The following is a 60,948-nucleotide window of genomic DNA, read 5'->3' on the forward strand; positions in this document are numbered from 1 at the left end:
GGTTCTGAGCTGTTAGCACTGCAGGCATTGGCTGGGCTTTAGAGTTTGCATGTTCCCAGCTCTGCCTTTAAGGAATCACAGCCCCAGACTTCCAGAATCTCAGATCCAGAAGGGACCAAAGATGGCACAGGAATGAATCCCCGCTTCAGGTCCTCTGGCCTTCGTGGAGCCCAGTGCGCAAGAGAATGCTCACCACTCCTCTACCCAGCCTGCTTGCTCTCTGCCAGCTTACACTAGTGGTAAATTCCTTCTTGTCTGAGCTGAAACCTGCCTCCTACTCATCAACCATCACAGGGAGCATATGTCATGGCTCCTTAGATGACCCTCAGAGATCCTGCAGGTCACAGACGACCTGAATTTACCTGCAAGTATTTTGTTTGCTTCTTTTTTTTTTCCCCTTTGGCCTACCTAGCGTTTTAAAACTTTTTGGAGCCAGTATTTACAGCAAAGGCATTTCCAGGAAAAATCTGGCCTTGTGGATTCTCTTGGTGTATCCGAAACGCTGGCAACAAAGACCTCACACTATTACCTGAAAACACCTGGCTGACTGGACTTGGGTGGTGATGGCCCCTTCGATGTAGGCCTGGCTCTCCCGGGTACCCCAGTACCCGGCCCTCCCTGTGGTCCCTAAGGCAGCAGCTCTCCTTGTCTATGAGACCCCACTGGTCTCTGTGAGTTTGTGAGGCAGACCTGTCCATGCTCCAGGTTTTACCAGTGGCCAGGTACCGGGATCCTTCTTGGCCTAGTGTTCATTGCTTTCCTTTATAATTTAGTCCCTTCTCCTCCAGAGCCATGCTCACCGCCAGGGATTTCCTTCCTTTTATCCTATCTCCCTCCCACGCCCTTCATTAATATAAAAATGACGAACCCAGCAAAGCAAATTTGTCTACTGCTCCTTTCCCTGTGCTGATGCATTTAAATCAGTTAACCATCAACCAGCAAGAGGACCACCTCTACTCTAACTTCAGGGACTTTGGGAAATTTTTGATATTGTCCTAATGACTGGGGTATTTAGTGCCTGGGGACTAGAAATACCATCGATAAATAACCTACTATGCAAAGAATAGTCCCATTAAAAAAACAAAACTTGCCCATTCAAAACGCCACTAACCCTCATGGAAATAATACTGATTTAAATGGAATGCTGGTTAACTTTATCCTATGTCGTTTATTTAACTTCTCTATGCCTATGTATAATAAAGTGGCGATAACACCTAGCACTCTGGGAGGCAGAGGCAGGTGGATTGCTCAAGGTCAGGAGTTTGAAACCAGCCTGACCAAGAGCGAGACCCCCATCTCTACTATAAATAAAAAAAGAAATTAATTGGCCAATTAATATATACAGAAAAAATTAGCCAGGCATGGTGGCGCATGCCTGTAGGCCCAGCTACTCGGGAGGCTGAGGCAGGAGGATCGCTTGAGCCCAGGAGTGTGAGGTTGCTGTGAGCTAGGCTGACGCCACGGCACTCACTCTAGCCTGGGCAACAGAGTGAGACTCTGTCTCAAAAAAAAAAAAAACAAAAAAAAAAAAGTGGAGATAACAGATTTCATTAATATAGCGGTACATTTCTTCCACAGAGCTGTTGTAAGGATGAGATAAAACAGATACTTGACACATACTAATAAGCACACAGGAAATGCTAGCAGTGACGACTGATTTAGAAATGCAATGGTGAGGCGAGAATTAGCATGTCCGCCCACAGACCTGAATTCTAGTTCTGCTGGAGTAGCTAATCCGCCGCTAGCAAACCACGTGACCCTGGTCGTGTTGTTTCTCCTCACTGGACCATGTTGAGGGGTTGTGCCAGGTTTCTGGAGTCCTGTTCATGCCAAATACCCGTGGTTCTGTGGTCCTCATAAGATACATGGTATATATACCCTTTTGATTTTCCTCCTGGCTTCACTTGCCTGGGCCAGCACTCCCAGGTGCGATGCTGACAGCCAACCTGAGGCTGTGTTTCCTGCCCTGTCAGATTTAAGAACAAAGATGAAGAAGAAACCACGCATTCACAGGTACACACTGGCTACGGTCACTGCCCTGAAGTCTGTGAGGTCTGAGGGGGGCCAAGGCTGTCCCCCTTCCTCAGACGGAGAGTTTTCTCCCCCAGAACACACTGCTTTGTGATGGGCACCTGTGGACCGCCACAAAGACTCTCACAGCGAAGGGATTCGGGGAAACAGGCTCCAGGGGACGGATTCCTCCCCTACCGCCTGCCGAACACAGGCTGGCCCTGGTAGGGGCTGCAAGAGGAAGGTCGCACACCAAAGGGAAAAAACCAGCAGTCCAGTTCATTTGAATAAACCAGGAAGAAGGGAACTGCAGTAGGTTATTACTGAGAGAATAATTTGTAACTAGGTTACAGACAGTCTTGAGGAAATGGAGACCAAATGGCAAAAATGGACAAAATAAAAAACAGAAATACAATACTTTCGCTGGCTGGTGTGGAGTTAGAGTACCATTTACTCTACCTTTTACCCCATTTTTTTCCTCCTGGGTTATAGAGGACTCTCACAAATGATTCCTCAAAACACCAGGAGTATGAATATTTAAATAAAGACTTGATCCTAGGGGGTCATCCTGAAGCAGATTCAACTATGTTGTTTTAAGGGCAGAGGGACCATCCTCTTAGATTTTCATAGGTCACTGGTGCCCTCTGGTGGACCATAAGTTACATCCGCCAGGTAGACGCCAGAGATTTCGTTGGTCATTTCTGTTTGCAGCAGCTGTAATTCCACCCCATCCTCGTGGACCAGCAAGAGGAGGATGGAATGGCAGGTGACAGACACTTCACATGCATCAGTTTATTTGTCCATTACACCTGTGTCACAGAACAGGAAGCTGAGGCTTAAGAGACAGGAAGTGAACTGCCTGAGGTCACCCAGGGTTTCTCTCTCTCTCTCTCCCTCCCCCACCTAACACAAAAAGATATGAACTATAAATCTCTCATTCTGTTTCATGGTAAACATCTTCCTGCCTACATCCATATACTCTTCTGTCCTCTACTTCTCCCATCCAAGTACTAACCAGGCCTGACCCTGCTTAGCTTCCGAGATCAGACGAGATCGGGCGTGTTCAGGGTGGTATGGCCGTAGACTGTCCTCTACTTCTTTACCTTAAAAGACACCTGGCTTCCCCCAACCCTCCCCAAAGGATCTTGGTGGTCATTTCCCCACACCTCATGGACCTTCAGTATAGGATGTGGGTTGGGGCCTCCCCAGCACTACACCCAGACCACTATTCTTTGTTTCATTTTACTTTCTAATTTTTTTTATTTCATATTATGGGGGTACAAATGTTAAGGTTAGACATATTGCCCTTGCCTCCCCTCCCCCATTGAGTCAGAACTTCAAGTGTGTCCATCCTCCAGTTGGTGCCCATGGCACTATGTAAGTATATGCCCATCCCCTCCCCCCCACCTGCCTGACACCCGATAAATGAAGGACATGGAAACAACCACCCAAGTGCCCATCAATTGATGAATGGATAATTAAAATTTAGTATATGTTCACAATGGAATATTACTCAATTCTAAGAAATGACAGCGTGCTAGCACCGCTTATACTATCCTGGATTAAGCTTAAGCCCATTATCCAAAGTGAGGCAACACAAGGCGACACAGATCAGGAAAATGGGCCCCACATGTACTCGCCATCAAATTGGTACTGACTGATTAAAACTATGGTGCTCAAATGGTGGTAGTGTTCACCAGGGATTCGGTGTGGGGGGTGGTAGACCCACATCTTAGAGATGTGGTGAGCATTGTGGAGGGGAAGGGCATACCTCTAACACTTCCTAGGGAGAGGCAAAGATATAAAATGTAACCAAATTGTCAAAAAAAAAAAAAAAACCAGACCACTACTCTTAAGATACTTTGTTGTCTTTGTTTTTGAGATTTAGATCTATACTGCCCTTCACTCCTCCCATACTGCTGCTATCTGATGGCCTTCCTTCCACTCCCTTGTTCATCAGACTTTGGATTCCCATATCCTGCATCATCCGGTTGACAGCAGGATCATACCCATCCAACACCTCAGCCTCACAGGACCCTGACCACCTCGCACCACAGAATTTCATCTTCATGCGACTTCAGCCACTCACTCAGTTATGCCCCGGGACTTGACCTCACCTGGGATGCTCCACTCTACACCAGTCAGCTTAGACTAAGTTACCCTGTGGTAACAACCCCCAAATCAGACAGCTACGGCTCTGCTGCCTGTCCTCTTCAATCAGAGCCAGGCTGAAGGAGCGGCCCCATTCTGGGGCACGCTGGCCTCATGCAGTGGGAACATGGCATTGACTGACCCATGCAATGGTCCCTCAGCCTCTGCTCAGAAGCAGCATGCTTCCTTTCCACTCGCACTGCACTGGCCAGCCTCCTGCTAGTGAGACAGGAGCGCAATCCTCTCCAAGGCTGGTAGAGAAAAGTAGCCAATGTTTCGACAATAATACAATCTGCCAGAAACTTTGAAGTCTTTTATTAGTCTCTCTCTCTCTGTTTCAATTTAGCAACCTGTCCTTTCACTCCTGGTCCTCTCCTCTTATACCGTTTTTTAATTTCATTAAGGCTTTTTGGTTCCTATCACTCACCTTGTGGAAATAATGACAACAGATATTACAGAACACTTAGTAGGTGCTAACTTGACATCTATCATCTCATGAGTTATTGGAGGCTAAGAAGTTAACCTGTGTTCACCTTCTTCTGTCTTTCAGGTTAGAACCATCACTTCACAGTGACGGAAACAGAAGAACCAGGTAGAACTGAGAGGCCAGGTCAGGACCATGAAATGTGGAGAAACACCAGTCTGCAAGTTGCCTGATTTTTCTCCTGTAGCACTCAGGGGCTGGGCCCGGTGGTTCTTAATCACTGGCAACTCTCCCACTAATGACATTTACCAATACCTTGGGACATTTTTTATTATTGTAATTAGGGGAAGTGCCATTGGCATCTAGTGAAAGAGGCCAAGAACACTGCTATAACATCCTACAATGCACGGGACAGGCCTCACTAACAAAGAATCTTCCAATCCAAAATGTCAACAGTGCTGAGGTTGAAAAATCCTGTTCTATAGATGGGGCAGTTCCAGGCAACTGTCTTAGTCTTTTCTCTCCCCCAGTCTCCAGAGTGCCTGTTTCAGGCCGTCTCCACTTTCTTCAAACTTATCCCAAACGCTTACTCTGTTATACTCAACTCTCTCAGTCCAAGCTTCCAGCCACACTAACCTTTACTGTTCTTCCCAGATGCCACTCTTTCCTCCCAACTCTGGCACTCTTCCTTTTCAAAAGCATATGTGCTATCAACCTCTTTGTGGGCCATTCCCTCTTCTTTGCTATCCCTCTCAAGAACAGAATCTGAGGGCCACGGATCAAGGGCTTCAATGAAGCCCTGAAATTGAACCACTACTTCTTCATAAAGTGTTGTGCTATTTATAAGAGGTTTCATAAATTTCATTAGCTTTTCAAAGAGGTCTATAATCACCAAAAATTTAACCACCACTGCTAGAGATCCTAGCAGATGCTAGGCATACAATTGATTCACACATATTTTTTGACAAACCCTCAGTACCTCTAGTACTGGCCCCAATTCAAAAACACAAGCTCAATGTTAAAAAATACTCTGCACAATTTGAGGGTTTCCTTCAGGATTGGGACCCTGAAAAGGAAATATATCAATTACTCTTAATATGTAACTGGGGGAAAATATCCAATGTTGCTGTTGATTTTAAGTCCAATAATGTCCCCAAATCAAACCAAAGATAGTATATAACAGAAAATGAGATTTTCTTTGTGTACAAATAAAATTATGTATTTCCCAAATAATGACAACACACAATGACAAAATGAAAAACATTTAATACACAAAAGCACAACAAAATCAAAAGGTATTAAAAGTATTACATAGTGCAAACACCAAAAAGATACAGAGCTATTAACTTAGTGGTGCTTATAAATATAACTAGGCAAGCATGCATGAAAATGCCTCCCTCTTTCCTCATTGAGCTGGCCACTATTCAAAGTTATTTTAAATTGCCTTTTTGTCCCTCACTTTATGAAACCACATTTGCTACTCCTGTTGATTGTGACTACCTGATCAGAAATATCTGGAAAATTACATGTTTTCTCTTATATTGGCAGTGCATTTTATGCCACCTACTCAAGTGTGTGCAGAAAGGGAATTTTTGTGCATCAGGACCACAGCAAGGCAGTTTTATCAGGATACAATCTGCTACCCAAATTTACTTCTCTCAGAACACCTACAGACAGAACTCTTTTCTAGTCAAGAGCTTTACGTCAAGGTATCTGAGCTGGAAGCACAGGCAAAAGGGCTTGTCGGCAGCAACACAGGCTCTGCTAGGCAGGCATACAGGAGAGCTAGCGCTCAGCTCCCAGGACCTGAGGTATTCTCAATCCATACCCCAGAGCTTGGTCTACCAAGAAGATAATAGCTTCTTATATCTCTTCAAGGCAAGTATAAGTTTTAAAGTTGCTCCCCTATACTTAATCTCCACAACAAACTACGAGGTAGAAAGGGTAGATATTGTACTCATTTCATAGATGAGAAAAACTGAGGCTTTAGAAGATCAAGGCCAGGACTCAAGACTTATTCTACCTCTGTCCAAGAGGCACTTACTTAATAGTGCATAGCTACAGACTAAAGAGAGTCGTATTCAGAGGTCGCTTATGACTCCTACTGTGCCAAGTGCCGCGGAGGCCAAGAAACATTTTTTTGTTGATGTTGGTTTTAAAATAGAGAAGGAAAACGAGATATTTTGGTTTTTATTGAAAAGGAAGTGAAAAAACGAGGCAAACTACAGAGAGGAAAAAAAAAATCCTCCTGTAGGAAGGGGGAAGGCTGACCTCAATTTCTTGGGACTGAGACCATAGGGAAGCCAATTCCCCCAGCCCCCCAGCACACTCAAAGGCAGCCTTCACTAAGGTTGTTATTTTATTGCATAGTAGCTCTGCCCTCATAGCTTCCCCTCCTCATAGCCAGAATCCACCCTTAACTCTGCAACAAAACATTCCCCAAGACTGATTGGAAAAGAGGAATTTTATCTAAAGATAATATAATTACAACCAGCCAAGGGGTGATGCAGAAGTCCTCTGGTAGGAAAACAATATCCAGAAATAGCTAATAACTTTGAATTAAGAGGACATAAGAGCAACACTAAAAGAGGAAGAAGAAACATCTGTTGACAGCAAAGTACTTAACTGTTTTACAAAAACACGACCTTCAGATAAGAAACTAGATGCTCTGATAAACTCTCAAAGTGTCATAAAGACAAAGCCAATTTTCAATAAAGCATTTGCCAAATTACAGCAACTGCGCTGAAGAAGGAATAGCTCTTCTATCACTACTTGGCCTTTTCAGGTATCTCTGACCCTCTCCACCCTAAGAAATGGGGAGTTCTACTAGCTATGCTATGCTCCCAGAAGGCATTAAATGAGGATCTCACATAAAGGAAAACAACCTGCAGGGGAAGCAGCACATTGGATTTCAAATAAGGTACCAAGAAATATTAACTACCTCTTTCTATAGCTATGCCTCTTTTTCTCTGTAACATTTTCAGTCATTTAAAAGGTTACCAGTAGCGGTGCAGTAAATCCAAGTGTAGGTTTACTGTAATAGCTTCTTTAACAATGCCACACCCACCAATAATGGCATTACTTAGGATTGCACATTCGTTATATCAAAAGATCTCAAAATGCTTACAGGACATTCTCCCACAGGAGAGAAGAGATCTGGCCGCTTCTACAAAGGCAGAATATAGCAATGGCAGACAATAAGGGAAGTTCTGTCAACAGAAAAGATTATCTCAAAATAATCAGGAAAAACTGTCCCCAAATTAGGTCTAGGGAGCCACCTTTAATCCATTAACTCAGAAACTCATTTCCAGTTTGGCCTTAAGGCCCCCAATATTTCCCCTCATAAAATAAATTGCAATTGGTCTACTCAGAAAACTGAGAAATTCTAGCACAGTAACCTCCACAATCCCTATGGCCGTGCAAAATTCCGGACATTTGTAAACATTGGGCATTTTACTTTTGGCACGGGGAGAGCTTGCAGGTTCTTTGAAGTGCAGATTCTAAACACAGCTAGTTCCTAATCTACAGCAATTTTAGCAAAGATGATATCAGTCTTGAGAGCATGTAACATTAGTCTTGACAGTGTGTGTGTGCACATGTACACTAATGAACAGGAGAACTATCAAAACCAATGCTTCAGAATATGAGTCTGAACAATTAAAGTAGATAACTGAGGAAATGGAAAACATTCACAGTATCTAAAGCCATACACTTTCAGAAGCTCACATAATTCTGTGGGAAAAAAACCAAATAACCGGTTAACAAGTTTCTTACTTTCTAAAGAGGTTCAAGAGGTAACATCACAATAACTTCGTAGAATCCAAGAACATTCATCAATTTCTCATTAATGAATTTTCAAGATAGCCAACATTGCATTGAAGTGACACACACAAAAAGTTACAAATGAGCTTGACCTTTAAAAATAAATTCTTACAAATCAAAAAATACCCCACAAAGCATTACATACATCTAATATACATAAATTATAATTATTAACACAACCACATATTTCAAATGCTTGGCAGTGATTCAAGTGACACAAGTTTGTGGCAGTTTGGAGGCTGGCCTGGCTCAAGCCTAGGATTAACAAACCAATATTCCACAGATGGACTGTGGAGAAATGGTATACCACTTTAAAGGTTAGGTCTAAGACTGTGATAAAGTCTGGTTTAACTATTACAAACAGAAGCATACAAACTACTGTTAAGTACACTACAAGGAGGGTGAGTTAATATTAAGAGACAGGAGACATTTTTAGCTATAATAGAGAAATTCATTGATGTTCTAATGATTTGTCATCTCTGCTCTGAACTTTTTGTCTAAAAGAACATGAACATAAATATTAATTTAAATTACAACTAAAATAAGAAATCTGATGCTAATGTGGTATGATTTCACTATTCCTAAGTCTATGGCGTGATACAGCAGAAACACTGGTGGCCATATAATTTAACATCCAAATGAGGGCACTTGAAAGTGAAAGGAGAGAGACGGAGACAATCAATAGGATACTGAAATGTAGGAACAAACCAGCAGTATCTCTAGAAAACCAGAGGATATGGTCCCTATAACTACAACTAAAAGATAAATGTCAAGTATACTAGTAAACACTGAAGATTTCACATAAAAACTATGCCTTGCTTTTAGTGGCAGTAAGTAAAAAAATTTGTACCATGTGACAATGAAAAAAGAACAAAATCAAAAACAGATCAAGAAGATAGTTCAAAGTTTCCTGTAAGTAACGAAGTTCAGCTCAAAGCCATAGCTTAGAATGTTTCAAGCAGCAAAGTACTTAGTGCTAATGGGAACAGTGGAAAACCAAGGCGAGCAAACAGGAAAAGGAGGAAAGCTAAGTAGCGTAAGAGGACTGATTCTGTACTGGGTAATGATACACCAAAATTACATCAAATATCTGAAACATAAGTAAAATGTTTAATTCTTACTTAAGTTTTACAAAACACTGATTCTTCATATAAGAGGACAAGTACAGGCCCCCAATTCTCCCTGCCTACACTCGCAAAAGCACCTGACTGGCAAAAATAAAACAAAATTAGGGACTATCAAACTATTATAAACGGAGTATTATTGGAAGGGAAACAGAAAATTGATTTAACTTTCTACAGTTTTAGTGCATTTCATCAATGATCTAACAAAACAATTAACTCAAAGAACTGGTTCTGTTTACTGGGGAGAAAAAGTCTCTTCCCTGATCCCTAGAGAGAGCCAGAGACTTGACCTTCATTACCAAGGAAGGAGGAATACTGGAGAAAATGGTTCATGTCCCTCTCTCCCTGTTACATGTCCTCACAGTGGTTTCCTTATTAGATAAGAAAGCCTGGCATTTACAGGCCCTTTCTCTCGTGGGAGAAAATGTTAAAAGTCACTGTTCTCTCTCAAGTCTTACTTTGGCTGTGAATTATATTCTCTAAAACCACTTATTAAAAGATCTATATTTTAAGATTAGTTGTCCCAAATTCAACATGTGCCATCATTTAAAATATCTAATGAATAATAATAAGGTAACAAGTATTGTTTAAAGATTCACTAGTCAAGAGACCTGAATTCTTTGGGCTGCAAGAGGTCACAGGTTCATGTCTGACGAGCCCCCCCAAAAAAACAAAACAAAAAAGAGATCTGGATTCTAATAGTAACTCTACCACTAGCTGTGCCATTTAGCCTCATATGCAAAATAAGAGGGATTGAATATATGAGTGCATTATAGTTTTAAAATTCTATACTTTTAATAAAACTTTCTCTCTGAAAACTAACTGCGATAATAAACGGATCTTGTTCTGTCTACTTTTTTGTTTGGTGCCTAGAAAAACAGGAAGGAAAAACCCTTCCTTCTTGGACAGAGCTTCCGAAAGTGTGATCTGCAGAAAACTTCCATCAGAGCTTCCAGGAACACTAGTCCAAATGCAAATCCCTGGCCTACACCTCAGGAATCAGTCTCTAGAGGGTTGAACATTTTTTTAACAAGCAACTCATGTGATTCTTACGATCCTTAAGTTTGACAATTCTGGGGCCTTGGTCTTCAAAATGACAGATTCATACCTCTAAGGATACAGCAAGATTTTCCCAAGGGGTAAGCCAACATGGATAGCTATAAGGAAATCAATTTAAAGATCTTCAATTTCTATATGTTTTATACTAAAATATGTCCTCTGATAATGGCCTCTTCAGATCTAACATTTCTCTATAATTCCTTTTCCACAACTACCATATTCCAATTCTCCAAAAAAAAAAAAAAAAAAAAAGGCTGCCTCGTACCCCTTCAGAATCTTACTATGAGACATTGCCTCAGGGTATAAACAACTCCAGAGGAACCAAAACAAAACCTGAACTCCCAAGAGACAACAAGGACTAAGAGATCAAAGCAAAGATAGCTTTGGTTAAAAATTCTGTGACTTCTCTTTTTATCTATTTATTTTAGAACTGATATTGAGAAGGTTGTGCCAGAGACTTATGTTAATGCTTTTACATGAATTAAAACTAAGACATATTCTGATGGAAAGTTAAGTCTGATTCAGCTAAGTAATTTTATTTTATTCATTTATTTTTTTCTTGAGACAGAGTCTCTCTCTGTTGCTTGGGCTAGAGTGCCGAGACGTCAGCCTAGCTCACAGCAACCTCAATCTCCTGGGCTGAAGCAATCCTCCTACCTCAGCCTCCTGAGTAGCTAGGACTACGGGATGCACCACCAAGCCTGGCTAGTTTTTTCTATACATGTTTACTTGTCCAGCTAATTTCTTTCTATTTTTTAGTAGAGACAGGGTCTTACTCTTGGTCAGGCTGGTCCTGAACTCCTGACCTTGAGCAATCCTCCCACCTCGGCCTCACAGAGTGTAGCTGAGTAATTTTTAAATGAGAACAGGCTTTGCCAGTTTATATGACAGGACTTTTTCTATAAATTTAATCAGCTAAATCTATAGCTCCAAGGCTTTGATAAAATATCTTTAGCAGAGTGCAGTGGCTCATGGCCTATAATCCTAGCAGTCTGAGAGGCAGAGGCAGAGGGATCGCTTGACCTCAGGAGTTTGAGACCAGCCTGACCAAGAGTGAGAACTCATCTCTACAAAAAATAGAAAAATTAGCAGGAGCCTGTAGTCCGGCTACTCAGGAGGCTAACTCAAGAGGATTGCTTGAGCCCAGGAGTTTGAAGTTGCAGTGTGCTATGATGACACCACTGCACACTAGTAGCCAGGGCAACAGAGTGAGACTCTGTCTCAAAAAAAATAATCTTTAAAGCATATATATAACATACAACATATTGGATAGTATATTCTTCATAAGTACTTAAATTTTTAAAATTTAGGTGTCAAATTAAAGATGTGCAAAAGGAAAACTAATCTAGGGTGAGAGCCATGAAAGATTGAAGGACTGCCTTCAATCAAAGGAGCATAAGGGAATATTCTGGGGTTACAGAAATGTTATACAGCTTTTTTGGGGTGGTTACTCAGATTTCCACAACTCATTGGAAAGGAACACTATATTATATGTTAATCATAGTTCAATTTTTAAAATGTGCATGGAAGAAATCTCTCATTTTTCAAGACTTTTTCTTTTGCTTTCTCTGAACCATGTAGCCAGACTACAAACATAAAGTGATCCACAGCACTTCCTAACTTAACTAATCAAATTATTTGTATTTTCACTGTTAGCTCTAATATTTTTCTAACAGCTACTTTGGATCTTGATGCCTAAAAACATTCCTAACAGCAGGGAAGGGTGATACAATTAACTAAAGAAAGGATTAATCTTCAAATAATTTTATAAATGAATGAATAAATGTATTTTTATGTTTGCCTTGGTAGCTGTTCCCTTCCAAGTCCTCACCTTTGGAGGAAGAATCAAGTGACTTAGGTTAGACTTGGTGACTTGGGTTAGTTTAAAACAACTCGCTCTCAAATTTCATGTAGGTTAGAAGCAATGTCCTGTAACACAGATGTTTACATGAATAAATGAACAACTGCAATTGGTCACACGGAGTAAAAAATGCTCAATACTGATACTCTGATATATGACCTTGCCCTCTTAATATTTCTCTGTAATTCATTTATTCAGCTATGCTATAAAAACCTTAATAACCAACTGAATCTCCTTCTTGCAAATGGGGCATGAAGCCCCAGCCTTCTTTAGTTTTCTGGCACAATGAAAACAAGTGACAAGATGGCCTGTCCTCCCGTGAATAATGTTCCCGTCTCTTGGTCTTTTCTCACATAAGCTACATGGCTTCAAGAGATTCTGGCAATCCTCCATGTTTTCTGTATCTGTTCTCTGTTCAGAAAGGATATCTGACTGTTCTCCGGTGCTTAAGATGGTCTCTTGGCTTTCAGAATTGTGAGCCAAATCCAAAAATTCCACCGAGCTGCAAGGATCAAAAAGTTTGGAGTTTTCTTCCTTTATACACACATCTTTAGGTCTAACAACTGGAGCAGAAATGGTTCTTCGGCAATCAGGGACATCAATTCCTTCATTTTCCTTCTTTTCAGGTATAGCGGAGATATCAGATGTGGACAGAGAATGGGTTAACTTAGAACAATCTGAATACCAATCCTTTCTCAAGGCCCAGCAACGAAAACAGTACCTCTTGCTTGGAGAGTTAAATTTCTTGCACTCAGTACACTGCCACTCATCCTACAAAGACAAGTATAGCCAATTAATACTCACCTGGGGGTGAACATCATGCTGAGAAAAGGGAAGGTAGGCTGAGTTCTCATCCTCTCACGAAGCTTATAGTAGTCCATACATTCCACTCCAGTGGTCTACACTAGGATCTGAGCAAAGTCTACAGCCATGTGAAAGAAAGTCTTTGGAAGTTTTGCACTGATAGTGCCACAATTCCCATTTCCAAGCCAAACTCTGATATAGCTATTCTTTAAGACAGTTATTTTGGCTTTCTATCTCATCTGGGCAAAATTTACATTGTTTGATACCCTACTATCCCCTTTTAAATTACTTTTTTTTTCTTTTTTTGAGACAGGGTCTCACTCTGTCACCCTGGCTAGAGTGCAGTTGTGTCATCAGCACTCACTGCAACCTGAAACTCCTGGGCTCAAGTAATCCTCATGCCACAGCCTCCCGAGTAGCTGGGACTACAGCTAATACCACCACACCCAGCTGATTTTTCTATTTTTTCTAGAGATGGGGTCTCACTCTTGCTCAGGCTGGTCTCAAACTCTTGAGCTCAACCTATCCTCTCACCTGGGCCTCCCAGAGTGCTAGGATTACAGGTATGAACCACCTCGCTCAGTCTGGATTACTTTTCTTTGCACAACGTACTCCTTTATTGTGCAAAAGACTGAAGAATGAAGATGAGATCATCTTATTCTTTCCTAGTAATTAACAAATGTAATAAAATTTGGCAAAAAGTGGCCAGGCACAGTGGCTCACACCTGTAATCCCAGTAATTTAGGAAGCCAAGACAGGAAGATGCTTGAGGCCAGAAGTTAGAGGGCAGCCAGGGCACCAAAGCAAGACCCCATCTCAACAAAAAATTAAAAATCAGCTAGGCATGGTGGCGTGCACCTAGAATAGCTGAGGCTGAGGTGGAAGGATCACTTGACCCCGGAAGTTCGAGGCTGTAGTGGACTATGAATGCACTGCTGCACTCTAGCCTGAGCAACAAAGTGAGACCCTGTCTCAAAACAAAACAAAACTGTTAAAAAGTTTTAGAGGTGGCCGGGCGTGGTGGCTCACGCCTGTAATCTTAGCACTCTGGGAGGCCGAGGCGGGCGTATCATTCGAGGTCAGGAGTTCGAACCAGCCTGAGCAAGAGCGAGACCCCGTCTCTACTAAAAATAGAAAGAAATTAATCGGCCAACTAATATATATAGAAAAAATTAGCCGGGCATGGTGGCCCATGCCTGTAGGCCCAGCTACTCGGGAGGCTGAGGCAGGAGGATCGCTTGAGCCCAGGAGTTTGAGGTTGCTGTGAGTTAGGCTGACGCCATGGCACTCACTCTAGCCTGGACAACAAAGCGAGACTGTCTCAAAAAAAAAAGTTTTAGAGGTGATTAATCAAGGCTTTAAAAAAAACAAAAAAAGAAAGAAATTCTAAAAGAAAAAAAGGTGTACACCGTCTGAGGGAAGGACACACTTGAAGCTCTGACTCGGGTGGGGCAAGGGCAATATATATATAACCTAAACATTTGTGCCCCCATTATATGCTGAAATTAAAAAAACACAAAAAAACGGCCAGGCACGGTGGCTCATGCCTATAATCCTAGCACTCTGGGAGGCCAAAGACGGAGGATCGTGAGCTCAGGAGTTGGAGACCAGTCTGGGCAAGAGCAAGACCCCGTCTCTACTAAAAAAATAGAAAGAAATTAATTGGACAACTAAAAATATATAGAAAAAAATTAGCCGGGCATGGTGGCGCATGCCTGTAGTCCCAGCTCCTTGGGAGGCTGAGACAGAAGGATTGCTTGAGCCCAGGAGTTTGAGGTTGCTGTGAGCTAGGCTGACGCCTCGGCACTCTAGCCTGGGCAACAGAGACACGGTCTCAAGAAAAAAAAAAAGAAAAAAAAAAAAGAAACTTTAACAAAAAGGAAGCCAAAACAAAAGAGATTTGAAAACTACTAAATTTATTCAGACTCTCTCACTGCTCTCAGGATCAGTTTCCTGTGTACCTAAACCACACACTCCAAAAGAAAAAAAAACAAAAAGCTAAATCACACCCTGAGAAAAATGAATGTTCTTGTCCTTGAATGCCAAGTAATCTTTCCCTACTTCTCCATATTCCAATTAGGAGACACATGATGTCAATAAATTTTAAATGCTTTGCTTATTAATTCAAAGGTAGGTACCTGGAACAAGTCAAGAGTATTTAATGTGGATAATTACCCTCGCTTTGATGGGATCAATGATTTGACACATGCTGAACTCAATTACTTTTAGGACAAAGGCCAAGCACTTCAAGTTTAAAAGTCATAACTTAACTGTCTAGACTTGAGAGGCAAAGACACAACCGTTTGTTAAACTGGATGTTCTCCAGAGAGCTCAAAACACTCTTTCCAGTTTAAGATTCTCCAATTTCATCTTAAATGCTATAAAAATACTCAAAGCAACTTATAAAGATTTGGAATTCTATTTACTATCTGGCCTTTAAAAAGGAAAAAAAATAAAAATAAAAAATAAAAAAAGATTTGGAATTCATAACTGATAGTGTGCCATAGTTTAATTGGCATCAATTTTTCTTTTTCAGTAGTACATAAAATAGGACTTTGATTTGATGAAATACAGCTTGTTTATTTAATAGGTTTTCTGGGCCCAAGAAGCCATAGAAGGCTGATTAAGTTGGCAACATTTATCTCTACTGGTACTATGGTCAAGAATACTCACCGGTTGGTCAAATATGTTTCACTAAGTTAGGCACAGATAATTTGCACTGAATTACCATAATGGCCAACAGTGGTGCGGTGGGGGGAAGAGCAGAGACAATCTAAAAATGTTTCTATCCCCAAGCAACAAAATGTAAAATCTCCTTCTTATCCTTTCCCCACCACCCTTTTTCCTACAGCGTGTTAGCTGTGAGAAGAACTAAACGAAAAATGGGGAAATAGCATGTAAAAAGAAAAGCAAGGCATATATCTGAGTCTAGACCTGAGTTGTTAATTAGCAACACATCCTTATGTATTACCAATGTCAAATCTTTAATAGGCCTCCATTAATATGCATCTGTGTGGAAATTAAGCCATGTTTCATTTGCTTCTTCTTAAGCAAGCAATGACAATATTTTTTCTTTTTTTTAAAGAGACAGAGTCTCACTCTATTGTCCAGGCTGGAGTGCAGTGGTGTGATCATAGCACACTACAGCCTCAAACTCCTAGGCTGAAGCAGTCCTCTCATCTCAGCCTCCTGAGTAGCTGGGTACATGACACCATGCCTGGCTAATTAAAAAAAAAAAAAAAAAATTGTAGGAATGAGGGATCTCGCTATTGTCCAGGCTAGTCTCAAACTCCTGGCCCCAAGGAATCCTCCTGCCTCAGCCTCCCAAAATATTGGGATTATAGGCATGAGCCACTGTGCCCAGCCTCAATATTATTTTTATACTCAAAGAACTTTAGATAGCCTATAGGTCTGTCTCTGGGATTACAGAGAGGTGTTCAGTGGGAGAAAGCAGTGAAAAACTATTTTGAGTATCTCTGTGTCTCTATCACATCATGTCCAAAGAATTTTGATGACAGCAAGAAAGGCACACAGAAGCATTTAAGTCATTCTTTTTCAAGGTAGGGAAACGATCAGATCAAATTACCCCCTTTCTTCTCAAGTTCCATTAAAAAGCTCTAACAAGATGTAAAGAAACCAACATCTCTTAGCAACTAGGGAGGGTAGATAGAAATAGGGGGGAAATGGAAATAGCACTCTTCCACACAAGTCAATTGCTGGAATTACATCATCTGAAAATGTGGCCAGAACAAAACAGCTTTTACTAAAGATTCATACCTCAGAGGTAACTTCTATATCAGTATCATCACTGAAGGATTTAGAGTCCTCAAGGTCTTCATTTTTTTCCACTTCAGTCATCTGTGAAGGCAAAAACATCTCATTAGTAAAGTTTACCTGCTTTAGATGAGGCTATTACCTAAAAGCAGAAAAGAAAGAACAGCTTCAACTTAAAACTCACATTCTACTTCCATCAGTAGCACTTAATGAGAGAGCTTAAATGCAAGACCAAAAACATCATTCTGTACACACACAGGTGACATTTCAGTAGCACCAATGATTGAAAAGCACCCAGATGGGTTACCAAGTATCTTCTGCATTCAGAAGAGAGAAGATACCCATATTTATGACTTTAAAAAAAATAAATAATATCAGAATAGAAAAGCTACAATTATTAAATATAGAAAATTTTTATCTGGACATATGGAAAGAATAAAAAAGTATTTAAAAATTTTACTTTTCACATTCAAAAGTAAAACTAGTTATACAATACTCCGCCTGTTCTAGAAAAATACGCCCATAGAAATGGAAACAAAAAGATCAAGAAATATGGGGAATGTCTTCTAAATTTTTAAATTTAGAATTAAAAAAATTAAAACCCTAGTTTTATGGTATAGTAAATGGAATAAGAACTATAAAACAATTACAAACCTCTGTATAGCAATCTTCTCACAAAAGTTCAAGTATTTTAAGCGCGCTCTCTATATAGAAGTTTTCAAATGTCACTTTGTCTTCATTCCTGCCACCTGCAATTCCTTCTAATGCTACTCTTATAACTAGTCTAAAAGAATCCAACTATCTATCTGCCCATAGTAAACATACAAGGGTATCCTTCGGAAACTCAAATTCCTATGAAAATCCCTTAAATAAAGAAATAAATAAAAAGGATGACCCAAATTAGGTCTGTTTTTCTTTGCTATATTTATTCAATCGATGGATGATTACTGAGACTGTTCTATGTACTGGGTACTGGATCCCAATTTAAGACTTGGGCACATTCACTGTATGACTCTTCACCTTGATGTGTTCATACCATATGCACTCAGAGTTCTAAAAGAGGAAAGCTCTTTTCTCCTATTTTAACTCTAAAGAGTTAGAAATAATTTATCTTTCCGTTTATGTATAAAATGGTTATAGAAGCTACTGAGATTTCCAAGAAATAAGCCTATAGGCTGTTAAGACCATTTAGAGGCCGGGCGCTGTGGCTCACGCCTGTAATCCTAGCTCTTGGGAGGCCGAGGCGGGCGGATTGCTCAAGGTCAGGAGTTCAAAACCAGCCTGAGCAAGAGCGAGACCCCGTCTCTACTATAAATAGAAAGAAATTAATTGGCCAACTGATATATATATAAAAAATTAGCCGGGCATGGTGGCGCATGCCTGTAGTCCCAGCTACCCGGGAGGCTGAGGCAGAAGGATCACTGGAGCCCAGGAGTTTGAGGTTGCTGTGAGCTAGGCTGACGCCACGGCACTCACTCTAGCCTGGGCAACAAAGTGAGACTCTGTCTCAAAAAAAAAAAAAAAAGACCATTTAGAGCTTTGCCTTATTAACAAGGCAAGGTTTCCATGAAAAACTTCACAATGAAAGATTAGATAAATAGGGAAGGGAGGGAGGCTTATTGCTTCTAATTAAGTAGGAGCTTTACCATAAAACTCTCTTATTTTTAAGGCAGCCTTGGTTAACTTAACATGAAACTTAAAACTGGATATCCAAAAATATTAAAATGTAAAAAGAGGGATTATGTAATATGTTGTATGAAGAGACATAAACAGACCTGAAGAGATTATACCATGAGCACATAAATACAGCCAACATGAAATTTTCCCACAACATACCTTTTTGTCACTCACTTTCCCTACTTCTTCACTTGTTTGTTCAGTATCAGCAGATTCAACTTTTATTCCAACACCTAACTGCTCTGATACTGACTCATTCAAAAACCACAAGTCATCTGTAGTATCTGAAACAATGGCAGTACCCACATCCTAATAGAAAAAAACAAACATGAGTTTGTAGTCAGAGGCTTATCAGAGATGTTGGACCAACACAAATGAACACAAAACTCAGTATCTTCACACTACATACATCTCCAAAGAACATCTTGCCTTTCTTCAATGGAAACATGTTAATTCAACAGATTCAAGATATCTACTTGGCACCTACTATGGACAAATTAATGGATGGATATAAGGGTGTCTGGCAAAGAATTTTCTATTTTCACACTAAATCAGGTATAGCACCTGAGAAACAGTACCAAAGAGCTTCCAAGGTAAGGACTCACAGTTGCTCAAGTAGATAGAATACATCCCTTACATTCTTTTCACAGATCACACACTCTGGGAAGCTAGAAAAGATACTGTTCGTTTTGACATGTTCTTTCCATTAATGGTCAATGATGTTTATTGAAGAAATATGAGAAACACTGATGGTAACCCAAACCTTTTGCCATGACACTTTCTGAATTCTTAAATACCTTTAAATACATAAAACTACCTTTCTGTGTTCATCCATAGACATTTTATTATATGCTTTTCTATAATACTCATGAGACAATTTATTATTTTGCCACTGTACATATTCACTTATTCAACAAATACTCAATAAATGTCTGTTATATACCAGACATTGTTTTAGATACTAGGCAATGGAACAGAGTAGTGAACAATACAAAAGCCCTGGGCCTTACAATTCAGTCAGGTAAACAGACAATAAATACATACATGAAATGTAAGTAATATTTTTACAAAGTACAAAGTACAATGGAGGATATTTAAAAAGATAAAGCAGCAGAGTGGCTGGGGAGGAGGCTATTACTGGCTGTGTGTTCTGCAGGGCCACCACTTACAACAGCTGCAAAACAAAAAGTCAATGTACACCACTGGCACTATGTAACATGACAGCCTTGGTGACCAGAGATGACCGCTTTGAGGAAATTACATTTGAGCAGAGTCCTAAATTTTGAGAGGGAAATGAAAGGATTTGGGTGAAGAGTATTCCAGAAAGAGGAAAGAACAAATTTAAGGTGCCTGAGGAAGAATTTTGGGGTTACAACATCATAAAACAGCCTGGTGTGTCTAAAATGCACATAAGTAAACAAAGAAAAACAGCAGGAGATGAGGAAGGAGGGGGCTGAATCCGTTATGGCTATGGTAAAAAGTCTACATTTTATCCTGCTTCCTTTCTGAAGTCACTGGAGATATAATATGGCAGTGATATAACTTTACCATTAAAAATTTACTCTTAGCCTGTGCAAGAGTGAGACCCCATCTCCACAAAAAAATAGGAAAATCAGCTGAGCACGGTGGCACATGCCTATAGTGCCAGCTACTCAGGAGGCTGAGACAAGAGGATGGCTTAAGCCCAGGAATCTGAGATTGCAGGGAGTTGTGATGATGTCACTGCACTCTAGCCTGGGTGACAGAGTGAGACCCTGTCTCAAAAAAAAAAAAAAAAAATTTAGTCTTTCAGGCCAGGCATGGTGGCTCACACGTGTACCCTAGCACTCTGGGAGGCCAAGGCAGGAAGACTGCTTGAGGTCAGGAGTTTGAGACCAGCCTAAGCAACAGTGAGACCCATCTCTATTAAAAAGAAAAAAATGAGCTGGTCATGGTGGTAAGCGCCTATACTTCCAGCTACTAGGGAGGGTGAGGCAGAATTGCTTGAGCCCAGAGTTGGAGGTTGTAATGAGCTATGATGATGCCACTACACACCCTAGTCTGGACTACAGAGTGAGACCCTATCTCAAAAAAACAAAAAAATTTACTCTTTAAAAAGACTGAACTGGCCAGGCGTGGTGGCTCATGCCTGTAATCCTAGCACTCTGGGAAGCTGAGGTGGGCAGATTGCTCGAGGTCAGGAGTTCGAAACCACCCTGAGCGAGACCCCGTCTCTACTAAAAATAGAAAGAAATTAATTGATGAACTAAAAATATATATACAAAAAATTAAGCAGGCATGGTGGCGCATGCCTGTAGTCCCAGCTACTTGGGAGGCTGAGGCAGGAGGATCATGTGAGCCCAGGAGATTAAGGTTGCTGTGAGCTAGGCTCTCACTCTAGCCTGGGCAACAAAGTGAGACTCTGTCTCAAAAAAAAAGACTGAACTATTCAATGAGTAAGAATAGAAACAGCTAGAGCAATTGTGGTATGAGGTATTATTACAATACCTTTATGAAAAATGATGATGATTTGAATTAGGGTATCACAGTGGAAGTAATAAAAACTGGTTACAGGCCGGGCGCGGTGGCTCACGCCTGTAATCCTAGCTCTCTGGGAGGCCAAGGCGGGCGGATTGCTCAAGGTCAGGAGTTCAAAACCAGCCTGAGCAAGAGCGAGACCCCGTCTCTACTATAAATAGAAAGAAACTAATTGGCCAACTGATACATATATAAAAAATTAGCCGGGCATGGTGGCGCATGCCTGTAGTCCCAGCTACTCGGGAGACAGAAGGATCGCTCGAGCCCAGGAGTTTGAGGTTGCTGTGAGCTAGGCTGACGCCATGGCACTCACTCTAGCCTGGGCAACAAAGCGAGACTCTGTCTCAAAAAAAAAAAAAAAACTGGTTACAGCTTAAATATATTTTGGATAAAGAGCTGATAACCTGAATGTGGGCTATGACAAAGAAAAGGAAATCAGTACTCCTTAATATTTGGCTGAAATAACTAGGTAGATAGAAAATGAAAGAGGAAAGTCTAGGAAGGGAATGTTTGACTACAAAAATAAAAATAAAAAAATAGTCCAGGCACAGTGGCTGACACCTATAATCCCAAAACTCTGGGAGGCTGAGGTGGGAAGATCACTTGAGGTCAGAAGTTCAAGATCAGCCTGAGTAATATATGGAGACCCTATCTCTACAAAATATAAAAAAACTTGGCCAGGTACAGTGGCTCATGGCTGTAATCCTAGCACTCTGGGAGGCAGAGGCAGGAGGATCACTTGAGCCCAGGAGTTTGAGGTTGTCATGAGCTAGGCTGACATCATGGCACTCCAGCCCAGGCAAGAGAGTAAGACTCTGTCTCAAAAAAAAAAAAAAAAAAAAAAAAAAAAAAAAAAAACTTGCCAGGCACAGTAGCGCATGCCTATACTCCTAGCTACACAGGAGCTTGAAGCAAAAGGATCGCTTGAGCCCAGGAATTCAAGGTTCCAGTGAGCTATGATCAGGCCACTACACTTTAGCCTAGGTGACACAGCAAGACCCCATCTTTTAGAAAAAGAAAAAAAAATCAAAGAGTTCTGGCTTGAACATGTTAAATGTCAGATTCTTTAAGTGGAGGTATTTTTTTTTTTTTGAGACAGAGTCTCACTTTCTTGCTCAGGCTAGAGTGAGTGCCGTGGCGTCAGCCTGGCTCACAGCAACCTCAATCTCCTGGGCTCAGCGATCCTACTGCCTCAGCCTCCCTAGTAGCTGGGACTACAGGCATGCGCCACCATGCCCGGCTAATTTTTTTTATATAGATATTAGTTGGCCAATTAATTTCTTTCTGTTTATAGTAGAGACGGGGTCTCGCTCAGGCTGGTTTTGAACTCCTGACCTGGAGCAATCCGCCCGCCTCGGCCTCCCAGAGTGCTAGGATTACAGGCGTGAGCCACCGCGCCCGGCCGAGTGGAGGTATTAAGTAGGCAGCTGGTCATGGAAATTGGGCATTTAAGGGAGAGTTCAGGGCTAAAGATAAAGATTTGCACATCATACGCATTCACATGGTATTTAAAGTCAGAGCAGCAAAGAAGAATTCTTATAGAATACAAAGTGTGGTCAAGAGTAACCAAGAATGTTACTCTCTCAAAAGAAAAAAAAAAGTCCCCCCTTCAAATGTGAAATTTACCTGATTTGTCTGTAAATCAGTTGACCCATTACTTCTAGGGATATAGTTGTTTCTCAAGTTTCCTAAAAACCACCAAGGTAGGCCAGCTACGTCCCACTCCTCAAAACCAAGGTCCAGCCTAGTTGTCTCATCTTGGGTTAAATTCTCTATCAAGTCTTCACCTATAGAAGTCAAACGATAATAACTATGTATATAACACTTAAGAACCAAGACTTTCTTTAGAATACTTACAACTTCTTTATAAGATAGGTAGAAAGAGATTCCTGTTCTCAGTAAGAAAGAACTAGAAATCAAGTATCTGTCTTAGTGTCAGAGCCCCAATCTCCTCCCCTGTTTAGGCTTCATTAGCAAGTAATGACACTAGAAGTAGATAATCATTTATCACGGAATCTAAAGTCTGAAAGCATTTGAACAAGGATATTATTCCTAAAGGATTTCTGAATGGTCATTTACTGGCATTGTAAATATTCCTACCAACCCTAATAACTTAAAAATTACTTAGTCTAGTATATAATGCCTGATGATAGTTTGATCCACTGCACTGCAAATGGTGATACATAGTGGCCTAACCCTTGTGACTGACGCAAGGTGGTACAGACCATAATGGGCAATACAAGGTTGTCAATGCAGTCTCACTGGTACCACATATTTTGGGACATTTCTCAGTAATTCATATGTTTTGGTAAGTGACAATCATTATAAAACACTTAACTCTAGGTTGTCCAAATAAATACATACATATGCCATTTCTGGATCAATGGGTTCTTTTGGAGTTAATAATCTAGAAATACCACAAATATTAAGGCCCCACACATTTCAAGTAAAAGATCTTGAAGGACATTCAAGGCAGTTAATAATATAATTTCTTGCTATCACATGAAATTCTTTTCTTTCTCATCCTCCAGTCTTTTTTGTTGTGCTCTACTCTTTTCCTACTTTCTCACTCTCTTTTACCTTTTCCCAATGCATTAGGCCTGGTAAATGGCAACCACAGGCATTTAAATGTGCTAAGGTACATATGGTTCAAAGAATTTCTGCAATAAGACTTTCTCTTCTCAGTTCTTCTGGAATCAGGAAAAGCTGGGTTGAGAAGGCAAAAAAAAAGAATTTCTGCAACAAATGAGTCCCTGTCAGAATATAAGGTTACCCTATCCACTTACAAATTATGCAGATCCTACCCACTAAAAAGCACATCTGTGGCCAGGGAAATTTCAACTATATTTTTATTCACTCACTGCTGAAATTATTAGAAGCCAAATTCCTGAGATGGTGCCATATTAAAGTATTTTCCTCTATTTGAGCTCTACAACTTATTGCAAAGGGAATGAAATTAGGTCATTCATTTCATAAATAAAAATTCTGTTCTATCTATAGTCCTTCTTGAAAATACTAAACTATTCCCAAAATTGCCATCACGAACTATATATAGTCTCTTAAATTGGCTGTTCTTTTAAACAGCCTTTTGAGGAGAAATAAGCAAGGACCTGGATTTAAAGAAAATAAGATTATACACTTAATATCATATACAATGGAATAGTTCTGAGGTAACTAGGTAGCCCAAAATTCAGTTTACGTTCAAATGCAAATTAAAACAATTCAACATAAGCTGTTTCAAATTTAATTTAAACATTTTAAAATAAATTCAGCAGCATAACTTTCTGGGACATAGCTTGAGACCTATAACCTGCTATTGGTCCAAGTGTGAGCCAGGTGCCTAGACTAGAAACCCTCATGACATTAAATGCCTTTGGGGGATTTGATTTTATACATCTTTGTAAAAAAAAAAAAAAAAACCAAAAAACCTCACATGATTTTAGGAGGTATTTTACAAAGTGGAGTTTTAGGGCAAATATCAGTTAACCCATTTTGCCTGACCATATCAGTATCTAATAGGATGGCAAAGATGTGGTGACTACCATCAAGGGCAAAGAAACTACAGGTTAAATATCCCTTTATCCAAAATGCTTTGGACTAGAAGTGTTTTGGATTTCCAATTTTTTCAGATTTTGGAGTATTTGCATACACACAACGAGCTACCTTGGGGATAGGACCCAAGTCTAAACACAAAATTCATTTATGTTTCATATATACTTTATAGCCCAAAGGTAATTTTATACACTGTTTTTAATAATTTTGTGCCTGAAAAAACAACGTTTTAACTGCAATCTGTCACATCAGGTCAGGTGTGAAATTTTCCACTTGTGGCGTCGTGTCAGTACTCACAAGGTTTCAGATTCTGGAACATTTTGGATTAGGGAAGCTAAAACTGTAAGAGGCTTCTTATAACTCATTCTTGGTCCTATGATACTAAGTATATCTTATCATCTTTGCAAACTTAAAAATTTATGAAAATTAGCCTTTGCCTCAAGCAGACAAATCAAAATAAAAATTCTAACCAAATCAAATATATACAGGGGTATCAAGATTAAAATGGCCAAGGCAACTTAATTCATATACAGAGAAAATTCATCAGGTAACAAAGTGATAAAGGTGTAGCCATCTTCTATTAGCATGCCAGCTAATGGAAGGGTCTTATACCATCCTAGTAATCAGGGATTGCTAAAAAAGCACCACCATCTTCATAGTGAACAATGATGATCAAAGGTTTTCAGAAAAGAATGAGAAATTATGACATACACCTCTCCTACTTCACATTAAAAGACAAAAAAAAAAAAAAGAAAGAGAGAAAAACAAGTCTACATAGCCTCAATCTAAAACATACCTGCTCTAGAATTCCTGCATTTATGCTGTGAGGTAGGCAGTGTGGGAATATCGCCTTCTTCGGTTCTTTTCCTGGGAATGAAACTTTCCTCAGCACTTTGCTGAAAGAAGCAAAAGGTGTCTATCAGTGTAGTAATAATAATTAAGACCAGGGGATGTAGCAGTTCCATTCTGGCTCACCAGTTAGTGTGCAACACAATGGGTTACACACAAGAAAGAGAACTCTGGAGTTCACAACAGTCATCAAGTAAAGGCAACACTTCTCCTCAACCCACTGTGAACAGAGCTAGGAGAATCCCAAACCTGGGGGGAAAAACAAGATTTTGGCCTTTATGCAAAGGTTAACAACAGGCTATCTGTATAAAGCTTCTAGCCTACTACAAATTAGGCATAATTCAGAAAACATGTGAAACCCTCGCCATCTACCAAGATGATCATAAAGTTTTCCCAGGTTTGGGGAAGCGTTAGGAAATGGCCTGACATGAACTTCACTGCAACAAACCTGTTAAAATCTAATAAAGCAGTTTCCTCAAACATACACACACCACACACACACAGGCATACACAGACACACACAAACCCAAAGAAAATGCAACTGGAAGAACTGAAGATCAGAAGTGCTACATCCCAAAGAAAGATTCAGAGACTGGAACTCTGTTATGGGCAGAACAGAGAAGGTTCACTCTGTCCCTGGTCTGTGAGCTCCCAAGAACCTTTCCTATTAAATTCTTACCACATTCACGGAAAGGTCTTGGGAGTCCAAGATCCATAGGTACAGAGAAGGGGCCACTCTGTACAACAAAAGAAGTCACCGTGTGGTGATTTTACCTTCAGTTGGTCTTGACTTGGAATATCCATACTGTGATCCTGTGCGAGAGCGAGAGTCTGAGCAGCATCTGGATAGCAAGTAAAACAAAAGGAAAACCTTCCCTGGTAATAACCATTCTTTCCACACAAAAAGGACCTCAGAAAACAACCCTACAGCCAGGTTTGGTCCCTAAAGATGTACTTCTCCATATCCAATGGACAATGCTCTCATTTACAAGAAGGGAAAAATCAAAACTGATAAAAATGACAAAGACCAAGACAGGCCATATTCAAAATATATTACCAAAATATAATCTAGGGAAAAGTGAAAAATGACTAAAAATGTTTTTCCATAGCAGGCTTTCAAAATTTTACATGAAAAGTATTTCCAAGCAGGAAATAATGGAGGCTATTTTTGTCATCTCTTCCTGTATTACCAAATTTGCCTACCTTATAAACAACAGAAAGTGTTTGGCTTTTTAAATTTAATGTTGATTTTTCAAGTGTTAAAGTTACACAGGATTATGAGATCTTAAAATCTGGAAAGTTTCCCAAAACTTGTTTCATAAAACAATAGCATCTTCATGTAAACCTACATTCTAAGTGTCAATAATAATATCATGGTTTAAATTTCCATCGCATATATATAGATTAGATGTTTTTCATCAAGTCTTTTTTCCCCAGTTACTATAAATATTTCCTAAGAAGAAAGAAGAGGCAGATAAAGTTTTTCTCAAGGCCAATAAAAAGAAACAAAACAATAACCCAAACAGAGAGAAATTCTTAGATACTGCATTGGTCTAAGAGAGAAATGTATTCCAAGGACTTAGAAATTTTTCAAGCAGAAGATAAAAACTTGACTACAGGAAAAGAACAAGTTACAGACAATTTAATAATCTGGACCATTCATTATACGAGGCTATATGTAACTGAGATGCACTCAATAAGTCTGTTGTGGCTCAAGTTCATCAACCACTACCAGGTTCAGAGATAGGACATGTGGAAAACATCATCTTCATCTAATAAAGACTGCTAGATGGCCGGGGGCGGTGGCTCACACCTGTAATCCTAGCTCTTGGGAGGCCGAGGCGGGCGGATTGCTCGAGGTCAGGAGTTCGAAACCAGCCTGAGCAAGAGCGAGACCCCGTCTCTACTATAAACAGAAAGAAATTAATTGGCCAACTAATATATATATATATAAAAAAAAAAAAAATTAGCCGGGCATGGTGGCGCATGCCTGTAGTCCCAGCTACTCGGGCGGCTGAGGCAGAAGGATTGCTTGAGCCCAGGAGTTTGAGGTTGCTGTGAGCTAGGCTGACACCACGGCACTCACTCTAGCCTAGGCAACAAAGCTAGACTCTGTCTCAAAAAAAAAAAAAAGACTGCTAGAGAGGGCCGGGCGAGGTGGCTCACGCTTGTAATCCTAGCTCTCTGGGAGGCCGAGGCGGGTAGATTGCTCCAGGACAGGAGTTCGAAAACAGCCTGAGCAAGAGCGAGACCCTCGTCTCTACTATAAAATAGAAAGAAATTAATTGGCCAACTAATATATATATAGGAAAAATCAGCCGGGCATGGTGGCACATGCCTGTAGTCCCAGCTACTTGGGAGGCTGAGGCAGGAGGATCACTTGAGCCCAGGAGTTTGAGGTTGCTGTGAGCTAGGCTGACGCCACGGCACTCACTCTAGCCTGGGCAACAGAGTGAGACACTGTCTCAAGAAAAAAAAAAAAAAGACTGCTAGAGAAAGAAAACAGATCCTACAACTGGTCTGACAATTGAGTTGTTCTGCACAAAGCAAACATTTTCAAACGTGTAATTATAAAGAACATTATTTCCAGAAGCATTTTTTATAGATAAAGGGAGACACTAAAAAGTTCAAGAGACAGCCATTTTCTGACCACAGTGGTCTTCAAAGCAAAGTTCCATTAACACACAATACAGGTGCAGCAGTTCTTTAGTAAAGTAATTTTATTACTAATATCATTTATATTTCTAAAGCCTTACTACCTTACTTAGGTTAAGACAATTACAAGCAAAAAGTAATCATGCGGGGAAACCACAATGTACAAAAGAAATTTTAGGCCAGTGTGGTGGCTCATGCCTGTAATCCTAGCATTCTGGGAGGACAAGGTGGGCAGATCGTTTGAGCTCAGGAGTTTGAGACCAGCCTGAGGAAGAATGAGACCCTGTCTCTACTAAAACAATAGAAAGAAATTAGCTGGACAACTAAAAGTATATATATATAAAAAATTAGCCTGGCTTGGTGACACATCCCTGTAGTCCCAGCTACTTGGGAGACTAAGGCAGTAGGATAGCTTGAGCCCACGAATTTGAGGTTGCTGTGAGCTAGGCTGGTGCCACGGCACTCTATCCCAGGCAACAGAGTGACACTCTGTCTCAAAAAAAAAAAAAGAAATTATAAAATAAATACAAAGTTTGTCGTATCTATTTCATTTTATTAGCATACAAGAGAAAATTTGGAGAAATGATTTAGAAAGAACCACCTTCACTTTAAATACTGGCATTTTCTTCAACCATCAAAATAAAACATTTAACCCATTTGCAAAGGTGTAAAATAAATTATATGAAAAGCACTTTTCTCATTTGTCCTTTCAAATAAAACACATGCAACCCAATCTATGAAAACCAACAGAGATGGCCAACCACAAGCACCAAGGCAAGTGTAAATCAGAGCAGATAATCAGAATAAATTGGGGGCAATTTCCTGGTTTTGATCATTAAACTATAGTTATATAAAATGTTACCATTTGGGAGTCTAGGTAAAGAATATATGGGAACTCTATATAATATTTTTGCAACTTTTTTGTTAAATCTGAATTTTTTTAAATGAAAAATTAAAGAATAAAAACATTTTAAAGATTTGATGTTCAGAGGAAAAGAATTTATAAAAAAAAAAAACCTGGGGGAACAAATTGTTACAAGCAAGGGTTAAGAAGACATCATTATATGGCACCATAGGAAGAAATCTCTGTTCTATCACTTATCAGTAGTAACTTATCTTGGGTAAATCCATTCTATTAAAAAAAAAAAAAAAGACAGCAAAACCTCAATTTCTTCATCTATGGACTCTCCTCACAGGATTGTTGTGAGCATCAACTGAAATGTTTGCTTATAGAAATGCTCTTTATAATATATGGCATGTTAAAGTATGCACAAATTATGCAGAAAGTACAAGAAAGAAAATGAGGCCGGGCGTCGTGGCTCACGCCTGTAATCCTAGCACTTTGGGAGGCCGAGGCGGGCGGAATGCTCAAGGTCAGGAGTTCGAAACCAGCCTGAGCGAGACCCCGTCTCTACCAAAAATAGAAAGAAATTAATTGACCAACTAAAAATATATATACAAAAAATTAGCCGGGCATGGTGGCGCATGCCTGTAGTCCCAGCTACTCGGGAGGCTGAGGCAGTAGGATCGCGGTGCCCCAGAGATTGAGGTTGCTGTGAGCCAGGCTGACGCCACGGCACTCACTCTAGCCTGGGCAACAAAGTGAGACTCTGTCTCAAAAAAAAAAAAAAAAAAAGAAAGAAAGAAAATGAGAGGGGAAAAAAGTAAGAATTATACCCACTGTAGATATTCAGAGACTAGATCAATCAGAAAACAAATTTGGGGATGGCCAAAGGGGGTAAAAAAAGAAAACAAATTTTACTGAAAGAGTACAGCAATTATAAAATCTTCCATGTATTTCAAGCTGTCAGTGACTATCCCAGGAAAGCCATACTATTTCACAAATGACTGAATTCCAATAAAGCTACCATTATCATTTGCAAGGCCTTCCCTCTAAAACAGAAATTTACAGCTATATGAAGCGGGTGAAGTGGGCAAATGCCTCAATGAAATCAATAGGCTTCAAAATTCAATGTCAGTTCAAATCATGTTTCCACATGAGAGCAAAGTCTCTTTCCCAGACTTTAACAACTAAATCTTCACCAGGAGTGAAATTTTTTTCAACCTATTTCAGTAAACTATCAAGACAGCCAATATAAAGAGATTACAGGCGGGGCATGGTGGCTCACGCCTGTAATCCTAGCACTCTAGGAGACCTAGCACGCAGGAGGATCGCTTGAGCTCAGGAGTTTTGAGACCAGCCTGAGCAAGAGTGAAACCCTGTCTCTACTAAAAATAGAAAAATTAGCCACGTGTAGTGGCACTCGCCTCCAGTTGCAGCTATTCAGGAGGCTAAGGCAAGATCATTTGAGCTTAGGAGTTTGAGGTTGTGGGTGAGCTACAATGATGCCACTGCACTCTACCCAGGGTGACAGAGCAAGACTGGCTCAAAAAAGACAAAAATGACAGACTTGGGGTTTCTTCAAAGGAAAATATTACCTAAAATCTAAGTTGAAGCTCACAAAAGGGCTTCTTCATGTAGTAGGGGGGGAAAAAACTTTCATTATTTGAAAATGAGTGAGACCATTATATTTCAGTTGTGCCCAGTTTATTCACTTATCTCTAACACACCACCATTTTGGAGACCTCAGACCCCAAAGCAGCCACTCTCCTGCACATACCTAATAGATTAAATTCAAAGACTAGATTAAATTTAAAAGGTCTGGAATCTGCAAGTCCTAAGAGAATGGAAAAAAAAAAAAAGAAAGAAGATAAAAGGTCTGGAATCAAGCAAAAGATTAGAAAAATTGGCATTCAGATAACAGAAAGCTAACACAATTAGGTGAAAGGTTCTTGGAGGATCTTTACAGGGGATAGCTCAGACTAATTAATACCACCTGAGCTCACAGAATCTTAACAAGACTAAAAGATGGACAGGCAGACTCTGATGTGACAAAACACATCAAAATACAAAACACCACCTATAAAGCTTTCTTGGCAAAAAATTTAAACTTGAATCTATTTAAGCACTACTAATTTACTGAAAATGGAGAGATGAAGAAACATATTAAACACAATCACAAGGATACAATTGGCCAACTCCAGAATGTGGAAAATTCTACAGAAAAAATGACTCAGTTCTTCAACAAATAAATTACATGAAAACAAGAGGGTTAAGTTTTATAAATTAAAGGCACTTATGATACAGCTCTTAACATATGTTAAAAATAAATAAATAAATAAATAAAAAAAAATAAAGGCACTTATGAGATACAACCAAATGCAATGTGTGGACTTTGGAACCTGAGTTGAACAGGCCAAATATGAGATATTTTTGAGATAACTGGGGGAAACAATACATAAACTGTTAGGATTATGGAATTATTATTGTTTATTATTAATTTTGTTGTGTGTAATAATGGTATTGTATGTTTCAAGGAAAAAAGACCTTAACTATTAGAGATTTTTAAAAGTATGTCTAGATGAAGCGAATGTGACAAAATGTTAACAGTACATCTAGGAGGTGAACATCTCTCTATCCTCAGTATGTTTGAGATTTTTCACAATGACAAGTAGCATAGTACTGACAACCTGTGTGACATGTAGTATATATTCCTCCCAGTCATACCAAACACAGCATTCCATTTCCACCTTCACCCTCCTTGCTTTCCCATTGTTGGCCCCCTTGAACTCAAAGCTATGATACAGACTGCAGAAATATGATGTGACATACCTGTAGTAGCAGTGGCTAAAGTGACAAGATTCTTTCTTAGCATATCATACAGAGGGCTGTTTAAGAGATAAAACAAAATATTAACAACTCCAAATGCTACTCTGAAGGCATTAGTAGTTTTCCATTAAATATTAAATATATTTATGGTATGTTATTTCCCAACTTTCTCCATAAGACACAGAGAGGCAGAATCTTTTCCCCAGAATAGATTTTCTTTTCTTTTTATTTTATTTTATTTCTTTTAGCGTATTATTGGGGTACAAGTGTTAAGGTTGCTTATATTGTCCATGCCCCCCTCCCCCCTTTTCTTTTCTTTTTTTTGAGACAGAGTCTTGTTCTATTGCCCAGGCTAGAGTGCCGTGGCGTCAGCCTAGCTCACAGCAACTTCAAACTCCTGGACTCAAGCAATCCTCCTGCCTCAGCCTCCCCAGTAGCTGGGACTAGAGGCATGAGCCACCATGCCCACCTAATTTTTTCTGTTTTCAGTTGTCCCGCTTATTTCTTTCTATTTTTAGTAGAGACGGGGTTTCACTCTTCCTCAGGCTGGTCTCGAACTCCTGACCTCGATCCTCCCACTCGGCCTCCCAGAGAGCTAGGATTACAGGTCTGAGCTACCACGCCTGGCCTAACATTTACATTTAATTTCATTAGCTAACAGGAACCCAAGTGGGGAGATTTCCTTTGGAAACTATTTCTTCCTTCCAGGAGTTAAGTTTTAGATTTTAATTGGAGAGTGGGGGTGGCAAGGAGTCTTAATTTAAGACAAAATGAGCTTAGAAGAAAAAGTCATCACAAAGCCATGGTTTCTAATTACTAATTACCTTTTGACTGTATAAGCTAACGACCATATAACCCATGCAGCTGGTCAAATGAACTCTTCTGTGATTCTTATTAGGCTCATCATCAACCTCCAACTGCTAAGCAACTCTACATTTCTCTCATCTGCTCACTCTTCCTCTCTCTCCAACAATTATTATACAAAATTCTAACCTGGTCATTACCAAGTTCCCTCCTACACTGGCCTATACACATAATGTTAAATCTGTTTGAAGCTCTCCTTCAAGCCCCTCTACTAATCTAGTGGTCCCCAGCCTTTTTGGCACCAGGGACCAGTTTCATGGAAGACAGTTTTCCCACAGATGGGGAGATGGTTTTCAGGATGATTCATTGTGCAGTCAAACCTCTCTGCTAATGATAATCTGTATTTGCAGCCGCTCCCCAGTGCTAGCGTCTCCACCTCAGCTCCGCCTCAGATCATCAGGCATGAGATTCTCATAAGGAGCACAAAACCTAGATCCCTCGCACACACAGTTTACAGCAGGGTTCATGCTTCTATGAGAATCTAATGCCTCTGCTGATCTGATAGGAGGCGGAGCTTATGCTGTGATGCAAGTGATGGGACAGGGCTATAAATACAGATGAAGCTTTGCTTGCTTGCCCGCTGCTTAGCCTGGTTCCTGACAGGCCACAGACCAGTACCCGGTCCATAGCCTGGGGGTGGCCTGAAGGTGGGGACCACAGCTCTAATCAACTTTTGAATTATCCTTCAGCTCCCAGCTTCACTGAAAGAACCTTTCCTTGACTCCTAACACTCTAAATCCCACCCACTCCCTTCTTCATATACCTCTTTTCTGTGGCACTTATCACAGTGTAATTTTATCATGTACTGGTGTGATAATTTGATTAAGATGGGGAAGAGCATCCACTGTCTCACTACTTTGAATAGTCCACAAAATCAGAGACCATCCATGTTGCTCACTACTGTGTTCTCAGTGTCTCATAAGCTACCTAACACATGTAGGTCTTTTGCTTAAGCACTTAAGGATTAAAGTAATAAAAAACCATTAATAACTTACAGAGATTAGGTTGTACTCTAGCTAGGTATCGCACCCTTGGCTAAGTATAAGCACCCAAAAAGATTCGCAAACCCTCACTCTTTTTACCTTGGGTCTTTGACGGAGAAGCTCTGACGTCCTAGTAGCTCTCCCAAAAGATCTCCACCACAATATACCATATGCTGTTCCTGCTGATCATAAAGTTGCTTCACCATTATATACTGGCCTAGATAATGCATGACCTGTGTGGGAATAAAATACCATGAAATGATCTGTCCACTGGATGCCAAAAACACAAATTAATTATCAGGAGGTAAAGTAAGTTAGTTTTCTTTCTTTTTTTTAAGACAGAGTCTTGCTCTGTTGCCCAGGTGAGAGTGCCATGGCATCAGCTTAGTTCACAGCAACCTCAAACTCCTGGGCTCAAACAATCTTCCTGCCTCAGCCTCCTGAGCACCACCATACCTGGCCAGTAAGTTAGTTTTCTAGAGAAAGAGATAACATATTTACAAGACTGCCAGTGCTTGTACAAGGGGTCCTACAACAGGAGAATTGCCCCCAACTACTATGTCCATCTAATCATTATTTTTCTGGCAATTAAAAGACCCAGACTTTTTAGCACAGAAATGTACTGATCTGACAAAAAGTCAGAATTCACCTGATATCCTCTTAAAATTTTCTCTCTAGTCCAAATAAAGGGGTCTATTCTATTACTAGAAATAATTAACTTTAAATTCGCTTGGATCGGCCAGGCGCGGTGGCTCACGCCTGTAATCCTAGCACTCTGGGAGGCCAAGGCAGGCGGATCACTCAAGGTCAGGAGTACGAAACAGGCCTGAGGAAGAGCGAGACCTCGTCTGTACTAAAAGTAGGAAGAAATCAATTGGCCAAAAATATATATAGAAAAAATTAGCCAGGCATAGTGGTGCATGTCTGTAGTCCCAGCTACTTGGGAGGGTGAGGCAGAAGGATCGCTTGAGCCTAGGAGTTTAAGGTTGCTGTGAGCTAGGCTGATGCCATGGCACTCTAGCCAGAGCAACAGAGTGAGACTCTGACTCAAAAAAAAAAAAAAACCTAAACTAAAAATCAGGAAACTCCCCTTTATGCACTAGGTAAAGATTCATAATAGAAAGCTTATTGTGTAAACTTAGGAAACCACTGCCATGCTAATGAAGGAGATAGCATAATTCATCAGAATAACTTTAATGACATAAAAATCCAGAATGTAATTGTTTGGGAAAAAGTCTTACATGTCAAAATTTTAGAAATACAGTCCAAAATGATGCATTTAATTTAAAATAAAATGTAGATATTCTAGAAAAATTGGAAATGCCTCTAGATTTGTTTCCTTTTTAAAGAAAAGTCAAAAAATAAGTACAGGCCGGGCATGGTGGCTCACGCCTGTAATCCTAGCTCTCTGGGAGGCCGAGGCGGGCGGATTGCTCAAGGTCAGGAGTTCAAAACCAGCCTGAGCAAGAGCGAGACCCCGTCTCTACTATAAATAGAAAGAAATTAATTGGCCAACTGATATATATATATAAAAAAAAAAAATTAGCCGGGCATGGTGGCGCATGCCTGTAGTCCCAGCTACCCGGGAGGCTGAGGCAGAAGGATCACTCGAGCCCAGGAGTTTGAGGTTGCTGTGAGCTAGGCTGACGCCACGGCACTCACTCTAGCCTGGGCAACAAAGCAAGACTCTGTCTCAAAAAAAAACAACAACAACAAAAAAAAAAACTTCAGAAGTTAAATAAGTTATTTAAATGCATAAGTGTTTAAAATAACTCACAGTGCTCAGAAGAGTATCTGACACATTTATAATGAAAACTACTGCATTTAATTCCTGCCTTGTAACACATCCTGTAAATCACAGTGTCATTTTTTAATCTGTATATGTTTCAAACTCTTGGATCAATGAATTCATGATAAATATTATGTTTAGCTTATAAATGCTTCAAAAAGAAGGAAATGAGAAATCCAACTTTTTGAAGTTTTATTTGAGAAATCCAATTTAACAGTCTTTAAAACAGAGCAAAAGGTGCCCCTCCAATACTTCAGAAGTGGAACTTCCTTTCTTAGGACTGATTTCAGAACTACATATTCACTGACTACTATTTCTCAATTGTTCTTAAAACTGAGAATTTTCTTTTTTTGATGGCTTACCTCTTTAACAGTGAACATTTCACCTTGTGCACCTGCTGCCTGCAAAATCTTCAAAAGTGGCAGTTTTGGTCGTACCTGATGTAAACATAAAATAAATCTGCTATTTACATTTCGATTAGGTTTCTGAAATCCTTGGAACAAAAGAACTTCCTTAACCACATTTTTTTAAAAACAAGCCCTGGTAGAAATTTATCACCAAATAATGTACAGTCTTCCAATGCATAAAATAACTACAGACGATCAGAATACTCGCTCTTGCTCAGGCTGGTCTCAAACTCCTGACTTCAAGCTATTCTCTCACCTCAGCCTCCCAGAGTACTAGGATTACAGGTGTGAACCACCACTCTTGGCCTATGTCTTAGTTTTTAACAAAAAAGTTTAAAAAGTAAAAAAACAAAAGTAAAAAAAAAAGCTTATAGAATAAGTATAAAAAGAAAATATTTTTCTACAGTTACACAAGTGTTTATGTTTTAAGCTAAGTGTTATTACAGAAGAGTCAAATTTTAAAAATTTAAAATTTATGATGTTGGCCAGGCAGAGAGGCGCACAGTGGCTCATGCCTATAATCCTAGCACTCTGGGAAGGAAAAACGGGAGGATCACTTAAGGCTAGGAATTCGAGACCACCCTGAGCAAGAGTAAGACCATTGTCTCTACTATAAATAGAAAAAAAAATTAGCCAGGCAACTAAAAAAAAAAAAAACAAAAAATTAGCTGGGCATTGTGGTGTGCGCCTGTAGTTCCAGCTACTCAGGAGGCTGAGACAGGAGGATTGCCTCAGCCTACAAGTTTGAGGTTACTGTGAGCTAGGCTGAAGCCATGGCACTCTAAACCGAGCAAGAGTATCTAAAAATAAAAAATTTATGATGTAAAAAGCTACAGTAAGCTAAGGTTAATTTATTATTGAAGAAAAATTTTTTATAAATTTCATGTAGCCTAAGTGCACAGTGTTTATAAAGTCTACAATAGTGTACACTAATGTCCTAGGCCTTCACATTCACTCACCCTAGAGCAACTTTCAGTCCTGCAAACTCCATCCATGGTAAGCATCCTATAGAGGCATACCATTTTTTCAAATCTTTTATACCACATTTTTATCATACTTTTTCTATGCTTAAATATGTTAGATAAAGATACATAAATATCTACCATTGTGTTACAATTGCCTATAGTATTCAGTAGAGCAACATGCGGTACAGGTTTGTAGCCTAAAAGCAATAGGCCAGGCAGGGTGCAGTGGTTCACGACTATAATCCTAGCTCTCTGGGAGGCCAAGGAGGGCAGATCGCTCAAGGTCAGGAATTTGAAACCAGCCTGAGCGATCCACCCCACCTCGGCCTCCCAGAGTGCTAGGAGCCAACCACCACTCCCACCACGCCCGGCCTAGAACCTACAATTTTTTTTTTTTTTTTTTTTGACACAGAGTCTCACTTTGTTGCCCAGGCTACAGTGCCGTGGCATCAGCCTAGCTCATAGTAACCTCAATCTCCTGGACTCAAGCGATCCTGCTGCCTCAGCCTCCTGAGTAGCTGGGACTACAGACATGCACCACCGTGCCCAGCTAATTTTTTGTGTATATATATATATATATTTTTTTTTTTTTTTAGTTGGTCAATTAATTTCTTTCTATTTTTAGTAGAGACAGGGTCTCGCTCAGGCTGGGGATCTCGCTCAGGCTGGTTTCAAACTCCTAGCCTTGATCAATCCGCCTACCTTGGCCTCCCAGAATGCTAGGATTACAGGCGTGAGCCACCACGCCCAGCCTAGAACTTCCAAATATTTATTTAGTCAACAGTCAATTCAAATTTAAGAGGCCGGGCAAGGTGGCTCACGCCTGTAATCCTAGCACTCTGGGAGGCCGAGGCGGGCAGATTGTTCGAGGTCAAGAGTTCGAAACCAGCCTGAGCAAGAGTGAGACCCTGTCTCTACTATAAATAGAAATTAATTGGCCAACTAATATATATAGAAAAAATTAGCCGGGCATGGTGGTGCATGCCTGTAGTCCCAGTACTCGGGAGGCTGAGGCAGGAGGATTGCTTGAGCCCAGGAGTTTGAGGTTGCTGTGAGCTAGGCTGACGCCATGGCACTCACTCTAGCCTGGGCAACAAAGCGAGACTCTGTCTCAAAAAAAAAAAAAAAAAATTTAAGAGTGCTGGTACTGCTTATCCATTGCCCTAATATGTCATTTTTTAATATAATCATTTCTGCTCTGTATAAAATCTAAGTCAGCAAAGCCAGCTATATGCCTTAACTCAATTTTTTTTAACTTAAAGAAAAATAGGAATACCCAAAAATGATTTACCTGATTGATTCGTCCTGTAGAGATCCTGCAAGCACTGTCAGATGTTGAACACTGGGCAGAGGTGGAAAATGAAGTCATTTTGGCAGTGAAGAAATTGCAGTCTGTGGATAAAACTAAAGGAAAAAAACATTTATAAAATCAATTCTAAAGTAGAAAATTTTCTTTGGCATTTATCCAGTAGAAGTAAAAGACACATGTAACAGAGCCTCCTACACAAATGCCGAGGTTATAGTCATACCTTCTGATCACTTTCTAGTTCAGATCCTGCAAAAAACTGAAGAGCTTAATTAAGAAGCACCTATGCTTCCCTCAGGTGAAGCCTGAAACAGAAACACGTTCGGGCATGCTCCATCCTCCTCACTGAGGTCAACAAGTAAATCGTTTTAACTGAAAGTCAAATTTACAATCATTACCTCCCCAATGGATATCAGCTAGTTCTTTAGTATCTCCTCCTCCTCTTGGGCAATGTTCAAGAGCACCCTCTAGCAGACAGACCCAGGGCTGGGGATTTACTCAGATAAGTCACAGATTTAAGATTCCAAGAGGACTTCCAGGAAAACCTCTGCAACATGTTGGAACATGTCTTGAGAAGGGACCACAGAAAATGAGAATCAACATTTTCAGTGTCAATTAAAACAGCTTTTAAATGTACTAAATCCAAAAAGAGAACAGCAATTACATAACTACAAAATGGGTTAAACTAAGGCAGACATATATAATCAAGGAAAAGAGGTTAGCATGAATTGAAGAGAATGGTTTAACTGAAATTAATTCCAAGTGGGGCTGTCAATGTGTTAATCTCTACTTTACGTACAGATTCTTTTAATTCAAGATAGTTTATTACATCTTCTTTCTTCTCTTGACCAATCTTGTTAGAGGATGTTTACCTCCCCACCCCACAAATAACTTTGATCTTCTCCATTGTAACTTTTTCTTTTTCATAATTATTCACTCTTATTTTTATCATGTCTACATTTTTCAGATTTACTCTGGTCATTTACTGATTTTTTTTTTAAGTTAGACACTTAGCTTGTTCCTTCTTTTATAATTTGAATACTTATGGCTACAAGTTCCTCCCCACTTCGACTCTAAAACTATTTTTAATTCAGCCCACAGGTTTTTTGTTTTGTTTCTGAGACAGAGTCTCATTCTGTTTCCCAGGCTGGAGTGCCGTGGTGTCAGCCTAGCTCACAGTAATCTCAAACTCCTGGGTTCAAGCAATCCTCCTGCCTCAGCCTACTGAGTAGGTGGAACTATAAGCATGAGCCACCATGCCCAGTCAGCCCACAGGGTTTGATATATTAAATTTCCATTTCTAAAAATCTTACATATCATAGGCTGGGCATGGTGGCTCACCTACAGTCCCAGCTACTCAGGAGGCTGAGGCAGGAGGATCACTTGAGCCCAGGAGTTGAAGGTTGCAGAGATCTATGATGACACCAATGCAGTCTATCCCGGGCAACAGAGTGACACTGTGTCTTAAAAAAAAAAAAAAAAAAACTTACATGTTCTTGCTAATTTGTCAGCTTAACTTATAACCAGAAAGGCAATGAAATCTGATGGTGACTTGATGATGACTTGAAATCTGATGGAAATATGATGGTGACTTGTCTACTTTAACCCAGTGTAGTTCTAATTTTGCTTTTATATTTCAAGGGTTTTTAATCATAGGTAAACATGCTTTAACTTGCTATATCTTTTTGGTGAAGTGTCATTATGTAGTGATTTTTTCCATCTAAATTAAGACATTCTGTGTTGAAGTACATTTTATCTTATGTTAGTATAATCACACCAGCTTTCTTCTGATTAGTATTTCCAAGTATCTTTTTCCAATCTTTTACTCTCAATGTTTGCAGGTCCTTAGAAACGTTTGGTATGCCCCTTATAAAAAGCATATATGTGAACTTTGGGTTTTTTTTAATCCAATTTTTCCATTTTTATCCTTTAACTGGTGAGTTCAGTCCATTTATTGTAACTGATATATACGGATCTGTTTCTAGTTTCTTATAATTTAGCATTCCAGTTTGTCCTACTCTTTCCATGCTTTTAATGTCACTATGTTTTAAAAAAATTATATCTGTCTCCATGCTAATAAGAACTTTAGCACAATATCATCTAGACTTTAAATTCTGGGATAGATATTTTTTCTTTCTCTGCCTTACCCTTTAAGACAATAAGCAATAAACAAGGAATCTGATCATCTTTACTTCATATGTCTCTTGTAAGAGCTCCTGGATTTGAATCTCTCAGTGCTTCACCCACTGCTGTCTTCAATGCAGGTCTTCGTGTAGGGAAGCTTCCAAGACCTCCTATGCCTGAGAATATTTTTATCATCCCTTATTTAAACGAATGTGGTTGGCTTTAAAACTCCTGGTTGCCCTTCAATACTCTGAAAACACTCTTTTGTCTTCTTGCATTTAGTGATGCTATTGAAAACCAAAATCGATTCAATTTTGCTCTTTTGTATGTGATCTTTTCTTTCTGAGGAGCCTGTAAATTTTCCTTTGCTTTGGTATTCTTAAATTTGACTATAATGCGCCTAGGAGTGAATTTTCCTTATTCCTCATCTTTAGCATGCCAAGGAACTTTACAATCTGAGGTCTTTCACCACTATGAATTCTGAAAGAAAGAATTATTCCATTATTTCAAGCACTTCCTCCTTATTTTTATTTCTCTAAGAATGCTATTATTCAGTTATGAGTACTTCCACATACATTCTCCCTAGCCTCTTAGCTTTTCCATTGTATTTTTTTGTTGTTGTTCTAGATTTTCTCAATCTAGAGTTTAATTCATTCCTCAGTTTATCCATTTTGTTATTTATTCCATCTAAGACATTTTTATTTCAACCATTGTATTTTTCATACCTAATATTTGTTTGGTTCTCCTAGCCCCTACTTATTCTTATTTCAAGTTGCTAATATATTATTTCTTTTAGGATGATTAGACTAACTTTAAACTCTTGATCCATGAGTAACTAATGTTTCTGTTCCAATGAAGCCTATATATTGTTTTTCTCTTAAAATATCTGTGCTCTTCAACTGTATTTGTTATTTTTCCCTGAAAAATGCTATCAGCTACTCTGACAAGCAAAAAATAATATATGGGTGAAATCCAGACTCCAGCCCATATCAGCCCCAGTAAGTTGGAGAAGGTAGGAAATGAACACTAAAATAGAAAGCCCCAAGCCCTGGAAAACCACAGTCACTCTCCACCACATACAATCACTACTTAGATCAGGGCTTCACCCTTTGTTCCCAGGGAAAAGCAACATTATGGTAGGGATTTGGTAAGACCTAAAGATGAAGAGCATAAGTAACAAAAAAGTGAATGCCTCAAGTCAGTCACCACCTGTTATTTTCCTCAACTCCTCACAAGTATGGGCTTCTGTAATGCCTGATTCACTTTTGAGGAGAGCGGGACTAGAGCGCTGAGTCACAGCAAGTGTGGAAAAAAGGTAATTCCAAGATAATGAAGCAGGAGAGAAACTGGAGCAGTACTCCAACAGTTCCCTTCCCCCATGGTTTTATTCTCCCACACTCACTGGGCTCCTGTTTCAGGGCAGCTACTGCCTTCCACCCACACCACCAACCAGTTCAAAACAGCCCACATCACCCATTTGTTTCTCACGGTGTTTTCCCTTTATAGTTCCTTCAGGGATGATTTTGGGAGAGGAAGCCAAAAGTCACGTTGGTTCAGAATCTTGGTAGGAACAGGAATTGACCACTTAGCAACTTTGAAGAATTTAAACCACAGTAATGGTTTCTTACATTAACACCCAGTATAAAGTGTTGTGTCATTTAAAAGATACTGAGTTATGGAAGTTCAGAGCAGAACAAACTACTTTTTGATTACAAGGCAGAGGAGGAATGAGAGGGAGTAGAGATAGAAGTGGAAGGATATTAAGATGGAAGACTACTGCACAAGTTAGTGGTGAAAATCTACTTTCAATAACTAAAAAATGGGAGAGAAAACATCATGAGCAAAGGCACTGATCAAGAATATATGTGAGACGGTGGCTCACGCCTGTAATCCTAGCACTCTGGGAGGCTGAGGTGGGCGGATTGCTCGAGGTCAGGAGTTCAAAGCCAACCTGAGCAAGAGCGGAGACCCGGTCTCTACTATAAATAGAAAGAAATTAATTGGTCAACTAATATATATAGAAAAAATTAGCCGGGCATGGTGGCGCATGCCTGTAGTCCCAGCTACTTGGGAGGCTGAGGCAGCAGGATCGCTTGACCCCAGGAGTTTGAGGTTGCTGTGAGCTAGGCTGACGCCACGGCACTCACTCTAGCCTAGGCAACAAAAGCGAACCTCTGTCTCAAAAAAAAAAAAAAAAATATATATATATATATATATATATGTGAGAAATGAAGTCAGTCGATGGCCTCTGAATTCAAAGCTAGACTTTTCCACTTGGAATCCCTTTTGAATACAGCAGGGTTAGGTACTGCTTTTCAAAGAGGTAACTGAGGCTGAAAAAAGTCACATAACTTGCCCAAGTCTAAAATTTATCCTTTTCCACTGTAATATGCTGCCACTTAGTAGTTATATTCAGTTGGTCACGCCAGAAAGGAGTAATCCTTGACCCCTCCCGCTTCCCCTATTATCACATCCATCAACAAACCCTAATTTTAACTCCTAAATCATTCAAAACTATCCCTTCTAGGACAGGTGTGGTGGCTTACGCCAGTAATCCTAGCACTCTGGGAGGCGGACAGATCAGTTTGAGCTCAGGAGTTCGAGACCAGCCTGAGCAAGAGCGAAACCCCCATCTCTATTTAAAAATAATAAAATAAAAATAAAACCACCCCTTCTCTCTAACTTCATGACCACATCCCCAAACCAAAGTGTTATTTCTTGGCTGGGTAACCGCAACAGACCCTTGACTGGTCTTTTTAAGAGCACTCCAATACAAACTCCACACCACAACCAGAAGGATTTTTTTTAAAAAACTCCTGCAGTGCCGGGTGCTGTGGCTCACGCCTGTAATCCTAGCTCTTGGGAGGCAGAGGCGGGCGGATTGCTCAAGGTCAGGAGTTCAAAACCAGCCTGAGCAAGAGCGGAGACCCCGTCTCTACTATAAATAGAAAGAAATTAATTGGCCAACTGATATATATATAAAAAATTAGCCGGGCATGGTGGCGCATGCCTGTAGTCCCAGCTACCCGGGAGGCTGAGGCAGAAGGATCACTCGAGCCCAGGAGTTTGAGGTTGCTGTGAGCTAGGCTGACGCCACGGCACTCACTCTAGCCTGGGCAACAAAGCGAGACTCTGTCTCAAAAAAAAAAAAAAAAAAAAAAAAAAAAACAAAAACTCCTGCAGTGTCAGGCCCTGTTCAATAGCTTTCTACTGTTCTAAAGATAAACACATGGGCATAAAGAGAATGATCAGGTCATTTGCTTTTTCCAAAATTATTTACTTTTCAGATGAACAAATGTTTAGTATGAAAAGACTGAGCATTTCTGCAGAAGTTATGTCCTGAAACACAAAAACAAAAAAAGAAAAGACAGAGCAAATATTGCAAAATTTAACTTACCTTGATTTCATTGGTTTAAACACATTACTAACCATCTTAAATGCAAGCTAGTCATTGTAAATTATATTTTAGCATGTTCTGCCTCAAATAGTAATGTATTTTTCTGCATTCACTAGGGTATATTTAGAATCACTTTTTTCCTACTATGTGACAGAAGAGGTATGTACTGATTTGTACAGATATTTGACAAAGCTCTGATGTAATTTCTCTGACTACTGCCTTCATATTTCATTTTGAATTCAGACTTCTGGGGTTGCAGCATATGTGAATTGCATTTTCAAAAGGAGATTTGTAAGAATTAAACTATATTTAATGAGTAAACTTTTGAGATTTCTGCTGTATTGTTTCAAATGTAATAAACTTTACGTCTCTAAAAAAAATAAAATAAAATAAAAATAAACACCTGGTCTAGCCCCTCAGCACATTTCCAGTCTTATCTTGCTCTATTCTTTCCTTTGCTCTTTGTACCATATCAAGCATGCCTTTCCTTTCTGCCTCAGAGCCTTTGCACACACTGTCCCTTCATTTGGAGCATTGTAAGTTCTGTGTAAGACTGATTCATCCTAAACCTTCAAGTCTCAGGTTAACTGTCACCTCCTCAACAGTCATCAAGAGATGCTAAAACCATTTAAGTGAAAGTCAGAGGTGGGGTAAACACATGCCGCAGGCTGACCACTTGGACCCTCCCAAACCTTATCACTAAGAGAGGGTTATTCATACATCATGTACTACTAGATATGAAGCAACAGGAAGCAACCAGCACGACCTATTAAATATTCTTGACCAAAATGTAAGAAAGAATCTAAATCTAACTACAAGTTTGTGGGGGGAAATTGAGGGTGAAGAAGTAAACAATACTAAAAGGCAATTAGCCAAATCCAGAATGTTGGAAATTCTACAGGATCTGGGGTGAAACGGAGGGTTGAAGTGGGGGGATTGTTATAGAGACTTAAAAAACCAGCCAAGCATGGTGGCCTGCCAGCAGTACTACCTACTCCAGGCTGAGGCGGGGGCAGGATTTCCACACTGGAATGCGCTATGATAGCGCCTCTGAACAGTCACTGCACTCCAGCCTGGGCAACACAACTAGATTTCATCTTTAAAAAAAAAAAGAAAAGATGGGGGGAAATGGGCATTTATTGAAACCTTAAAATCTGTACCCCCATAATATGCCAAAATAAAATAAAAAAGAAAGAAAAGAAAAGAAAGAAAACTAATACATGAGGAAGGAGGGAACTAAACCTAAACTGAAAGAGCAGTACTTAATACCAAGAGGTTCCGACTATCTTTGACAGATACTTGTTAACAAACCCCAGAGGTTGGAGGAACTTCTTAACACAGATCTCTCCCGATGAAGGAACAAAACAGCAGCACTTTCGAGAGGTGTCGCCTTACAACAGTGGTTTTCGAAGTGTACAAAAATCACTGGGAAGTGTGCTGACTGAAACACATTTCCCTGAGCTCCATCTCCTGATACTCTTTCGGGACGTCTGGGTGTCGCCCTAAAATGAGCATTTTTCAAACACGCCCTCAAGTGCCTCAGAGGCAGACGGGTCCGCAGCCCTAACAATTACTCTCTTAAAATCTTTTAAGACACGTCAATGCGATTCTGCCCGCATCCCTCTCTCCCGCCCCTTTCCCCAAAGTGCCTCGGTATTCCTCAAATTCTGCGTCCAGTTAAAACACAGTCAATCAGACTACTTCGATTTTAGGTTTTGTCACCAGGTGGCCGAAACTACACCACGTCACCCGACCTCCACTTTTCCGTTCCGCAGGCCCTCGCCTCACAGCCCTTCCCCCACCAGCCCTCCTTCCGCCCGGAGCGACCATCCCAGAGCCGCCACCCACGCCCCAAGCTCCACCCGCCCGCTTACCCCCGCTCCGAGGCCGGCGGAATTGGCCGCACCGCTGCCTGCTCCGCACTCTGCACTACCCGCTCCCGGCCTCCCGGCACCCCGCGGACAAAACCCGGGAGCCACACCTTACGGTCGCTCCATGAGTCGCTCCCCTGCCGAGCCCGGGTGGGGGCGTGGGGGGGCGGCAGTCACAGGCCCTAAGGCCTCAGCAGCATTTTGAAATGGCGAGTTCTGAGGGCGCAACTTCCGGTCTCCCCCCACCCCCAGGCCTTCCCGCGCGAGAGCTTCCGGTGAGGCCTCCGGAAACCATAGATGTGGCAATCAGGGGACTAGAGAGCTAGAAAGTCTGAGCTCTCTCTCTACCATAGAGTAGCTCCTCGTGCGGGGAGAGAGTCGAGGGACCTGGACTACTGCAAGTCGTGAAGTCTCAGGAGAGAACATTCCGGGAACTCGCAAGGTTCTGTGATATTTACACAGACAGATATTTGCAGACGTTGAACATTACTTCAATCGTGTAGTTATAGTTAGTAAATTTTCCCTGCTGTAATGTTGTATGGTACTGAATTGAATTGTATAAAAGTATAATGAATGGTTGTACAGTAAGTGTATTAGTTTTCTAGGGTTGCCACAACAAAATACCAGAGTGGCTTAAACGACAGAAATGTATGTTCGCATAGTTCTGGAGGCTAGAAGTCCACGATCAAAGTGATAGGAGATCAGGAAACAGAGAAGGAAGAAAGCTGAGAGCGGAATCTGAGGCAGCCTTCACTTCCCAGACCCTCCCCAGCAGGCATCCTTACTCCCCAGAGGTGGCCCCGGAGGGGGAACTGAGCATCTTTGTGTGGACGCTAAGTGGGGGAGATAAGGCTGGTATATACACAGTAATTCAAAAAATGTGGTAAGTGCCAAAAGAGGTGTGAATAAGAGCGCCAATGGAGCTTACCTGGATCACACAACTAGGTCACCTAGTCTAATCTCTCCCAATGCAGAAGGGCCCTCAACAAACCTCTCAAGGCGGCTGTCTTCAACCTCTGCTGGTAAATGGCATTACCTGGCTGTCTTCAACCTCTGCTGGTAAATGGCATTACCTCCCTCCAAATACCTCGCTTCATTTATTTCGGGATGATTCTAAATGTTAGAGGATTTTCTGGGCTGAAATATATTGCCTCACAATTCTATTGGATTTATTTGTTTATTTATTTGAAACAGGCTCGCTCTGTTGCCCGGGCTAGAGTGCTGTGGCGTCAGCCTACCTCACAGCAACCTCAAACTCCTGGGCTCAAGGGATCCTCCTGCCTCAGCCTCCCGAGTAGCTGGGACTACAGGGAGGCTACTGCACACCACCATGCCTGGCTAATATTTTCTATATATTTTTAGTTGGCCAATTAATTTCTTTCTATTTTTAGTAGAGACGGTCTCAAACTCCTGAGCTCAAATGATCCGCCCGCCTCTGCCTCCCAGAGTGCTAGGATTACAGGCGTGAGCCACTGCGCCGGGCCTGTACAATTAATTTTTTAATTTAAAAACTTTCCGAACAAGAATTTGTTTTGTATCTTTTAAAAAGTACCTGCTTAGTTTAGATCCCTTTCTATTGTCTGCTGGAGACTTGGAATTATGATATGCACATGCAATTCAGTTTAAGATCAACAAGTATTTGTTGAGCACCTACTGTGTAACAACTACCAACCTAGCATCTTTACCGGAAAATAAGACCTACCCATAAAATAAGCCCCAGTGGGATTTCTAAGTATTTGCGCAATATAGGCCCTACCCAAAATTAAGACCTAGTGATGGGCGTGGCTACACAGTGCATCTGCACAACCCAGGCATTTCGTCGTGGAGCGGTAAAGAAGACCAGCAGCCCTTGTCGTCTGCCCCATGGTGACAGCTACCATCCCAGAGGTGACAGGAAAGGTGTGGGCAGCCCCACCAACAAGGTCGGCTCCCCCCCTGTCAGGTCCTGGCCATCCTGTGCCTGCTGTAAGCTGAGGCTTTGAGGGGAAAATAACACACCTCCTGAAAATAAGCCTTAGGGTGTCTTCTTGAGGAAAAATAAATATAAGACCCTGTCTTATTTTCGGGGAAACATGGTAGAGGATTCCAAAACAAGTATGACTTGGAATCTGTCTAGTGGAAGACCCAGACTGTCCATGTGAAGAGAATGTGTTGAGTACAGTGATGGATGAGCTGTAGTTTAGCCTCCCCTGAAGAGTCAAGAGAGATTAACCTTTTCAGTTTTGCAAAATATTGATCAACATATTTAATTTGTCTTCATTTAAAACTTTGGCAGGGCATGGTGGCTCACACCTGTAATCCTACCACTCTGGGAGGCCAAGGAGGGAGGATCGTTTGAGGTCAGGAGTTTGAGACGAGCCTGAGCAAGATTGTGAGCCTTGATCTCCACTAAAAATAGAAACAACAAAATAGCGGGACAGAAGTGGTGGTGAGCACCTGTAGTCTCAGCTACTTGGGAGGCTATTGTGAGCTAAGCTGATGCCACAGGCACTCTAGCCCCAGCAACAGCAGAAATGTCTCAAGAAAAAAGAAAACCTTGATAAATGTTGATTAGATCATGGTTAAGAATAGAGCTTTTCTCATCATGGTTCACACTGATTTGTGATTGTTCATCTTGCAGTGTTGTTTTTATTTATTTATTTATTTTTTAGGCCCATTCATGTACTTGTATGCAGTGTTGTTTTTAAAACCACCAGTGATCTCACCTAATACTGTTAACATCTGGCAACCTTTCTCCATCTTTTCCCAAGGATTTCATAAAACTTCATCAAATGACTTGCTATAATAAAAAATAAACCATAACTGTAGTATTTCCCTTTTCTACCAAATAACCTTACCAAAAAAAGAAAATTAAATTGGCTTAAAAACTCATAACTGACTCTTACTGATCACCATTTCCTTCTTTAAGAACTGTGTTCACAAACCATTGATTTAGAAAAGTGACAGGAAATCTGGGTTATAGTCTAGCTATTTCTAGAAACCAGAAAGTTAACACAGTTCTGCAGGTCTTCAGTTTCCTAATCTGTAAAATAAAATAGCTGAAGTAGATGATTTTTTTTATGGCCCCTTATAGTTTTAGAAAAATTAGAAGTCAATATTATTGGTCTAGGCCGGGCGTGGTGGCTCACGCCTGTAATCCTAGCACTCTGGGAGGCTGAGGAGGGCGGATTGCTCAAGGTCAGGAGTTCGAAACCAGCCTGAGCGAGACATTTCCCCCCCCTACCAGAAATAGAGAGAAATAAATTGACCAACTAAAATACATATATAGAAAAAATTAGCCGAGCATGGTGGCACTTGCCTGTAGTCCCAGCTACTCGGGAGGCTGAGGCAGGAGGATTGCTTGAGCCCAGGAGTTTGAGGTTGCTGTGAGCCAGGCTGACGCCACGGCACTCACTCTAGCCTGGGCAACAGAGTGAGACTCTGTCTCAAAAAATATATATATATATATTATTGGTCTATAGTTCTTTCTGGAAAAAAAAATACAGTGAACTACTTTATACATACAAAAAGGTATAAAGAGGAATATAATTTCCTTTTTCCCACAACTCTTCCTAAGGAACAACACTTTACATACACAAAGCAATTTTCTGTAGTCCCCTTCTCCTAAGGCATCTCCTTCCTTGAACCCCAGAGGCAATGATTGAAACAGCACTCCTAACTTCAGAACCCCCCATGCTTTGTAGAAGCATTTATCTTTTCAGTTTTTCAATACACATGTATGCATCTTTTTCTCAAAACAAACAAACAAAACAAAAACATCGATTTGAAATATTTCCCAACTTAATATTTTGCCATTTTTCTCAAGTCCTGTCTTCCATAACACGATCATTAATGGCTGCATAACATTCCATATTAAGGCTGTGTCATAATTTATATAGCCATTTTTTTTTTATACATCCCTGATTACTTCTTTAGGACAAATTCCTAAAAGTAGAATTGCTGGACCAGAGCAGTCACTCCGAAAGCAGTTAAAGGATGGAATTGAGGGAAACCAACATCAGCTAACAAAGACTCTTTAGTGTCCCACTCTCAAAGCTCCACTGTGGGTGGTTTTCAAGGCTAGCTCCGTACCAGAGAGAGAACAGTGCTCAAATAAATTACGGATGGCTGCGGAACGGAAGAGCCTCCAATGCCAAGGTCATTCCACGGTCATCTTAGTAGGGCTTCTGCCCCAAGGTCACTGCCGGTGACCTCCTCCAGGCTTTGGGCCGCTTAAATTTACTTAAAAGCCTTCAGGGGACCTGCTGGACAACCTCCCTCTCCCTCCTTTTTCACACTGGCTCAAACCAGTAGCCTCAGAAGAGCATGTTTATGTTCTCTCTTAAACAGATTCATTTTTTTTTCCCTGTGTTCGGGTAGGTTTCAGTACTATGTCCACCCTGTTGTCATGGGTAAAATAGATGTCACATCACTACAGCGCTTCGGAAGTGACACCTCATCGTTCTCTTGGTCCTGAACCTGTTAGGTTACAAACCAAAGAAATCCTGCCTAACATCGGTTATTAGGCACATAAAAATGTCTCGCAGCTCTGAATGAGCTGGTAACGCTGGTGAAAAAGCGCAGCATTTGGGCTTTCTGTTTTCCTCCGGCGCACGAATCACGAGGTTTCTGGAATTTAAAGCAGTTTCGCAAAACACAGGGTGCAATTACAGAATGTCTCTCATTCTTATGTAAGACATTACAGTAGCGCTGGCCTCCTGTGAGAGCCCGGATAGCTCAGTCGGTAGAGCATCAGACTTTTAATCTGAGGGTCCAGGGTTCAAGTCCCTGTTCGGGCGCGCTCGGTATTTTTCTTAAACTGACCACTAAAAAGTGTACGTGTTTATGTTACACGATAAGCTGTTCTGAAATGTGTAAACGCTGTGCGATGTCTAAAGCCAGTGAGTGAATGCGTAACTCACAGAAGCTTTCTTTTTTTTTTTTTTTTGTCTTTTTTTGCGATGAGAATACAAGGTGCTTCGTTTTAACTTTCTCTTTTTCACTTTCTCAACGTATTAGCAAAATGAAGAAACAAATTCCTTCTCGCTGGGAAACTGTGCAAAACCTCGACACTTGTCAAGAAATGAAACGGTTTTACACGGCTGCTTCTAGTGTTTACTCCCTGAGAACATGCTTATCTAGCATATTCTGAAATCAATGAAAAGGAAATTGATTTTTTTTTTTTTTAAAGAAGTTGAATTTAACTTAAAATGTGAGTACTTACTCCTCAGTGCTCGCGTCTTGGTGTGATAATATTTGGTTGATATCCTAAAGGGCAAAACACTCACACGCCCGAACAGGGACTTGAACCCTGGACCCTCAGATTAAAAGTCTGATGCTCTACCGACTGAGCTATCCGGGCGCTCTGGAGAATTCTTTCTCCTCTGTTTATTTAATATAATTGTATTAGGTTGCTTGCCTTTAGCATGTTAAATTTGTATCATAAATAGATTTAGGAGGGTTCTCTTCTCTTAGCAACATAAAACAACCATTCGCTTTTCCTTTTCTTTTTGTGCCATTTACATAAGACACATGATTTTCAACCGCTTTCATATTTAGATAAGTTGCCAATATCTCCTAAACTCTCTAAAACAAAGTTAATGGCAGTAAATTACAGAAAAACATACAATCAAGATGAATATTCAAAATTCAGACATAAAGTTGCAACCTATTTTTATTACACTTCTTCGGTCTTCCATCTATTGCTTCCCTGATAAGCACTCTTAATTTTTATCATTCTACTGGACCAGGTTACATCATCTTTCCCATAAATGAAAAATACATTTCCATTCAGCAGATGATGTAGCTGTTAGATAAGCCTACCTTAGCACAAAAGAAGGAAAGACACCTTTGATTCATAAATGGAGGAGCTAATACTATAGGAAAATATCATAGAAATGACTATGGAAAGGTGGGTCTGAATTTAGATTGTGGGAAAAGGAGTTTAGATCTTTAACTTGGATTTGAATTGAACTTTTGCCTTTCCTCCCCTTTCAGGCAAGTTGCAGCTTTCAAGACAGACTTACGAGATGAATCCTTCTTAAGCACTATGCCCCAGTGGGAGCAAGATGGAGTATTAAGAATAGAAATCTCCAGATCAGCCTAGTTTTTCCTAAAATCAGTTTCATCAACCCTGACGCATAGGGTGTGGACATAGGATTATAAAATTTCAAAAACTGATAAGGAAATTCATTTTTTGTTTCTGGGCTTTAGAGGCTTCTGAACACAATGAACAACAAAATAACTCAGCCTCAGATGGAGGAATTTTTCTTTCCTACAATTGTCTGATTCTTTTAGAACAAAGACTAACAAATTGTGTGATCCTAAACAGGCTTGGGTTTCCACATGTATAAAATGAAGGAAATTGATTAGATGCCTTCTAAGATACCTTTTTAAAACTAAAGTTTTACCATTCTCTTACTTTTTCCATTGTAAGAGTAGAAGGAACACACACTCAAAATGTACCAGAATAGAGTGATTTAATTCAAAAAACATGTATTGATCATCTATTATGGCTTAGGCTCCATGCTAGCCCTACGGATGAATAGGATATGGATCCTGCTAACAGTCTAAGAAGACACAAAAGCAAACAATTTTAACATAAAGTGGGGTGGCAGGAGATGAGGATACACAGAAAGGAGGAGGTTACAAAATAAGAAGGAGGCCTTGAGTTTTCAGTCCAGAAACCACATAACCAGAGTCAAGTTTAAACAAGTGGCTGTTTGAGGTGTACAAAGGGAAAATGTAATAAGCTAAACACAGACATTTATTTCTTTGGCCATATTTCTCCAACACCCATTATGTTAGATAAGGAAAAGTTTCTTGCTGCATTTCTATGAATGAAATGTGGAAATAAGTTATACCACTAAGTTGTTTTTTTTAAGACTAGTCAAGTGCAGTAGTGAGGAGGGGTGAAAGTAGTAGAACAAGGAGTTCTATCTGTAACTGACCGTGAACAATCACATGAGATAACTCACTGCCTTCGGACCAGCCTATACCACTAAGGTTTTAAAGAAGGGGAATGGTGTCTGTCCAGGCCAAGCAATAGATAAACGGGCCTTGGAGTTTTTTCCTGCCCTAAGGCTTTGTTACATCACATTCCCTTTCCTGCAGGAAAACAAAAGCAGCTGTTTTGAACTCCTGACCTTGAGCAATCCGCCTGCCTAGGCCTCCCAGAGTGCTAGGATTAGAGGTGTTAGCTACCCGGCCTAAAAACTGCTGTTTAAAGTTAGATAGACTGAATGGGATTAACCAATCAATAAATTCCTTATTGAGTGCCTATTATTTGCACAGCAGTCAGCCACTGTGCAAGAGGAAAACGGTAAATCTGGAAGAAATGTGGGGGAATGCAGCTGTATTTAGTGGATGATGACTAATTTAACTTAATCTGGCTGGAGTGGAGGAAGGTAGAGGTAGGGCCACATTAGGGACAGCTGACTAGGCTTATATCAGGCGAAGGAGAATTTTATCCTATAGGCAATGACAAGCTATTAAAAGTTTGACTTGTTAGCCCGGCATGGTGGCTCAAGCTTGTAATCCTAGCACTCTGGGTAGGCCAAGGTGGGAGGATCGCTCAAGGTCAGGAGTTCGAAACCAGCCTGAGCAAGAGCGACACCCCACCCCACCCCCTACCCTTCCACCCCCCCAACCCCCGTCTCTACTAAAAATAGAAAGAAATTAATTGGCCAAGTAAAAACATATAGAAAAAATTAGCCGGGCATGGTGGCGCATGCCTGTAGTCCCAGCTACTCGGGAGGCTGAGGCAGGAGGATCGCTTGAGCCCAGGAGTTTGAGGTTGCTGTGAGCTATGCTCATGCCATGGCACTCACTCTAGCTCAGGCAACAAAGTGAGGACTCTGTTTCAAAGAAAAAAAAAATTCACTTGTTAACATTACAAAGTACACCTGATGTAGCATGAAATGAATCTGCTTCACCAATGTTGCAGCAAGACCACCACCACAGGTGCTATCTTGTACCTTATTTAGCATAAAATCTTCCTGGAGTGCTTCTTGAAACTTCTCTTTACGCTGTTGAACTTAATTTTCCCACTAGAGGGCAGGCTAAACTCACAGATTCTATATTTGGGCATCCTGGCTCTTAGGCTTAATCTCCCTCACTAATTTTTTTAACCTTATATGTGTGTGGTGAGAACACCTGAGATCTACACCTTTAGCAAATTTCAAATGTAAAATGCAATACTGTAGTCACCATGCTGTACATTAGGTCCCCCAAATTTACTCATCTTACAACTGAAAGTTTGCAGTTGATGTTTGATCAAGTTGAGGATGTTTGATCAACATCCTCCCACCTGCCAGCCCCTGGCAACAACTGTTCTGCTTTCTGTTTCCATGAGTTCAATTTTGGGGGGTATTCACACGTAAGTAGATCATATAGCATTTGTCTTTCTGTGTTTGGCTTATTTCATTTAACAGAATATCCTCCAGGTTCATCCATGTTGTCACAAATAGCAGGATTTCCTTCTACAATTGTGGCTGAACAATATTCCATTATATAGATATATCACATTTTCTTTATCCGATCATCTGTTGACAGATGCTTAGGTTGTTTCCATATCTCAGCTATTATAAATAATGCTGCAATGAACATGGAAGTGCAAATATCTCTTCCATATAACTGATTTCATTTCCTTTGGATATATTCCCAGAAGTGGGATTGCTGGCTTGTACAGTTCTATTTTTAATTTTTTAGAGGAACCTTCATACTGTTTTCCATAATGGCTGTACCAATTAACATCTCCACCAGCAGCCTCCAGAGTCCCTTTTCTCCACGCCCTCACCACCACTTATCTTTTGACTTTTTAAGAATACTCATCCTATCAGCTGTGAGGTGACTGATTTTTCTCACCTGGGTTTGATTTGCATTCCCCTGATGATTAGTGATGTCAAGCACCTTTTCATACACCTGTTAGCCATTTGTATGTCTTCTCCGGGAAAACGTCTATTCAGGTCCTTTGCCCATTTAAAAAATCAGATTATTTAGGTTTTTTGTTATTTCAAACTCCTCACCTTGAGCAATCCTCCCGCCGTGGCCTCCCAGAGAGCTAGGATTACAGGTGTGAGCCACCACGCCCAGCCATGTTATTGAATTGTATGACTTTTATTTTATTTTTTATTTATTTATTTATTTTTGAGACAGAGTCTCACTCTGTTGCCCAGGCTAGAGTGAGTACTGTGGCATCAGCCTGGCTCACAGCAACCTCAAACTCCTGGGCTCAAGCGATCCTCCTGCCTCAGCCTCCCAAGTAGCTGGGACTACAGGCATGCGCCACTATGCCCAGCTAATTTTTTTCTATAGTTGGCCAATTAATTTCTTTCTATTTATAGCAGAGACGGGGTCTCCCTCTTGCTCAGGCTGGTTTCGAACTCCTGACCTTGAGCAATCCGCCTGCCTCAGCCTCCCAGAGTGCTAGGATTACAGGTGTAAGCCACTGCACCCGGCCGAGTTGTATGAGTTCTTTACATATTTTGAATATTAACCCCTGATCATATAAATGGTTTGCAAATATTTTCTCCCATTCTGTAGATTGCCTCTTTGTTTTGTTGAGCTCCATTAATTTTTAAAACATTTTTTTATTTTTAAATTTTAGAGACAGGGTCTTGTTTTGTAGCCCAGGCTGGAGTACAGTGTCCTGATCGTAGCTCATGGTAAACTTGAATTCCTGGGCTCAAGTAATCCTCCTGCCTCAGCTGGGATTACAAACATGAACCCAGCCACAAATCCTGACTAATTTTTAAAAAGATGTTTTTACCCTCCTACACATCAGACTTACCTGCCTTTGAATAGAATCACCATCAACTCTGTATGGTTGCGGGGGATGGGGTGATGTGTGGAGCCTTCCTAGAACTCCCCAGCCAACAGCTGACTACTCAGAGATACCTAGTCTCCTATCATCGCTATAAACAGTCTCTGGAGCTGAGACCATTACAAAGTACTAGGAAGATGCATGGCATAGAGAAGTTGTTTTGAGAAGCCTCTGATGGTGTTTTTGGCCTAATGACACCAAACTAGAGCAGCCTGGGTTTCAGATAGGCCCTCCAACCCCTCTCCTATCTCCCTCCTCTCTGTAAATATGGGAGGCTAGCAGCCCAAGAATCTTGCACAGCATCAAGAGCTCAGACGCTGGGATGAATACTCCCTGAACTCTGCAGCCCTCAATGCTGCGGGTCACTCACTGAAAAGGTATAGGGAAGCAGGATTGGCTTCAAAGCCCGAAGAGCCACAGGATTGAAGAAGTCAACCTATGCACAAAATATTTGCAGAGCACCCCTACCCACTCTCCAATACCCATCCGTCCCTCAAAGATAGTTGAATCATTCTTAAAAAAAAGTCTATTGAAGGATTTCAAAATAAAATATTACAGACACCGAGTTTTCCAATTTTAGCTTAAATTTGTTTTGCAGGTTAGTTAGTCCTAGCCTAGAGCACAGCTCTGAGAGAATGTATTAATGGCACAGGTAAACAGAAGCCATCGACTTGTCCCATTGATTTTAGCCACTTGCTCCCTGATCAGTAACCTAGTTCTTATTGTTACCACTGAAATAGCAAACTCTCAAGCTTTTTATCGTCCAGCTCAGTCATTCTTTCTTCCTATATACTAGATCCAGGTCTTCATTCATTCACCAGGAATTTATTGAGTACCAGCTTTGAATCAGACAATGCATTAGGCCTAGAAATTCAAAGGTAAACACAATGGAGATTTTCTTGTCTTTAAAGAGCTTATTGCCCTCCTTTTCTGTCCCCTCCCCAATTCAGAAAAAAAGTACACAAACAACTATACCATCTATGATTACTGTCACAATCCAGGTAGCTATTGAGTGTGTCCGGATACTCTTAGGAGGCCCTTTAGGGAAGCTTCCTGGAGAATTAATTGTAGGGTATATTGTAGCGTGCTATTGCTGCTGTAACAAATGGCCATAAATTTGGTGGCTTAAAACAATGCAAATTTATTATCTTATACTTCGGTGGATCGGAAGTCCAATGTGGGTTTCACTGGGCTAAAATCAAGGTATCAGCAGGGCTGTGTTCCTTTCTGGGGGCCCTGGAGGAGAATCGTCCCTTGCCCTTTCCAGTTTCTGGAAGCCATTCACATTCTTTGGCTCAGGACCTCCACCCTCCAACTTTAAAGCCAGCGATGCCGCATTTTTCTAACTATTCTTCGTCGTAGCCCATCTCTCTGACTTCAGCTGGGAAGGGTTCTCAGGTTTTAAGGACTGGTGCGATTAGCTTGGGCCCACCTGGATAATCCAGATAATCCCTCAATCTCAAAGTCCTTAACTTAATCATATCTGCAAAATCCTTTGGACTTGTAAAATGATGCATTCACAGGTCCCAGGGTTAGGAAGTGAACATTTCTTCCTTCGGGAGGCCATATATTCTGCCCACATGTGGAAAGACAGCCATATAAAGGGAAGAGGATAGAGATGGGGATTGAAAGTAGGAGACCCCTTTGCAGGCAGTGGGAAAAGCTTGTAGAAAGTTCCCTACGTGAGACTACTGTATATTCTAGGAACTGCAGAGAGTTCAAGGCCAAAGCATGGAGTTTTCATAGGAATGTGGGAGATTATTCATTTAACACGTTTATTGAATACTCTGTGGCAAGTGCTATTCTGGGGATACAGGGATGAACAAGACAAAGTCCTCCTCCTCTGAGTCTAGTGAAAAGCAAGGGCCAATTATGACAGCCCTGATAGACTTTCTTTGGGAGTTTAAACCTTAAGGGTTATAGGAGGCCGGGCATAGTGGCTCACACCTATAATCCTAGCACTCTGGGAGGCTGAGGCAGGAGGATTGCTTGAGGCCAGGATTTCAAGACCAGCCAGAACAAAAGCGAGAGAGCCCCCTCTCTACAAAAAACAGAAAATTTAGCTGGGCTTGGTGGTATGCACCTGTAGACCCAGCTACTTGGGAGGCTAAAGCAGGAGGATCGCTCAAGCCCAGGAGTTCGAGGTTGTAGTGAGCTCTGAATGTACCACTGCACTCTAGCCTGGGCAACAGAATGAAACTGTCTCCAAAAAAAAAAAAGAGTTATAGAGAGCCATCCATTTATTCTTTGACAAAACTTTTTTTTTTTTTTTTTTTTTTTTTTGAGACAGAGTCTCACTCTGTTGCCCAGGCTAGAGTGCCGTGGCATCAGCCTAGCTCACAGCAACCTCAAACTCCTGGGCTCAAGTGATCCTCCTCCCTCAGCCTCCCAAGTAGCTGGAACTACAGGCATGTGCCACCATGCCCGGCTGATTTTTTCTATGTATTTTTAGTTGGCCAATTAATTTCTTTCTACTTTTAGTAGAGACGGGGTCTCGATCTTGCTCAGGCTGATTTCGAACTCCTGACCTTGAGCGATCCTCCCGCCTCGGCCTCCCAGAGTGCTGGGATTACAGGCGTGAGCCACCTCGCCCAGCCTTGACAAAACTTTATTGAGACATGCTACATGCCATGCCCTGTTCTAGGCTCTGGGAATACAGATGTTTAAAAACCAAAACCAGAAATCTCATACTGTACCTGCTAGTGGGTTTTAAGCAGGGAAAGCAGATGTTTGCTTTGGAAAGATCCCTCTGGCTGTGGAGCTGAAGAAAACATTGGTGAGGGAATAAGATTAGAGGTATCCTGTCCCTTTACTGCCCCCCTCTTCAAGATCCCCAGCTTTTGTTTCCCTCCTTGGACCCCTTCTCCTTTGTCAGGAGCCCCCTTTCCCCGTTAGGCCGCCACTGTACCTATTTTGCAAACCCCTACCCTGACCTAATGTTCTATGTCTGGGCTTCCAACACTGCAAAAGAAAATGAAATCGTTCAGAGTGTAGCCTCGACATATTAGACTGTCCAATGCCAGCTGTATCCTTGGTTCTGCTGACAATTCCATTTTCTCTCTCTCACACTCCTTTAAGTGACTATTTTAATCTTAACCACTTTCCTTAAATTCTCAGTCCCATCTTGACCCTTTCTCAGCACATGGCTTAGGGACTATTAGGCAGCAACCAACATCTAGCTTCTAGGCCTATCAGTTTACAAATGCACCTGCCCTCTCGAAGATACCTGAGGGAACTCTACCCTCCTACACCTGGGTCCCGTCTCCTCTCACCTGTTCTGGGACATTTTTCCTTCATCACCATTTCTCTCTCTTCTTGGTCTTCCTCTCAGTATGTGAAAATGTTTAAGCCTTTCCCATCTCAAAAAGACTCTCCCCCTTGATCCTGCATTCCCCTCTACCCATTGCCTTACATTTCTCTGTCTCTTTAATTGCCAAGCTTCTAGAAAGAGTGTGTCTCTTATTCTTTAACCCTCTGGAGTTTGGTTTTTTTTTTTTTTTTTTTTTGAGACAGAGTCTTGCTTTATTGTCCAGGCTAGAGTGAGTGCTGTGGCGTCAGCCTAGCTCACAGCAACCTTAAACTCCTGGGCTCAAGCGATCCTCCTGCCTCAGCCTCCCGAGTAGCTGGGACTACAGGCATGCGCCACCTTGCCCAGCTAATTTTTTATATATATATCAGTTGGCCAATTAATTTCTTTCTATTTATAGTAGAGACAGGGTCTCGCTCTTGCTCAGGCTGGTTTTGAACTCCTGACCTTGAGCAATCCGCCCGCCTCGGCCTCCCAAGAGCTAGGATTACAGGCGTGAGCCACCACGCCCGGCTGGAGTTTGGTTTTAACTACGAATGTTCACACTGCACACACTCCAGGGACTTTCCTGCCAGCCCATAGGGCAGCTTCCACGCCCACTTTCCTGGATATTCCTACCGCACTTGTTATCCAGTCATTTTTTCCTGACACCCTCCTCCCATTCTAGTTTCTGACACTCTGTGATCTCCAGTTTTTCTTCTATCTCCTTGGTTGTTTCTTCTGGATTTCTTTTGCAGACCTCTTCCTTCCTTTTTATACCCACCTGGGTGACTTCATGCATGCCCATAACTTCACTCACCACCTATAGCCTAGAGTCCAAAGCTGATAACACTAGTCCATCACTTGTCCCCACCCTCCTACTTTGAGTTTAGTTCTGTTTTTGTTTCTTTAGAGACAAGGTCTCTCTGTCACCCAGGCTAGAGTGTAGTGGCATGATCATAGTGAACTGAGCTCAAGAGATCCCTCCTCCTGCCTCAGCCTCCCAAGTGGCTGGGACTACAGGTATGTGCTATGCCACTGCCACCACATCCAGCCAATTTTTAATTGGGGACAGAGGGGTATCTCTGGGGTCTTGCCCACGCTGGTCTCAAACTCCTGGCCTCAGGCAATCCTCCCACCTCAGCCTCCCAAAGTGCTGGGATTTCTGGTGTGCTCCTGTCCCACCTGAGTTTAGTTTTGTAAAGGAAAATAAAAATCCAAGACCCTCCACCCCCCCCCCCACATTCCTTATGCAAAGGCAAAGGTCAAGGTCAAGCCTGGAGGCTGAGTCATGCTACACTCCCTCCCAAATGAATAGTGTTACTAATATTATGCATTAGCCAGATCGGCAGGGAAAGGTAGAAGGCCTCAGGCATCTAAGGGGACATGTCCCCACAGATCATTCAAAAGGAAATTCTTTGCTGGCCTCCCATAAACAAAGACATGCACATTGGAACTTGGGGTTTTTAGTTTAGCTCCTAAAACTAAAGTCTGTTTGATCACGTCCTAATAATGTTGATTACGGGTTTATCTTCCCAGGTGCAGAACATGGACAAGATCAATCATTCTTCTACCTGCCCAGGGACACGTACATAATTGACTCTCCCAGCACTCCCTTTGTCTCTTCAAGCATTCACCTTATCTTATGCAAAATGTAGATTTCCTGGGCCTCAGAAGAATGCAACTATTTGCCTCACTGCCCACCCTTCCTCCTCTTTCCTTCTGTATGCCCTCTCTCCATTAAATACTGGGGTTCCCAAATCTCCCCTTGAAAAGAATGGTCGCGGGTGCATCTGTGGTTTGTGTTTTTCCCAGGTGTGTCCTCAAACTTTGGCTTAAGAAACCTCCATTGATGGAGGTCTTTGCCTCAGTCACTCAGGGTTGTCAGTTTCACAAATCCGCTGTCTACTAGACATACCACCCAGACATCCCGCAGACACCTCAAACCCAACGCGTCCGAAATTGAACTCAGGGTCACTCTTCCAACACATGGGCCATCCTGCTAATAGTCCCTAACTTAGGGAATGGCACCATCTGCCACCAATTCCCAAGGCTTCAAGTGGGGACTGATTCTAGATTCCTCCCCATCCTTAATTCCCTACATTTAATACATTATCAAATATTATTACCTTGACTTGCTAACTGTCTCATGTCTATCCATTCCTTTTTTCTTTTTTATTTTTTGAGACAGAGTCTCACTCTGTT

General features: G+C 40.9%; 1 protein-coding gene and 2 non-coding genes across 6 annotated transcripts; 1 reads left to right on the top strand and 2 right to left on the bottom strand.

The window, feature by feature from the left end:
• Positions 1 to 5,831: 5,831 nt before the first annotated feature.
• MDM4 (MDM4 regulator of p53) lies at positions 5,832 to 45,892 on the bottom strand. 4 transcript variants are annotated; one of them, XM_012759332.3, is made up of 11 exons: positions 45,766 to 45,892; positions 38,249 to 38,361; positions 35,948 to 36,022; positions 33,896 to 34,029; positions 31,953 to 32,008; positions 26,399 to 26,466; positions 25,572 to 25,671; positions 22,850 to 23,010; positions 18,866 to 19,015; positions 17,033 to 17,113; positions 5,832 to 13,222 (listed from the first exon to the last, which is right to left on the bottom strand). In XM_012759332.3, the coding sequence occupies exons 2-11, from the start codon at positions 38,324 to 38,326 to the stop codon at positions 12,650 to 12,652; spliced, it is 1,476 nt and encodes a 491-aa protein (XP_012614786.1). In that variant the 5' UTR covers positions 38,327 to 38,361; positions 45,766 to 45,892; the 3' UTR covers positions 5,832 to 12,649. The 4 variants fall into 4 exon arrangements, with proteins under 4 accessions (XP_012614786.1, XP_012614795.1, XP_075853039.1 ...); XM_012759341.3 differs by having other exon boundaries at positions 45,659 to 45,892; XM_075996924.1 differs by lacking the exon at positions 18,866 to 19,015.
• A 4,468-nt stretch (positions 45,893 to 50,360) lies between these two features.
• TRNAK-UUU (transfer RNA lysine (anticodon UUU)) lies at positions 50,361 to 50,433 on the top strand. The gene has a single exon. It is a non-coding gene; the product is annotated as a tRNA-Lys (tRNA).
• A 490-nt stretch (positions 50,434 to 50,923) lies between these two features.
• TRNAK-UUU (transfer RNA lysine (anticodon UUU)) lies at positions 50,924 to 50,996 on the bottom strand. Its single transcript has one exon. It is a non-coding gene; the product is annotated as a tRNA-Lys (tRNA).
• Positions 50,997 to 60,948: the final 9,952 nt, after the last annotated feature.

The sequence above is a fragment of the Microcebus murinus genome, chromosome 23, assembly GCF_040939455.1.
Source record: "Microcebus murinus isolate Inina chromosome 23, M.murinus_Inina_mat1.0, whole genome shotgun sequence".
Lineage (NCBI taxonomy): Eukaryota > Metazoa > Chordata > Mammalia > Primates > Cheirogaleidae > Microcebus > Microcebus murinus.

Bases quoted from the DNA above. Each gene is read 5' to 3' on its own strand.
- MDM4 (XM_012759332.3), bottom strand. From the start codon at position 38,326: ATGACTTCATTTTCCACCTCTGCCCAGTGTTCAACATCTGACAGTGCT. The intron at 32,009-33,895 runs GTAAAAAGAGTG...TCTCTTAAACAG, and splicing joins TTCTCCGTCAAAGACCCAAG to CCCTCTGTATGATATGCTAA. The intron at 23,011-25,571 runs GTATGTTTTAGA...TGACTTCTATAG, and splicing joins ATGCAGGAATTCTAGAGCAG to GTGAAGACTTGATAGAGAAT.